Here is a 72,089-nt window from a genome sequence, read left to right on the forward strand (position 1 = left end):
AGCCTGCTACCTTTACATTCTATAGTAAATCATACTAACCTACCCTCTTCCCTGCTTGACATTATTTGAAAATCATACATATCTGAGTGTAGGTGCCTAGCACCCAGGAAGTCAGAAACAGGCGAGTCCCACATCAGACACTACCCTGCATATGTTGACCTCCTCTCACAGTCTAATCCATCAATAAGCAACATCACTAGAGAATGAGAGATTGGACAGTAGACTGTGTGTTTTGTTTTGTTTTACTCATAGGGGTAAAAAGTGAAATAAATCTTGTTCAACTGCCAGTGGTAGTTGTTGAAGACATCAGTGCCATGACTTAGGGACCTTTCTCTCCAAGGAGGCTAAAGAAAGTGCAGAGATGACATCTACCCTAAGGGGAAAGGGCGTGGTGGGTAGGAGAAGGATCAGTATTTTAAAGACATTAGTCACACAGGTCTGTTGAAGAGCCCTCACCTCCTGACTGGCAACTACTCCACTGAGAGGAAATCAGCTCTCACATTTAAAGTGGGAAATGACTATAGAGAGGGAGAAAATGGTTATTTATTTCCAGACCCTGCCAACTTCCATATTGTGCTCTTGCTGTATCATGGTCACAGACCTATACAATGACAGGAAAAATAATTTCTAATCTTCCTGTTCAAGGAATGATGTTATTGATCTGCACTTTATCTTTTGTTTTTCCTGTGACTCAGCAGGTCAGAACAGCCTCAGTTCCAAGATGTCCACGGGATTAAAATGTGTTACAAGTTAATAGGAGGTGAAGAACTTTATTTCAGCACCAAGGAGAGTGCCCTGCTGTTTTCAAATGGTTTTAGGCATTCAAACTGCATATTATTCATGAGGCTAGAAAGAAATTTTGAAATGGGGTTTGATAGACTGTGGCTACGAACTCGTTTCACTCATGAGAAAAAATTCTAATAATTTCTGTAAAATAAAAACTTGCCAGGGTTTTGTGCATGTTCATGATTTCTATGCTTCCAGTGCAATGGAATTAGTGAATCTTTGCCTATTGTCAGGTGTCAAAATCACTGTTTCTGAATGGATCTAGACTAGAGGAGGCTCAGTAAAGTCACGGAAGTGTTACTAACAGATTCAAAGCTCCATGACAACAAGTCTTACTGTCGTTCTCACAGCTGTTTCCTTCCTTAGGGCTTGGTAAGTGCTCAGTGAATATTTATGTGAGTCCAGTGGGAATAAATGAATTAATGAGTGATATTAGGTAAGTGACTGGGGGTGAATGGATAAATGCCCATTTGTAATGAAAACTCATTTTTTTCTGAGTGGTCTCAGAGATCCCTGCATACATGCTGCTCAACAAGAAACTCAAACACATCTGTCCTTGGCCCATAGCGATGGAGTCTGGGTCTCAGACCCTGCCCTTTCTGTGTCCTCGGCCTTCAGTGGGGAAGGTTCTCCTTAGAGACCTGGACATGCTGCTCAGGTGTCAACCCGTGCAATCGTCCTCTCCAGGCCAGCACGGCAGCCGCCCACCTCTGGCTCCTCCAATGCTCAGGGCGCCCCGTCAACCTGGCTCTGCCCTGACACCAGATGGACAGGACACAGGCCCAGGAGGCGAGCCCTCCTCCCCTTCCACAAGGCCGCCATGGCTACTTGTCCCTATTTCCACACAGCCCCTTCCTCCGTGCCAAGAGCAGAAAACATCAGGCCTTGCTTTGCTGAGGGACCCTCAAGAGGCCAGAGGGTCTGAGCCCAGCTGTGCCAGAGACAAATGGCAAGACTGCAGTTCTGCTCTGAGTGGCCACCAGAGAGGACATGGGGTCACCCTGGGAGACTAGAATCTACCAAAGACAAGGCCGAAGGCCAAGAGAAGAGACGAACAGTGAAAGCAGCGTTTAGACAGGTGTTTGCAGCGGCAGAATGTTGGGAAGACTTCTCCGCCTCGGAGTCCCTTTCCCTGGTTTAGGACTAATTTGTGCAAAGAAACATGTGTGAATGGGGTCACGCGTCCTGGTTCCCAGGTGGGCACAGCCCAGTTCTCAGCTCCAAGGAGCCCTCTGGGCTCAGGCGCCACTCTCCTTGGACTGTACTACCAGGGCCCCGGAATGGGGGGAGCCGCCGGGGAAGGACTGATTTCCATTTCAAACTGCATTCTGCTACTTTGTACTCCAGCACCGCTGGCCAATCAATATTTAATGCTCGGAGGTTCTGACTCTGCGCGAGTCATGTCAGGGGACCTGGGGAGCCAATCTGCGCGAGCTTCGGGGTGATAATTATTCATGGGCTCCTGCCTCTTGCTCTTTCTCTCGCTCGGTCCCACGCTGCAGACTCAGTGCCTTATCCAGTCTTCTCTCGCGCTCGCTGCTGCTGTCGCGGACCCCTCGCCTCCGCCGCCGCTCCGCGTCTGCACCTCCCGGCAATGGCTAAGACAGCGATGGGTAAGGCAGCGCGCCGCCTCCCCGAGCCCGACCTGCAGCCCACCCTCGCCGTCTGCCTTGGAGCTTGGCAGGCATTCGGAGATGTTTTCTAGACAAAAAGGCACGAAGGGTAGCACGGAACCGGGGAGGGCTGCGCACGCTGGGGGTTTGGGGAGAGCCGAGAGGAAGGGAGGGTCCTTGGAGACCTAAAGCTAAGAATTTCTTTTTAAAAGTAGACGCAGGTAAGCTGCCTTCCCCTGGGGAGGGAATCATTATGTTGCTGTGGTTAAAAAATTAAGGCTCAGCGGGGGGCGGGCGGGGGGGGCTACCTTTAACATTTGCCTTAAATGAGGTTAAGGGGAATTTTGGAAAGTGCTTTGTAACGTCCTTGTCTCCCATCTAGTAAGAAAGAAAGAGGAAGGAAGGAAGGAAGGAAGGAAGGAAGGAAGGAAGGAAGGAAGGAAGGAAGGAAGGGAGAGAAAGGGAGAAATTGAGGGAGAGAAAGGGGTGGGAGAAAGAAAAATGCAAAGTCAAAGCGGTCCGTCTCGGCTGCCTGAAAGATGGGTGGGGACGAGGGGTGTGGGGGAGAGCAAATGGGCAGATTTTATTGTCTCAGGGGCTGGAGAAACCGCTAGTCCTGGGGTGCGGTGCCGGGGGGGGGGGGGGGGCGGCGGGGGGGCAGCTCCTTTGTTTTGGGGAAGGGAGGGGAAGGAGGAGGTCGGGTGGGCAGCTGCAGGGGGGCGGGGGGAGGGACAGCGGCTCCCGGGCCTGGGGTGGGGTTTCTTTGTGTGAGGAGACAGGGTCCCCGGGGGAGGCACCTGCGGGCTGGGCGCACAATGCGGAGGCCCCACCCAGTGCGGAGCCAGCCCCACCCCCACCCCACCCCCGCGGGGCGCGGCCTCCACGGCGAGCGGGGCCGGGGCGCAGGCAGCGGGACCCCGGAGCCCGGCTCGCGGGCAGCGCCACGCCCGCCCTGGGCCCCCGACTCCGAGCCGGGGTTTGGGAGGCGCCCTGACCGTCGCCCCCGCCCCGCCCGCACCCTGGTCTCATTGTTCAGTTTTGCAGAGGGAGGAGGAAAGTGGGTGAACATTTTTCTTCTCAAAACCATGTTGCAAAGGGTGGTCAGCATAGACGCAGATGGAGGCTTTTTAAACTCCTTTGCCCGTCTTGAGGAAGAGCTTCTGGACCCTACAGATGTGTGTCTGTAATCACAGATACAAAAGCGGCCAGCGGCTTCGACTGAGCCACGTGAATATCCGGTTCGTAGGTCCGACGGGGCCAAATACTGGCCATTTTCAGAGGCTCAGCCTAGACCCCAGCTGCGTGGGGACGGAGCCCGAGCGCACCCAGGGCCTCCCTCTCCAGCGGGCCCCGTGCCTGGCGCGCTCTCTGGTTCCCGGGCTGGGTGGCCCAGGTGCACAGCCAGGGAGGGGCCCGGGGTCCGAGGCTGGAAGCTGCCCTCCCTGGGACCCGGTGCGGGGAGGCGCGGAGAGAAGCGGCGGGTGTGCGGGGAAGCTCCGCCCCTGCCCCACCCCGGCCGGGAGCCGGGACGAACTTGGGCTGCGTCTTGGCAGGAGCGGGAGGCGGATGGGGAAGGGGGCGGCGGTCGGGGCTCTGCAGTCCTAGGGCCCCCTCTCCCCTCCCCACCGCCTGGAGCTCCCGGGGCCCCTCCCTGCGCTCCGCCACCCGCCGGCTGGGCCGGGAGCCGCAGGGCCACACAAAGGCGGGGCCCCACCCGCTGGTGGGAGACCACAGAGGTGACCCCGGCGCGGGTTCGAGGAGGGCTTCTCGCCTCGGCTCGCACCGCCACGGAGCTGGGGACTCTCCACAGCCCAAGCCCACGGCCACGCTCTGCTCTCCCGGGTTTCCCGGGGTGGGGACCTGGGAGGGACCCCGCTGCGGGCGCGGCTCGGCCCCACCCCTCCCGGCTGGGGCTGCACCGCACGGCCGCCGGGAGGGGGCGCGCGCGGCGAGCAGGCGCCGGGAGCAGAGCCGCCCGCAGAGCCCCCGGCGCCCCGCCCCGCCCCGCCCCGCCCGGAGCTGGGCGCTCGCCCCCGCGGTGCCGCCCGGAGACCGGTGCCTGCGCAGTGTCCTGAGCTACCCCCTCCGCCCTAACCCCGGCTCCCCTGCCGGTCCCGGAGGGTCTGAGACTGGGGGCGGGGACGCCGGCCCTGCCTCGCTCCCGCGCCCAGCGCTTTTGCTGCAGGGGATGCGGCTAACACCCCTGCTCGTCCGTGTTCGTGTTATTTCAAACCATCGTCATTACTATTTCATGATTCCTGGCCTTTCTTGTTCAGAAGGCTTGAATGACTGCGTTGGGTTAAGGATGAGCCCTTGTCGCACTCCTTCCGCCTACTCCTCCCTTCCCCACCCCTAACCCCCGCCCCGCCCCAAAAAGGAATTCTGTCTCCAGTTGCTCATTTTACGTTAGAAAAACATGTTTTCGGGTTTTCTCGAGATGATGTGTGTGCCTGTGGGCCGGATATGTGCGCGGGTGCTTGCTCGCGGCAGGCAGGGCTGTGTGCTAGAGGTTGCTGGAACATTCTCCCCAGAGCACTGTGGCTGCGGCTGTGGGAAGACGCACAGATCGCTGAGATAGGATCTCCGGCATGCAGTCCATAAGATGACATCTATACACGCATAAATATAGGTTTTGCACAAAATCCTAACTTTCCCCCCCAAATCTGTTCTTCCCGCTGCTGATTCTTGATACAGTCTCAGTTCTACACAGAAACGTGCTTGGGGAAACGGTAGCCAGCCAGCGTGCCATTAGTAAAAGCCCCACCCAAATAGGGCAGCTCTGGTCCTTCTGCCATCAGCGCGCTGCGTCTGCAAATCGCGAAGAGGCGCAACCTCCGCGATATTAAAGTCGTGGGTTTTGAAATCATTCCAGCTGCAAAGCATAATCGATCGATCGCGGGGCGGGTGCTCTTTCCTGACTCGGGAGCAATTACTGTATTCAGCGTGTTTGCTCCAGTCTAGGCGCACAGAATACTCCCCACGCCTCCTTAATGAGGCGGCACCCTCTACATGGGTAGATAAGTAATGGAAGTGAGAAGACCAGGGTTTGGTCAGGATTTCAGCATGAAATTGAATTGAATAGCACTAGCTTATCAATTAATCATATAGAAATATATACAGGGGGGGGGACAGAAATAGGTTTACAGTTGTGAGTAAGCAAAAACAGTTGTTCTTTTATTATTTATTACTTTTGCCCATGTATGTGTGCATGTATGTATATCAGGTGAGTAAGCTGAGCCTGCAGCAAGCATTGTGTGACCTGCTGGCCCAATGCAGATCACGCGTGTGACGGTATAAATGAATACACTGGTGCTGTTTGCCTATGCATGTATGCGTGTTAACATCCTCTGAAAGAAAGTCCAGTGTATTTTTAAATAGTAAATTAAGATGGGATGATTTGTAATATTGAGATCTAGAATTTTGTGTAGCCAAAACTCACAATGGTTTTGTGATGCGATTTACAGGTTTGTAGTGAATTATTCTAGTCTAAGGGAGAGGGGTGTGTTTTCATTGCTAGAGAAATTGCTTCCACCCTTAGTCACTAACATTTTTAGCAGGGTTTATCTGTTGCATTAAAAACACTTACTTACTGTGGGGTTTTCCCCATTAGTAATGGATAGATTTGGAATAAACATTTTATCATTTGGCCCAATATGCATGCAGCATTTCACTCTGATTCAAGACTTGCTCTCAGCGTGCCAGAAAGCTGAGTCACACAATAAAATACTTTTCCTCCCTATAATTTAGGATCAAATTAGTTTATGAATTCTGTGAATATTCAGTAGTTGCTATCAACAATAATTTTAAGTTAAATCTGTACAATTAAAAAGTAAATGGAAGATGAATCAATTACATATTTAATTGGGGATATTTCTCATTGATAAATCCAGACCATCTTTAGAAAAAAATCCTGATTTATCAATCACCATTGTTTCTCACTCGGAAGGTATGGGGCTGACCATGGACCCCGCCCACCCCTGTAGCTGGTTCCTCACTTAAGGCTGGTGCAGTGGCCTCCTCAAGGTGGCTGCCGGCTCTGGGCGTGGCCACCCCGAGCCCCTGCAAGCTAACTCTAGCTCACACCAGTTTCCTCTTTGGTTTTGGAAAAACACACATTCTGTGGTCACAGGATGTGTGACCTTATATGAATAATGCAAGAAATCTGTCAGACAAGGGGAACAATACCAAGCTAGCCACTGACCCAGATGTTTCCAGTACCAAGGCCAGTTCCCTTTCCTGGTTCTCTCAAATGGAAACTTTGGAGTCTGCATTAACTTTTCCTTCCACTAGAGGGCAATCGAATTCTCTAAAGCAGCGGTTCTCAACCTTCCTCATGCCGCGACCCTTTAATATAGTACCTCACGTTGTGGTGACCCCCAACCATAAAATTATTCTCGTTGCTACTTCATAACTGTAATTTTGCTACTGTTATGAATCGTAATGTAAATATCTGATATGCAGGATGTATTTTCATTGTTACAAATTGAACATAATTAAAGCATAGTGATTAATCACAAAAACAATATATAATTATACATGTGTTTTCCGATGGTCTTAGGCGACCCCTGTGAAAGGGTCGTTCGACCCCCAAAGGGGTCTCGACCCACAGGTTGAGAACTGCTGCTCTAAAGAAGTAGATTAACCCACCTTCAAATACTTTTTTTAATGGAATATTTTTAATTGGCTTATTCGGTTGCTTATTTGCTACTTTAGTGCTATGCTTTACCCCAGTGGAATAAAAAGGGTTGTGAGCCTGGTCAATTACAATGTATTCTCTTACAATTTTACTTTCTAGTTTCACTACATTGTTACTATAATATCATTTTATGTTAATTTGGGGGGAGGTGGATAAATAGTGGAAAATGGTCCATAGTAATAGAAAAATTACTAGGAAAACACACATTAATGCTTAAACAAAGGAATAAATTAAACAAAAACATTGTTTACTGACTCATTTATTTACAATGTGCTTGATGTTTGGGACACACCTGAATTTCAGTGGCCAACATCCGTGGCCACCTTTGCATTGGTAGGGAATTTCTTTCTCTTATATTTCATGTAATTATAATCCATCTGTAAAGTATTTGATAGTTTCATGTGACTGTGTTCCTCAAGCTTTAATGTGCACATGAATCACCCGTGATTTTCATTAAAATGTGAATTCTGTTAGGATATCTGGTTGAGACCAGACATTCTACATTCCTAACAAGCTCCCCTGGATGCTAATTCTAACCACCAAACGGGTCAGTTTTAGAAACAAAATGTGTGCTATACACGTCCCTTTCATAATCAGCTCTGGTATGATGCCTTCCCATTTTCAAATCCATGGCCAACTTCACAAAATATTTCACTTCCAAACTCACATGCTTAGGAAGTTCATTCTTCTGGAGTTACATATTTTGTGCCACCAATCTCTCTTCGTGGGGTTTTTAATATATATTCCTGTTGCAGGATGTAGGACTCAGCAAAAGACCTTCAGGAGAAATGCCCAAAGGAGTATGTGTGCATGTGTGTGTGCAGGCATGTGTGCGTGTGTGTGTGTGCACGCGCACACACGTGTGTCCAAGAAAAAATGAATGTGTCTTGTGGTACAGTTGAGAAGAACTGATAAATCAATATTCAGCATCGCTAGCTTACCGTTATTTACAAAACAATGAGTTCAATTTGGAAGTTTTTAGTTGTGGGTTAATATACAAAAGTCTGAAACTCCATTTGCCATACAACTTCTACTGAAGCAATTAAAACAGAGGGTGTGTCCTAGCTGGTTTGGCTTAGTGGACAGAATGTCGGCCTGCGGAGCAAAGGGTCCTGGGTTCAATTCCAGTCAAGGGTATCAAGGTCCCCTTTGGCCCAGGCCGGGGCTCACGCAGGAGGCAACCAATCAATGTGTTTCTCTCACATCAATGTTTCTCTCTGTCTTTCTCTCTCTCTTTCATTCTCCCTAAAAATCAATGGAAAAGTATCCTTGGGTGAGGATTAACCACAATTAAAAAAAAAGGAGAGTGTGAACTGGGCTAACGCTGCCTCTCACTGCCCCATACTCACTGCTGACGCACGCTCTGCCAGCATGTCTTCCTGGACCCGCATGCGGACGCCAAGAGCCGAGTGTGGCCGCAGATCAGAACACAGATTACCTGTGGGCTTCCTACTTCCTTAAGCCAGGAAAGGACCCCCCCTTTTTTCTCTTAATACTTTCTAAGGAAGTCAAGCCAGAGGGGAAATGGGTCTGCGAGGACCATCAGCAAAGACATCACATGGCAGTCCTCGCCTGCAGTGGGTGGCTGCCCGCAAACATGACCACATTCCTGGAAATGTTATCCTGCAAAACAACACTACACACGAAGAAAATCAAATGAGAAATGCAGTGCTTCCCAAATAGGGTACTGAAGCACCCCGGCTAAAACTGGCCACGGAGTGGGGAGGATACGCCGTAGACGGCTGGACTGGCCCTTTAAATCAGCAGTTTTACTGTGACAGCGCTTTTTCCAAGAATCACTTTTCTGGCACAAAGATTTCTATAACAAGCGGCTTTTATTGATGGATTCACCCCTTACATAACTTGCTAGGCACTAAGCACTTTACACATATGACCTATGTTAACCATCCAATAATCCTTGAAAGTAGGTCATATTACAGGTGGGGAAGCTGAGGCACAGAGCGGTGAGGTGATTTAGCCAAGGTACCATAGTCTGTCAGATCCGGAACCTGGGCCCAGACCATCGGCTCCAGAATCCGCGCCTTTAGCCAACACCAGATGCTCCTGGGCCTGCTTCCTGGCGGGGTGACCCCACGCGAGGGCAAACCTGTGAGGCCACCGTTGAGTTTCACAGGCCTGGGGCTGTCCCCCCTCTCTGAGCCGACTCGCCTTGAAGAGGAAACGCCTTCAAATCGATGACGAGTTTTAGTAGCTCACCTGGGACTTATTAAAAAATTGCCATGATTTGGGCTTTTGGGGAAAGAGAGTTAAGAGATCTCGGGGGGTTGCAATGTAGGGAGCACATGGCTCTCTGAACGGTGCCCTGAGAGGCAGCAGGGATTTCTGATGTGGACACGCTATGATGACCAGCTTCTGGGGAGGAATAAACCCTGGACTTAATCTAATCAGTGTCATCTTGGATAACGCATTTCATAATGGATCCTTCCATTGACCGTAGATATCCAGTTCTAATATTTTGTCTTATGAAATAAATCTAAGACTAAAGGAAATATGCATCCCAGGCACCCACATTTAACACGGTCGTTGGAATCGCTCCAAGCCCCGCCTGATACTACTGCCTCTGAAGCCGGCAGGCGGCAGAGTTCGCGGGAAGGCTGTGACACCCGTGCAGCATTGTTTAATTACCTTTTAGTGAAGGCAGCACTCCTGTCGTTTGTCAAGGAGACACTGGCAGCCGTGGAACCTGTGTTTGTATAACCCACTTTACTAGCCGTGATTAAAGATAACATTAGCTGTACACACGTTCTTACAAAACACTTTTATGTGGCTGTAAAGGTTAATGAATGCATCCCCGCAATCCCTGTGCTCATCGTGGAAACAGCTTCGCCGGGAATTGTACTTCACAGAAGAGGCCACATGTTATACTATCCAACCACAGCAAAAAAAATTAACATTTTTCTTATTAGTGATTTTGCTGACCTCTAGGTTACAATATTTACTGCTTGGAAAAAGTACAAGATTCCAAAAATTTGCTTTCTAATCAGAGTAGATCGTTACCGTTCTTCCATGGCACAGGAAGGTACATTAAGAAAATGTGATTTTTTTTTTTTAAGCAAAATCATTGCAAAAGCACCACCGGTAGGAGGGCTTATATGGCAGGTATTCTTCCGGAGCAGCTAGCTGTGCTCTTGATGTCAGAGTTTGTAGTCATCATTGCAACAAGGACTTCCTGTAACAACAACCATCAGTAATAAGAATCTGTCAGTCTTCTAGCTGTTTGTCTTTATGGCAGGGTTAAAAGAAATGGATGCCATGTCTCGAAACCTAGTCCCACAAACACTTGTACAGGAGAGCATTAAAGTTTCAATTTTAGCCTCCTGTTTTTTTTCCCCCTACAAACTGCAGCCAGACAGTTTACTTTCACTCAACAAATCTACTCATTGTAAATAGTAATCTCCCCGTTTGGCCTTCCTAGTGGACAGAAACCAAACTCCCGAGGCAGAGCTCCCCTTAGAACGTATCGGCTGCTGCAAAGCTGAGACCAGAGAATCTCGGGAAGATGTCACTGTTCTCACCCCCAGACGAATGGAGGGGCGCCAGTCATCTCGGGCTGGGGACCAGGCTGGGGAGACTGGCGCCTCCCTGGGGACCCGGCTTCAGAACATAATTGTCTTTATTGCTGCCTAGAGCTTCTTACTCCCAACACTGGCGTCCACTGCTGTTATTTAAGTCCTAGCTTTATCTGAGAAGTGCCAGTTAGCATCCTTTGCACTATCATTGTTCAAGAACACAAATTACCAGAGTCAATGCTAGTCTTTTGATGGACATTATACATGATCCAAGACTCCTGTCACTTTAAAAATCATCTTTTCACTGGACTTGAGGGCTACATTTTCCTTTTATAGTTTTTTTTTTTTTAAGAACAGACACAGAAGATTGAAAAATGTTCAAAAGGAAAAATTAGGATCGGCCTATATTAGACCTTGTAGTTCTTAAAAAAATCTTTTTAATCTTCATATAACGCCTAGAAGATGGGCATAGCACACAGGTTGCTCTGTCTTAAAATGAAACATGTGAAAGTGATTCGGATCTGCCAGGCACCACATAAATTCAAGGGGTGCGTTTTTCATGATCAGTTAGGTGGAATGACTGGACATTTTATTCATGAAAACCTCAATGCACATGCATTCAGGATGAGTAATGGGGAGCAAGGAGCGCAGTCAGAAACTGAGTCGTTTGCTTTTTGAAAAATACTTCCCAAATAACAAAAATTGAGCCCTGGCCTGTGTGCTCAGTGGTCAGGGCTTTGGCCTGCGGACCAAAGGGTCTTGGGTTCAATTCCCAGTCAAGGGCATGTACCTGGGTTGCAGGCTCCATCCTCAGCCCCAGTTGGGGTGTGTGCAGGAGGCAACCAATCACTGTGTCTGTCATTGATGTTTTTCTTTCCCCTTCCCTTCCACTCTCTCTTAAAATCAATGGAAAAAATATCCTCCGGTGAGGATTAACAAAAAATGATAAATAACAATTGAAATAAAAGTTGAGTGGCTTGTTCAGACAAGAGTGTCTGATATTTTCAAGGGCTTGAGCTTAGGTTCAACTTAAAATTCTTCTTTAAAAAAAAAAAAAAGAACATTGGCTGAGAAGAAGCAATAACTCATCCAAAGTTCTATTACAGCCCTAGCCAATATGGCTCAGTGGATAGAGCGTCAGCCTGTGGACCAAAGGGTCCCGGGTTCTATTCCAGTCAGGGGCACATATCTCAGTTGCAGGCTCCTCCCAGGCCCAGGCCCTGGTCAGGGCTTGTGCAGGAGGCAACCAATCGATGTGCTTCTCTCACATCGATGTTTCTCTCTGCCTTTCCCTCTCTCTTCCACTCTCCCTAAAAAATCAATGGAAAAAATGTCCTCAGGTGAGAAGTTCTATTACAGTCAGTCCCCACTGACTTTCCCCAAACCAGCCTTCTTTAAGGGAAGGTGGCCCGCGGTGGCAGCAGCCAAGTGGAAAGAATTGCTGGGAAAGGCCTCAGCAAGCAGACACCGAAAATGGAAGAAGGCAGACAAGCCAGAGGCAAAACTCAGTAGAGTTTTCTCCTGGCTCCACACTTGCCTTTTGCCCACATCACCTTGACATTCTCTGCTCCGAGTCACCCCCGAGCAACTGCACAAGCAAAGCAACCAGGACCAGACAGACGGTCAAGTGCACGGGAGGCTTGGTCTAAAGCTCACCTAGAAGTTACAAACAAGGAAAAGCTCTCTGATAAGGAGATACTTTCAACAATAAAGATTGTGTGTGGGTTTAAAAAAAAAATCAGTACTAATAAATTCCACCAAAAAAATGGTCAGGTCAGGGAATGTTACTATTCCATGTAAGAGAGAGATACCCTGCCTCCCTATTCACTACCTGGTCATCCTTGAGCAAATTATCATTTCTGGACCACAAGTGTCTCAGTTATGAAAGGGGAAAATAATAGCACCTAAATCACTCAGTTGTTAAGAGGATTAAGTAACAGCTAAAGGATAAGCACTTTGTAATAAAAATATTAATCCCCTTTCTAGACCCCTTATATGAATGATGGAAACACTAAATAAGAATATTAATTTAAAGTAAAAATCTAGCCTGGCCAGTGAGGCTCTGTTGGTTTGGCATCATCCTGTGCACTGAAATGTTGGGGGTTCAGTTCCCAGTCAGGGCCCATGCCTGGGCTGTGGGTTCGATCCCCACTTGGGATGTGTACTGGCGGCAACTAGTAGATGTTTTGTTCTCACATTCATGTTTCTCTCTCTCCCTCCCTCTCCATTCTTCTCTCTCTAAAATCAAGAAAACCATCTTTTCAAAATGTTTTCATAAATAAATAAAGTAAAATTTTAAATTATTTGAAATATCTTGGACATATAACATTATATCAGTTTCATGCATATAACATGATTGATATTTGTATATGTTTTAATAAATTCCAATACTTTGTAATTTCCACATGTAATAACAAATCTACTAGAAATTACTTAGAATTTAGGAACTGATCACTACTCAATAATTCCTTGTGATAGAGGGAGAACTGATATTATATTTATTCTTTAATATATTTTTTATTGATTTCAGAGAGGAAGGGAAAGGGAGAGAGAGATAGAAGCATCAATGATGAAAGAGAATCGTTGATTGGCTGTGTCCTGCACGCCCCACACTGGGGATTGAACCTGGAACTTGGGCAAGTGTCCTGACCGGGAATCGAAACATGACCTCCTGGTTCATAGGTTGATGCTCAACCACTAAGCCATGCTGGCCAGGCTAATATTATATTTATGATGCAGCTGCCAATATAGTGTATCTCCAAGACAAATCCACTCTGGGTAATGGCAAAATTAAAAGCACATTTCTCCTGCATTTATTTCTCATCTTATGTTTTTCTGTCATATTTTGTATATCATCCCACTTTAAGTGTGTGTGTGTGTGTGTGTGTGTGTGTGTGTATATACATATATATATACTTAATGTGTATATATGTATATGTATATACATCTATAATAATAAAAGTATAATATGCTAATTAGACTGGACAGCCAGACGACCTTCTGGACGAAGCCAGGGCTGCAAGGTTCAAGCCCCTTGCACAAACTTTGTGCATCAGACCTCTATTGACAGTTTCAATGAAAACAGTTTCAATAAAACTGACCCTTCTCACCTACCCAGTAAGGCTCATCAACATAAAATGTCACATTTAGTAGAAATAAAAACTAATTCCAGAATTATTAAAATGTAGACATCTCCTGAAGAGCAATAGCAGGAAAGGGAGAATTATAGCGCACACACACACACAGTCTCTGATTCTTAAAATATTATTAAACCATCCATTTCATTCAAATCCCACACCCCTTGGCTGTTATCATCTCTTCTTCCTGCCTCTCCAGTGTCCTCCCGGCCTGGCCCTTTCCTGCCTCCTACTTCCCTTTCCAACACCCTTCCTTCAGCTACATCATTTCTTTCACAGGCATTTTCTTATCTAGATCTGTTTAGCCTTCCTCCCCTCAACCCATTAGTAGAGACCCATAAGGAAGATCCTAGAACCAAACTTCAAATAGAATGTTCCTTAGATGCCTATAGTGGGGGCAAGGATATGGATTCTCAGAGTTTAGTATTATTTCTGAGTCTTTCACGAGAGTAACACCTTTTCAACTAACAGTGTTTCTGGTACCAATCAAAAAAATCTAAGATGTTAGCAGAATCTAATTGTTAGAATAAGAAAGATGTCCTGAGAAATCAAATTAGTGTTCACACATCTGGCACCTGACTTACCAAAGGCTTAAGGGAGGACAGTTGACTAAGGAAATAAAAGAGCATTTTAACTTTGGTTTTGCCTCCAAAATATCAATTCACATACATGTATGGTACACAAACTAGGAATTACCTTTATGACAAATGCAGATAAGTGATAGAAATATATGCTTACATTTACAAATACAGTAGAGTCCTTGTTCCAAGTTGATATTGTGATGATAACAATCTAGATATAAAAAATACTCTGTTGTTTCACATTTTACGCCATCAAATACAGATAAGGTAGACACCCACTTTCTCAGAAATATGAGATGATGACAACGGAGGAGCTTCGTCTTAAGGCATCGATACAGCTTAAATCCTCCCAAGGTCATAATATATTGGCCTCAGGAGGGAAGCTCGGCCTTAAAGAAAATTCAGACATATCTTCACAAAAAAAAAAAAAAATCTAACAAGGTTTTGAAATGCCTCGCCAACACTCAAAGGAAGAGAGAAAAGAATGGCATCGCTTCTATCAACCAAAAACTTTGTTAAAAATCTTTTTAGTAGTAGAGCAAATAAAAGAAATGAAATTCAGACTTCAGGATGAACACTTCTTTCTTAGTTTAGGACTAACATTGAAGAAATATTGAGTTAAGCAGCTTCGAAAGAATTGGATTTCTTTTATCGAAATTTTTCTTTAAATGAAATTAAAAAACGCAGTTGCTCTGTATTGGTGATGCATTGCGGCAAGCTATATAACAACCTACTAAGAGAGGAGATGCAGGCAGATGGAAGTTGGGAGAGACGCTGGGCTTTCGGTCCTGCTGGCGTGGCTGAACAGAATAAACTAATTACCTAAACCAACTGAGAAGGAAGATGTCCTTCTTGACAAATAACAAATAGCCAAAACTTATTAATAATTTAAACATATAAATTGATGGGCTTAAAGTAACTTAATAGTCCTTACCAATCCAAGTCGATCAGGTTTCACAAAAGTAGAAAAAAAATGCAATAACCAAATCAAACTAAAAATCCTTTATAATATACAGGGTTTGGCAAAAGTAGAGTTACAGTTGTTCGTATGGAGAATAATTAATAAATAATAACACAGGAATAAACTGTGTTTTCTGTACTCACAACTGTAAACCTACCTTTGCCCCATCCTGTATTTCCTCAAAGTCTGAGCAAACTCTACTGGTCTCAGGGATTCTTCTTTTATTTTATGGCTTCCGTATATTGAGAAATCTACCTGCACGAGAACACACAGTTACTTTTTAAATCTGAGTTTCTTTGTGCCATGTAATTATTTATTTCCGGTAAATCAAAACTCAATTTTCAATTTCTTCTCTGGAGGCGTTTGTTTCATTACAAAAATAAGCAAAGTGATATTTTGGCATGGGAAAAATAGCAACTCAACAAAACTACATCTATCGTCGCGTGAGCGTGAAGAACTCCGTTTACCATTTCCTGGAAGACCTCTGATTCCCGCGTGTCCAGAAGGAGCAGGAAGTGAAAGAAGGCCGGCGTGGGAAGCATCCCCCGCAGTTGCTTGTCTTGTACATTTGAATCCTGCTGTGACGTGAGGACAGGAAACTCACAGTGGGACTCGCAGGCAAAGACGTGACTTGCTTTGCGTGTTGCTTTTCGTGCCTTGCAGAAAATTATGCTCATTAAAAGATGCTGGTATGTGCTCGGATGAATCCTATTTCAGAAAATGAGTCTTTACCTACCAAAGCCTGAGGAAGTCCCATTTGATTTCCAAACAAAAAAAAAAAAAGCCGTTTTCATGGCACGTCTAGGTTATCCTGAAGGATCACTTTCACGCTATTAACCGCCTCAAAAGTGGTCGCTGACAGTAATGGCTCGTGGGAGCTGTGACGTTAGGATGCTGGGCACTCGTTGCCAAGTCTCCGTCACTCTCCCCTCCTCCCAGAGGTACTCAAATTAAGATCCCTGCAATCATTTTTAAACTCTGAGTAGTTCTAAGCCTTGACAATATTTATGTTTTGTTTTTTAATGTATATTTTTTCATTCTATTCTCCTTGAGACAAAGCAACTATAAGACAGGTCGCTTAAGTAGGGCTCACAAAGTCCGGAGACTTGTTTTCATTCAGCAGAATACTATTCCCTGACTTTCCGCTTTTGCCCACTACACCAGTTACGTAAGCATCACTGCACAGTTTGTTTAGTTTTTTTAAAAATATATTTTTATTGGTTTCAGAGAGGAAGGGAGAGGAAGAGAGAGATGGAAACATCAGTGATGAGAGAGAATCACTGATCGGCTGCCCCCTGCACGCCCCCCACTGGGGATTGAGCCCACAACCTGGGCATGTGCCCTGACCAGGAATTGAACTGTGACCTGGTTCAAAGGTTGACACTCAACCACTGAGCCATGCCGGCCGGGCACTGCACAGTTTTTGAATGGATGACTGAAATGGACCTTCAATGAATGTGATTTGAAAATCTGATTTTTAGGACACTATGGAGTAAATGTTCCATAATCTGCATCTTGCAAAGTTTTATTGAATGAGGCGAGAATCTTCCCTAGGGTTTTGGACGCACGCGAATCCTACCTGAGGCTTTCGTGGCCTTTGTCTGAAATAGTTGCTGTCTATGCATTACTACATATCCTTTACTTCCTAAGGAAGCATGTGGGGAGAATGCAGTAAGCCTTGGACGACAGACTTACCCAGACAAGGATTCTGTCCTATGGCCTGGAACCGTATGAGTACTATTTGGCACAAACACCAAATTAAAATACTTCTCTCAGTCACAATTGGTGCTACTAAGTATTTGTAAGTTGTACAATTTTGAAAGACACACACAGAATTACAGCAACAATACAGACCTCTTGGAATGCATAGAAACTTCCCACCATCAAGGAAATAGACATTTATGCAGATTATTCAAGAAATGTGCTCTGAATTTTTAGCAGCACCAGGAAGGTGAGGTCCCAGGTCTTTCCTTAGCACAATTTTGATCACAAGGACTGATTCATGTCATCCAGTTTCTTTTCCTCTTCATGATGCTTTGCCAAGAATCAATCTAATTGAAATGTAAGAGCCTCATATACACTGAGTGGCCAGATTATTATGAACACCTGACATTTGTAGGCAAATTAGCTATAATTTCATGCTGAAGTTGCTAGAGGGCCAGATCATTATAAACGTCTGAAGAGCACAACATACCTAAGTATCATTACCTGATCAAGTTCATCCTATCATGTTGATGGCGTATCCCAATGGAGATGGCTTCTTCCAACAAGACAATGTGCCATGCCACGGTGCTCGTATTGTGCAGGAGTGGTTTCAAGAACATGAGGGAGACTTTACCTTGCTTAGGTGGCCCCCACAATCACCAGATCTCAATCCAATTGAGCATTTCTGGGACGAAGTTAAAAGAGCCATCAGGCAGCTGGTTCCACAACCATCAAACTCACAGAACTGGACAGTGCTATTCATCAGGCATGGTGTCAGATTCCTCACATCACCTTTCAAAATCTTGTGGAGTCAATGCCAAGAAGAATCGCCGCAGTATTGAAGGCAAAAGGTGGCCCAATGAAGTACTGATGGGGTGGTCGTAATCATCTGGCCAGTTATAATAACCTGGCCACTCAGTGTATTTCTGTAAAACCCAATAATGGGTTGTCCATCTTTGACCTTCTTAAAGGCCGCTTTATTTGACTCGATATATATTCTACGGAAACAGGATGCTGCTTCAGCCTATCAAATATTAATCTTCCAAAACCTTCCTGGTCATTACAGCTTAGGAGACTGTAATTCTTGTGGGAAAGGTGTGTAGGATGAATGCAAACTGGATCCTCATTTATACTAAACCCAATAGCATGACATCATTGTAGCAGAAATATCTATGACATTACCTCATATCAGAGATCTGCTGGGATTTTTTAAAATCTGAGATTTATTTTTCATTTAAATGAGTTGAATCCTCAATTACATATTCATCAACCAAAGTTGTTGTTTTTTTAAGGCCCACATTCAAGCCAATCTAGTATGTGTTTTAAATGAAATCATTTTAGTCTATTGCATCTTTCAAGAAGAAAATCAGTGAAGAAGGTCCCAAAAATATAACTAAACGAGTTGACCGATTTGACTTTTAGGAAATAAACTGCCTCAGACTATTGGACCACAGAGCAATCAAACTACCAAACACATCACACACACACACACACACACACATACACACACTCACACCCACACATGCATGCACATGTGTGCACACGCACACATACTATAGATCAAAATCAAGTTAAAATGAGCATCAGGAGCTTAATTTGTAGCATGAAAACAAGGCAGCACAAAAGAGCTGAGAGCCACTGGTTCCATCTATGTTAAGACTCGACAATGGGAGGCAAAGAGGGTACAGTGCGGAGAGCAGTGAGAAAGTGGGTTCAAGGTCTAGTAATCATGGGTGGAAGGTCCAGGTCTTCAGCACCAATTAGCGGAGAGCCTGGCTCTGCCACTGCCTGCGGTTCACTGGGGGAGAGAGCCAGCCAGGCCCACAGCTACCTCCCCAGTGTGCCAGGGGCTAAAGTTACCTCCACCGGGAATGACAGCTTTTTTTCCCTGAAAAAAAACATGGTGCCTTTAGTCCATGTTTATAAAAATGGGTAAGTTTCAAATAAGGAAATTTTTCAATGAAATCCCTCAGACGCCAGTGCGATCTGAGTGCTGTGAGACCAAGCGCAGGCGCCGTCTCCTGCGTTCACCCTTTTCTCTGACTGTGCCCTGCACTCTGCCCAGAGGCTTTCGGAAGAAGGCATTCAGGTTGAATCAAACTAGGTATTGAAGCCAAGAACCTCCGGCCCTCGCTAGTCTCACAGGAAACATGAGAAAAGAAGGGAGAGAGAAGGTGCTAACAGACCTGGGCGCTCGCTCTGCGGGAGCCATCCAGGGCACACGCCCTCAGTCACGTCCAGGCCTCTGGGGACTGTCCTTATGGTCACGCACTTGCGTGTCCACTCAGACAGTATGAGATATTTCCTCCCTATGGTCACGCACGCGAGTGTCCACTCAGACAGTATGAGATATTTCCTCCCAACGTAGCACCTTACGAAAAGTCCCAGAGCATTTCCTATTAGCTCTCCCCTGGTAACAGGAAATCTAACACAGATAGCCACACCCTACTCCGCAGTAGCCAAAACTGAGGAGACAAATAAAATTTTGCCCAGAATGAATACACGGAAAGTATTTTATGACACTACTGATTCCAAATCAAGTAACAACTAGATGGTAGGGATGAGAGCTCATGTTGGTGCAGGCGTTCTCACACGAGCCAAGTGAAGTAGAAAGTTTACAATGTTTACTTATTTGGCCTTTCAAAATAATGGGGCAGGGCATATTGTCATGAGTAATATATTTGTTGAAACACAACATCTATAAAATTAAGAGGTAGTTGAAAGTTGGAGCAAAGGGCTCAGAGCTTATGATGTAGGCTTAGAAGACTGGGGGAAAATAACTATAAATGTGTGTGTCTATTTCATATTTTGCCAAGTAAGCAACACATCTCATTTTAATCTCTCCCACGATCTAATCTGATGATTAAGTCTCAAGAACAATTACATTGTTCTCCTCCACTACTCTGTTCCTCAAAGAAAAAAACACCACTCTCCACATTTATATACACACAGGGAAAAGAAACGGAAAAATTTCAGGTAACTGCCTGCCAACATATATCACTCTTCAAACACCTGAATAACTGGTGCAGAAGTGTTTTCCTAAAATACCTGGATAACACCACTTTCTCTATCTCCTTGACTGTGACATGAGCATGTAAGGATATACTTACCCATATAATAAGAATATACACTCAGGACTCTCGCTGGTTTTTCTCAGTGGTTAGACCATCGGCCTGTGAACTGAAGGGTTCAGGGTTCACTTCTGGTCGTGGGCATGTACCTTGGTGCAGACTCAATCCCTGGCCCTGGTCAGGATGCGTGCGCGAGGCAACCAGTCAATGTGTCTTTCTCACATCGATGTTTCTCTATCTCTGCCTCTACCTCTCCCTTCCACTCTCTCTGGAAATCACTGGAAAAATATCCTCTGGGTGAGGATTAACCAATATATATATTACATATTATATATATGCATCATGTGGCTGAATTTTAAATGTGTGTGTATATATATGTGTGTGTATATATATATTATATACATAAAGTATATAATATATATACTACATATATATGTAATATATAATATTTTTTTCAGAGTCCCTGCTCAGCAACTCTTCCTGAGTTTTCTCACCATCTGCACCAAGTAAAATTCACAAGTTCAAAAAAAGGTTTCTTTCTTTCTATAAATCTCTGTACTTACTTGTGCCAATTACACAACAGACGCCCAAGGAAAATGGGAAGATAAAAAGTCTTCGATTCTTTATTGTAAACATCAGTAATCCTAAGACACCAACAAATAAAAAGTAATCCTTTCTGGTTAGAAGCCACATGCAGACGGTGAAGGTGCGTGTTACAAATCTGAGCAGATTGTTGGAGGAAGTGAATAGTTACGTTCAAACTGAACTCCACTCTGATCTGTCGCACGCTGCGTAAGTTCCTCCACTTCTCTGCGTGTTCGCTTCATCTGTGAGTCTAGACCAGGATAGTCCCTCTCCCCTGGCTGTGTTGAGATGACTAAATGAGAAAATGCATGCAAACGGCTTAGCCTGCTACGCTGTTTGACCTCAGCGAATGGCAGCCGTTACCAGTATCCGCAGTTCATGTAGCCTTTCGGAAGAGTGGCAAAGCCGCCACTGTCCGCACCTCACTAGGCTGCGTGGATATTGCTGTAGAGCCATTAGGCATCACGTGGGCTGAATTGTAAATGAAGTCACTGGAGAAATACACCTACTTGCAAACAGTAGTTAATCGCAAGTGCAACCAACTCTGAAGAAGATTACATGGAGTTGCCGGTCACCTCCCACATCCCGGCAAATGCGCATCCAGCTCTGCTCGCATGCGTTGGGGTGCTGTGAACAGAGTGATACAGGCTGATTTTCAAAAACCGATAACAACAGTTGTCAATTCGAAGTATGAAATATCAATAGTGAGATACTATTAGCGTGTTTCTAATAGCTTTCGCAATTGCTTGGGATTTTTCTTATTCTGCATACAAAAGTTTATCCAACTTATGTGCATTTCAGCCCCTCAACAAATGCCCTACTCTCTGCAAGAACAACTCGCTCATGGGACTTCGTTTTCAGGACACTTTCTCTGGCAAGCTTCCCTTGACCACCACCCGCGAGGGCCCCCTCCTCTCTGCCCTGGGCCCTCACTCAGGTGTTATTTCCTATCAAGGTGCTTCTTTCACACAGACTCTTGCATTTCCCGTCGTTCGCCCCTAGCACTACCATTTCCTACGCCAACCACGGTGCCCTCAAACTTCATCCAGCCGTTTCTTAAGCGTGTCTCCCCGCGGCAGGTCTTTCCGGCATAAAGTGGCCAAATAAATGTAAGGAGGGGCTTTTGTCAGGTACCTGCCCTCCTTTGGAAAGGTTTAGTGGCTCCCTGTTACTGGGAGGAATGTCACGGCCAGGCTTTGACAGTGAGAGGGGATGTTACTGATGGGCTTAAACCAGCCCACTGCCGCCTCTGCTTCTCAAAGTTTCTCACAAAAATATTCCTAAGGGTTGATGCAAAACCAAACTCCTAAGCTTATGTTTCTTTTAAGATTACATTTAAAATTCATGATAGTCTAACATTCTTGTTTCCAGGCAAATATGATGTCGTAAGTCACAATCCGTTTCCATGAGCAAAATTTCCGAATATCTTACCGGAAACCTTGGTGCAGAACTGGCTCCCAAGAAGACTTCCTACCATGGTAGCACAGCCTGTGGCCACGCTGTCTCCTGGGCACAGAGGTCCCCAATCACAGATACCAGGAAGTGGGTGATACTTCCTGGAGTTTTCAACCTCCTGAGAACCCAGAGTCCATGAAAGTCTCCCATGGACTCTTTAGAGCCCAACTCAATGTCCTTCCCTCCATTTTCTCTGGCTGCCGTATGAAATACAAGACACCCAGTTCCATTTGAATTTCAGAAAAGCTAAGGAAGATTGTTCGTAGGTCTCATGCAATATTTGGATTAAACTTGACTCGGTGTCCTATATGTGTAGTTGCTAACTCTAGCAACCTGACTGTGAACCATTCCTGCCCCCTGCCCCGCCCTCCTCTGACCAGGCAGGCCCGGCTCTCTGGGCACAGTGATCCTCATCCTGAAAACTGAGCTGGAATAGGCCTGCTGGCGACCTTGACGTAGCGTTACTGCATTTCGTCCAGAGCCCCAGCTTTGTCGTTGGCCTCAGATGACTGCCCTCTGAGGGCCAGTTGACTAAATATTCCCTTGGGGCCTTCCCAATCTAGCATTCGTAGCTCTAAAACGCCCGGTGCTGCATCTGTTTCTCGCTGGCCAACAAAGGCACACCTGCCGCTAGAGCGCAACGGTATCTTCTGCGGGTTTGCGTTTCCCAAACCTGCTCGCTCTCCCTTGGGCCACAGTGGTGATCAGAAGACCCTGCCAAGAGGCATGTGCTACCCGGGAAGTTCAACACATTATTCCATGTTGTATTCCAAGTTAGGGCACCATATGCCTATCATTTTTCTCCCATTTTTCTTAATGTATTCATCTCATTAATTAAAGAATCAACATCTGGCCGTCACTGTCCTGGTGACCACGAACAGTGGTAAAATGCCTTCGAGGTCGCCTGGGCAGGGCACCCCTTGGAGGAGAAAGTGGGAAAATGAACTGGAAAGGGGAGGTAAGGAGGAAGGAGGTGCCCATCTGAGCTCCTGCAGCCTTGGCGAGGTGGGCACCCACACTGGGTTCCACAGAGAGCAAAGGAGATCCATGCTGGGTCTCAGGCCAGGTTTTCGGTGTGTGTTGAAAGAGGGAGACGTAAGAAAGTGCCCTTGGGGGTGACGAGAAAGCAGCAACCTGGGTCCCTGGAGGATGTATCTGCTCACTAGCTATCCCGGTGCGTTCTCTGCCGTCTCCAATGAAGGCCTTCAGGCTGAGCCAGCTCAGGGCACCTCCTGAGTCTCACGTACACGCCACAGGCCCGCGCGGGTGCTGCACTGCCCCCATCTCTGCTCGTTTCTGCTCCTGCTTCCTCCAGATCTTTCCCGTCGCTCCCTCCTGTCCTGCCAGATCTCACTCCTCCGCCCTCATTCCTGTAATCCCCGTCCTCCACCGTCTTACCTGACCGGCTGGAACACGCCATTTATGTCCTGTGTAAGAACATGCACTTCAGAGTTCGGGCTTAACCTTTCATCCGCTTATGTTTTGTGCAAGAGAGCAGAGCGGGGTCCCGGGCGGTGTATGGAGAAGGCTATTACTACTGAACTTAAATGAAGCATTCAGAGGAAAACGGGGCCCTGGCCAGTGTGGCTCCGTTGGTTGGTCAGCATCCCGAACACCAAAATGTTGCCGGTTCGATTCCCAGCGGTCAGGGCACAGGCCTGGGTTGCGGCTCAATTCCCGGCTGCTCACTGTCCCACTCCCACATCGATGTTTCTCTCTCTCCCGTTCTTTTCCTCTCTCTAAAAACCAATAAAAATGTTTTTTAAAAGAGGAAGCTGAGGGAGGGGAGAGTCTAACCGAGCGCTCTGTTGCAGCCTACAAGGAGAAAATGAAGGAGCTGTCCATGCTCTCGCTCATCTGCTCCTGCTTCTACCCCGAGCCCCGCAACATCAGCATCTACACTTACGACGGTGAGTTCACACCAGAAGGGCTGCCCCTGGGAGGGCGGGGTCCTGCCCTTTCTCCCTCCCAGCTCCCTGTCCGATCAGATCTGTGGCTGGCGGAGCTCGCTCCTCGCGTGCTGGGTCCAGGCCTTACCGCTTGTCTATGGCTCAAAACAGTTCGGACGTGGGGCCGCTAACAGGACCGCATGTGGGAATGGAGGACTTCGTTATTTCTCATCATTTAGCCTGAAAGTGCCTCCGGCCTGCTAATTTCCACACAAAACCATCGAAGTCTGTGCTACTTGTTTTTCATGTGAAGCCCATATTTATGCAAAAAAAAAAAAAATCAAGTTTAGATTAAAAACAATTCAGGCTATTTTCTCCTAAGAATGTCTGCCATTACTCAACGCCCTGTGGGCATTGTTGAGTTCCCCAACAGCGTAAATATTTATTCTCTTAAAATATACCCATAATCGCACGGCAGAAAGAGGTCCTGTATCTTCCACGCAAGGTGGCGCAGAGGGTCCTACGCAGCTCTGTGTCCCTGTCTGACAGCACAGCAGGGCTGCTCTCAATGGCCGGGACTCGGTGATTAATACAAGGCCCAGCTCTGTGCTCACTGTCCGCACACATTCCTTCCTCAGACATGGAAGTGAAGCAGATCAACAAACGTGCCTCCGGCCAGGCTTTCGAGCTGATCTTAAAGCCACCGTCTCCCATCTCAGAAGCCCCGCGAACTTTAGCTTCTCCCAAGAAGAAAGACCTGTCCCTGGAGGAGATCCAGAAGAAACTGGAGGCCGCCGAGGAGAGAAGAAAGGTAACTTTCCTGTACATTTTAAAAAATGTATGCTTACTTATGGTTGACATACATTAGAATAGTTTCTCTCCCTCTCTCTCTCTCTCTACACACACACACACACACACCCCTGGCTGAGGTTCCAGAGGACGGCACCTGGAAACGTGAGGGCCCTCAGTGGGCCTGGAGTCAGCCTACTTCTAGTAAAGTTGCTGCTTGTAGACTAGCTAGAGCCAGAGGTCTCAGACACTACAGAGCTCCACGCCCTGGTGCCCTGCCCCCATCGCGGGCCCCTCGCCCTAAGGGAGAAGGCACAGCCTCAGGTAACTTTACTCCAGGGCTGGTGGTGGGAGGCATGCAGGTCCGTGCTCCTCCCTCAGGTCTGCGTCCCCCCCCCCCCCCCGTGTAGTTTGCGGTTTTCCTTGGAACTAGGAACCACCCCTCCTCCCGCTTAGATTCTTCCTGCCAGATGCTCCCCGGGGATGAGGGCCAGGCGCTGGCCCTGCCCTCCCCGGCTGAGCTGCCTGCCGTGAAGTTGCTCCTCCTACGGGCAGGATCTTCCCTGGGATCTATGAGTGTCTTCCTGTGCTCACTTCTAAGCCTGGATGGCATTCTTTCTCCTTTTCCACTGGTTTGTGTTAGAGACCTTTTCTTTTGCCAAATTTTAATTCTTCACAATCAGATGGCCAAGAAAAGCCAAGGGTATTAGAAATGGAGGGCACTCAGAAACCCCAAGGACTTTGCACACAGCGTCAGTTCTGTCTGCATGTATCTGTACCAACGATGTGAATGTGGGCATCCATCCCATGAAGATACCTTTAATCAACCCAAGTGGAATTACTTTAGCTAATTCATACCTACATTGTATTTTCCACGGACTTTATCATCATATGTTTCTAGGATTATTTAGTCACTAAGAATATGCTCTATGCCCAATCTTGTGATTTAAATAGAAACTCTGCATTTATAATAATTTTCAATTTTATTAAGATATTGTCTATAAAAAGCCAACCCAGTAAACACTTCTATGTGACATGTATAAAGAGGATGAAGACAGTCCTTCTAAAAACTGAAATTTCTAACAGGGAGTGCAGGACAAGCACGTGTCTGTGTGTGTGTGTGCGCGCGTATGTATGTGTGTGCATATACATACAGATATATACATATGTATGTAGTATCAAATAACAAGCCTCAAAGATTAGAAGTCCTCAGGCTAACTTTTCTGAACCAGAAAGTACTGTCTGTTTAGGTGAGAAACAACGCGATCTCCCTGTGGTTGAAAACCGTCTTGCTGTGTCCTGTAACACACTGATCGCGATTTCACTTTCCACTGCAGGGTGATGTTCTCGAATGTCAGAGGAGGACTTCTTTATTTCTTATGTATATATTTATTGAAGTTGCCCACGTACTGTTGCTCTAAGTCAGAATTTTAAAAGGAGGAAACTAGCTACTAACCTGAATATATGTATAGAGCGTTGCTTTAAAAATATTTGTTCTCTTTGGGGGTTGTTAATTATAGCTTTCCTTGCATAGCCGAGCTAAGTTAATTTCATCCGTGACCATCCACCAAGACTTGGCTGCTGACAGATATTAATTATGGCTGTAACAGCAGCGAGCGGGCCGCATGCAGGCAGTTAAGTCCTCCCCATGCACTGGCATCAGAGGACACGGGTGTCGGTCCTGGGCTCACATAAGCAGGTTCTGGACCTGGTTAGAATACAAACTCAGTGACTGGGCTAAAATGGAGACTTAGACATGAAAATTCAGCAGCATGGTTCAGGGTGTTGCTAGTGTTTCTAGATTGGGCACTTAATTGGAAGGAAATCCTTAAAAAAAAAGGAAGAACAACACAAAGATCATCAGTGTTAACTGGGAGTTTTCATAAAACTCCGTGAGTTAACTACTTGCTGGTTCTGGTAAAATTCCTGCCCCATAACAACAGTAACTTATCAGCAATGAGACACTTATACAATTGAATTGAACTGGAAACTGGCCACGTGGCTAACAGACATCGGCACGTATAACCATCTGCATTATGACTCCCAAGAAAAACGCTTTTTGGAACCCTTTAAAATCAGCATTCCTCCGCATTTTTGCTATGACTTCTTGTTACAGTCTTCAAGGCAAAAATCATTATCTAGATTATGTCCTGGCAGTAGGGCTTTAATTAGAAGAAAATACAACTAATTAACAGAAAGTATCAACCGAAAAAATCATTACTTGATTTTATTCTGGTGGGTCGTACTGACTTAATTAGTGTTCATTTGAAGAACTGTTCGTTCTCTTTACAAAGCCTTCAGCAAGTGCATACATCTCAGCGATTATCTAAGCCGGGACATGCATATAACCAAAACCCGGCTCAACTAGCTCACACGAGAGCAGGGTGTGTGACTGGAAAGTCTAGGAGGGTTGCAGCTTCAAACCAGCTGGATTCAGGAGGCCGAGCAACATTATCAGAAAACGTTCTTTCCATCTGCTTCCAACTGGTTTCAGTAGTAAGAGTGTTTAGTTTCAAAGAGTCATCCCAAATTATTGTCCTCAAAAAGAGCTCCTCTTTCCTAAGAGTTCTACCAAAAGCCCTGGAACTAAGTCTTGATGGCCTGTCCTGGATCACATGTCCGACCCAGGGGAGACAGCACTTTGATTGGCTAGCCTGGATCACATGACCGGAAGAGCCCTCGCTAAGATCTCTGAGGTTAGAAGTGAGGAGGAGTGATGAAGACTACTGACATGTTCTTACCTGAAGAAAGGGAAATGGATGTTGACAAGAACAATTACAAGCATCCACAGTTTTAATCTGCAAATGTTAGATGACCATTAGAATAATGATTTTGCTCATGCACTATTCACTTTGTAATTCTCTTCTTTAGCCCTGCTGACATCCTGTGTGGATATTTTCATATAAAAAGAACAAACAAACAAAAACCCAGCTATGCAGCTATTGAAACCAGCACTGTCCAACAGACATATAATGTGAGCCACAGATGTATTTTAAATTCTCCTAGCAGTCGCATTTAAGAAGATAAAAAGGAAACATGGAACTAGCCACGTGTGGCTACAGCTGGAGGGCACAGAGACAGCTGATTAGACCTGGAAACTTATAGTGAACAATGGAGGAACTTTAGGCCTAACTTTTCCAAAGTGGTACCAGATAATATTCAGATTCAACTTTACCTGGTATTCTTCCTTACGTATTCTCTAATAGTTACATTGATATAAAGTCACAAAGAAACTTCCATGCTCTGATTGCAATCTTTGCATTATACAAACCAGCACAGGTGGAGTTTAGGACCAACAGAAAGGGGTGGGCTCTTCTAAATCCCACACTTCCTTCTGAGGTCTCAGTTTATGTGTCAATTCCTCACTATGGGGAGGGGGCTCCTCCAAACCCCTTTTTACTTGTTATTCTCTCTTGTGGTCATAGGTGCTCAGGACTATTTTTCCTTTGCAGTCCTTAGCACAATTGGTGCACACAATTGGTGAGCATATGTTTATCTGCATATTTACTTAGCCCTATATCCCCCATCTATACTAATAAAAGCATAATATGCTAATTAGAACAGACAGCCAAATAACCTTCCAGACGTTATTTCGGACATCCTTCCAGATAAAGCTGCAGTGACGGGGGCCGAGGCAGAGACAGCTAGGGGCAGTCAGGAAGGCAGGGGAGCAGTTAGGGGAAATCAGGCAGGCAGGCAGAGTGGTTAGGGGTGATCAGGCAGGCAAGTGGTTAGGAGCCAGCTATCCCAGATTGCAAGAGGGATGTCAGACTGCCAGTTTAGGCCCGAACCGGCAGTCAGACATCCCCCAAGGGGTCCTGGATTGGAGAAGGTGCAGGCCAGGCTGAGGCAATCCCCCCCCCCCATGTACAAATTTCATGCACTGGGCCTCTAATTAGATTATAAACTCCATGAAAGTATACGTTATATCTTCTATTTAATAGTGCTTGGCCATAGTTAGTACTACAAATATTTTTAAATGATAATTTGCAGAACAAATGCTGAAGTGGCAATATATAGCTTGTTTTTGTTTCATCCTCCCATCATAAAACAAAATAATAGTAAGTAAGTTTCCAAATGACACCTTCTGAGGTTGCATTAAGTAAACTCTACAATCCAAAGAATTCTCAGTCTGGGGAAAATCACTCAATCAACAGATATGTATTAAGCATGCTCTATTTGACAGGCCCTGTTCCATGCATTAGGGAGACCTCACCAACCTTACATGCCAGTGGGGGAGACACGGCAAGTACAAAAATGTACATGTCAGGTGATACTAAATAAAACAGGCTAAAGGGAATTGGTGGTGCTGGAGTGAAAAGCTCTGTTCATGTGGGGTGGTCGGGAAAGGCCTCTTGAATATGAGAACATTGGAAAAGCAGCATGAAGGGTAGAACATTGGAAGCAAAGAGAATGGTGAGTGCAAAGGCCCTGAGGTAGGAGGATGCTAGGATTGTTTGAGAAATAACAAGGAGGACAGTGTGGCTGAAGCAGAAAGAGCAGGGGGGACTGGTAGACATTGAGCATTTTAAGGAATTTGACTTTCAAGTAAATGGAAGGTCACTGAGGAAAATAAAACCATTTCACTGCTTGATATGAATTGCAGCGTCTTTTCACAGAAATATCTGCTTTAAAAAGCTGGGTGACTAGAAAAATAAAGAGTGTTAGATAAATAGAGAAGACATGAATAGTTCCAGAACTACCGATGCCCAGAGAGGATGCAGGAAGTGTTTTCAGGACAGTGGGTAGACCATCAGCTTGAACTAGCGGATCTGGGTGGGGGTGGGCGAGCAGTGAGGTGAGATTGTGGAGGGCCTTGCATGTCAAGCCAGGTGCTCACATTCCGTTATGTGAGAAACAAGGAGTCGCTAAAGGCTTTCTTCACAAGTACAGACGTGCAGCTTCGCCCAGTGGTCAGCTACATTTCCACTGCCCTGGGCCCATTGCCTCTCCCATATATTACACATTTTTAAAGACTCAGCCTGTCAAACATACTACATTTAAATAAGTATTAATAAATTCCTGTGTCATGGTTATAGTCAAAGGAATCTGTAACTGCCAATAATTCTGACCATCATAAAATAATAAACATTTTCTCACTAAATTGATATAATTCTAACTCAAAGTAAATACAGAGATAGCTGTGGACATAGATGTGAAATATGATTTCTGGTAGGACTTTTAAAACATAAAAAACTATGCGTTCCCCTCCATTAGCCCCTGCTCCTGAGAGCTCAGGGACCACATCTGGGCAGCGGTGGCCTGGGCTGTGTTGCGGGGCCTCTGGGTTCACAGCTGGACGGCTGCCCCGAGGCGCCTCCACACACCGGGAATTCACTCCGTGTTAAGTGTCCTGACACTTTCCTGGCTCCTCGCCCCATCTGCTGACCCGACTGCTGCTCTGACCATCTGGTTACTCTGTTGCACCAGCTTCCCTCAGGCTCCTCTGACCCAGAATTAATGCTCCGTTGATTAGCTGGTGGCAGTTTATTATTTAAAAAAATAAGACCTTTCCCACTTTTTCTCCCTTTTTAAATTATCTCTGGGAATCCACGGTCACCTCCATGAGACCATACTCTCTCATGAGGGCAGCTTGAAGCTCATATTCTGAAATCAAAGTTTCCATAGTGCAGCTGACCCACTGGGGCAAAATGGTAGGAACACTTAGTCATCCATCCTTCCGCCCACCCATTCATTCATTCAACAAACGTCACGTAGCAGGAGGCAGAAGAGCCACGCTAGCCGTGCATCCCGTTGGGTCAGGACAACGTCAGCTTTACTCCTGCTGTTCTGATATCATCGGTATTATTTCAATCTCCTACGTGTCCTGGTCTGGACAGTACATGATACGGACATCCTAACCCGGTGATGGTGAACCTTTTGAGCTCGGCGTGTCAGCATTTTGAAAAAACCTAACTTAACTCTGGTGCTGTGTCACATATAGAAATTTTTTGATATTTCCAACCATAGTAAAACAAAGACTTATATTTTTGATATTTATTTTATATATTTAAATGCCATTTAACAAAGAAAAATCAACCAAAAAAATGAGTTTGCGTGTCACCTCTGACACACGTGTCCTAGGTTCGCCATCACTGTCCTAAGCCAAGCACAGTGTTTACGAGTGTTTCTTAAAGCATAGTAGTTAAGAGCATATGGTTAAGAGAATGTCATGATTCAAAGCCTGGTTCCACCACTTAATGGCTGTGTGACTTTGAGCAAGCCACTAAACTCTCTGTCCTGTTCTAGCCATCTGTAAAGTGAGACAAATAATAGGGCCTACGTCACGGAGTCACTGTGAGAATTCGAGGAGTTAATTACTCCACACAAAGACATACAACCAGCACCGGGAAAGCACTGTTAGCTGTTCCTGAGCAAAAACACACCCAGTTCCTGGCTTCACAGATAACATGTTCTAGCAAATTCATAACTTTATAAAGAAAAGAAGTTCCTCAGTAATGTAAATACTGAAATGTTACCATACAATGTATTTCATAAATATTTCTAAATATTAAGAATATTATTTATCCAATTATAAAGAAAAATAGTTTGATAAGTGGCTTGAAAATTTAATGTTATGAGAAAATGATGAAAGCTGACGGATTTAAATGACATTGATAAAATCTCGTGTTAGAATTGATTAAATTATGAAGAATGCCACTCAAACCAGCCCTGTGACATATAATTGGCATCCTGACAATATTGGCACAATGAACTCCCAAGTCACTGAACTGCTGAAAGAAAGATGTGTTGCTTATTTTCATAAAATGGCATAAAAGTAGGTCATTAGTCACCAAACTTGATAAACTTATCTTTTGCATTTGTTGGCAACTCACATTGTAGGTGGCAATTAACGTCAAACCCAGGAAAAGAGGGGGTGGACTGTACAGCAATAGGTCCTGAACTGAAGGGCAGGATTATTCGCAGTTCCCGTGACCATGGCCACAGACCCCTCGCGCGTGTCCAGCTCCCCGGGGGCTGTGTCCCGAGGAGTTGACCCAATAAATGGGTACAGGCTTTAGCAGAAGGACTCGTTCTAAAGACTTTGGATTTTAATTATTTTAAATTTCTTATCCTGCTTCTGGTCCTTCAACACAAAGTGAATATTGCACCCTTTCGTTTCACACACTCCCATTCAGTTGTCATATTTTAACAAGACATTATTTGAAACTTTAATTGGGTTAATGTTTTCTTCATCGTTAACAGTAAATCAATCATTAGATGATCTCATGAGTGTCTGATAAACGGTGCTAGATGGAAAGTAACACACCCAAATGATGAGAAGGGACAAGAAAATGATGGGACAGAAAAATATTTTACTTCAGAAGTGAATGAAAACTAGCCCTTTCTACATGCGGTCTTAAATCTCCTTTGTGTACCTAACATAAAGTGAGCTTTATATACCCCTCAACTCAAATGTATCTTCCATTCGCTTGCACAGTAATTAAGTCTTCTACTCAGTAACATAAGAAATGGTAGTGAGCTCTCTGGGCAATGCTGCAGCGTTCCCACATGAACAATCACTCTTCTCCCAGACGCGTCATTTCTCCCTCCGCGTGCCTCTCGTGTACTTACTCCAATGATACCGAGTCCAGCGTGGCGCCTGGAAAAGGCGTTTGACGATGACATGCCTGTCATCCCCACAGCAGATGGAGGGGGCTCTGCGGGCTCCCAGGATGCCCCACTGGAGGTCTGGGTCTATAAATACATTTGCCTTGATAACAGCTGATCACTCCCATGCCCTAATTTCCTATTTCAGAATTGCAGTGACCTTCTACATGAGGCACATGCCACTCAGAACTGTCCCTCCATGGCCACCTCCTTTTCCCTTGGACAATTTATTTTTAGCAGCTTTCAGCAAATCCCACCTGTGTCAGTCCGTCCCTTGCTCTCTGCTAATCTACAGGAGCAAAGGACAAAGCAAGAGGGCCTATGCGACCATGTCAGGAGCCCGACTTCTGCAAAAATGAAGGCAAATGCTTCCACTCCTGTAGGTCACGCCTTTATTCTGCGCCCCATACTCATTGTGTGTCATGTTTTCATGCACTTTTCTGGATGACATGCCGATTTGCTCATTGATAGAAATATTGGGATCAGAACCAGTGGTGGCGTGGGAGATTCCACAAGAATCAGGAGAGAATCAGGAAGGGAGTTAAAGTTTGGCAGTGGTATCTGGGCGCTAGGCTATGAAAGAGGGAAGGAGAAATGGGATTTTCTGCAGCGAGGGAGTGACAGAGACTTGGGGCCCAAGGAAAGGCCCTCGAGACTCCTTGAAGAAGCTGTTTGAGTTGAGTGCATATGAGGAAGGACCGAAATAGGGAGCCATAACTATTTTCTCAGCGAGGCATTCATTTCATAATCGCTGTCTCAGCCGCAGTTTCTCAGAGACACAGATAAGTGTCAGGTCGTAGCAATGCGTTCGCTGAGACACAGTGGCTGTCACCATCCCCTCCAGTGCCGTCTCTGCCGTGTAGCAGTGGCCGCACGTGAGCGCACCCTGCACTGCTGCCTCGGTTTCTGTCTCACCCCGTGAGCTGCGCTAATGAAACGCGCTTGCACCCAGGCTGGGCCTCTCATTTGGCCTCAGTGGGTGCAGAAATGCTAATGAAATGAACCGGGCATTTCAGCTGAGCCAGTGCCACTTCTGGATGCAGCAGGCCAGGCCTCTCTCCACCACTGACAATGGGGCCCGCAGGCACCTGCTCCCACAGACCCAGGGTGCCCCACCTCGGCAAGAAGTCGACAAAGGTGTGTGTTGCTATTTTAGCCTTTTAATTCCAAGGGCTTCCTTTCCCAGACCTTTTCCCCTGCTGTCTCCTGATGGTCATCAGCTCTTTTGCAGAAGAAAATTAAGAATGCAAGATCCAAAGTTAACTTGAGCACCTGGAAATTAACAGTTACACAGTTACCCCTTAATAACTACCTGTGGTAACTCTCTCTGCAGAAAAATGGCCATAAAAAATCCAGGGGGCTCCCATTTATCCAGGTGGTGCCCATCTAACCAGGTGGCTCCTATGTAGCCAGGTAGTTCCCATCTATCCAGGGGGCTCCCATCTAGGTAGCTCCTATCTAGGCCACCAGGCTGGGTGTACTGAGGAGGAAGAGGGGAGGGCCTGCTAGTACCCTATCCAGAGAAGAACCACCCAGAAGCCCTGTCCACAGAGAGGGCTTGAAGTTACATTTTGTTGGGCTTTATTTTTATCTATTTGGTTTTCTTTCCTGGCGCTGCCTCAGGGTTTTCTGTCCATTACAAGAGAAACCTCAATTCTGATCTTACCTCTAGTTCTCAGACACGTGGCACCCTCATTTGTGATAACCCAGACTTCTCTCCCTCTGGAAGTGCTCCGGTCTGGGGGTTACAGATTGACTGCGTGTCTGAGATGAAGGATCAGTGGTTTCCTCCTGTTTCTTTGAGGTGCTCACTGACTGTGACATTTTCTATCGCTCTAGCCCATTCAGCGGATGAGGGTGGTGCAGAGGAGGGAGGTAGGAAAGGGTTGTATCATCACCATGAGGACCCTGAACCCACTGATGTCAATAACTCAAGATGTTTGCACACAAATATCCTGCACACAGGAGGCAGCCAGAATGTTACACCTGAGTTTAGCTGTACCAGTCGCTTCAATTACCATCATCTCCCAGTCACTGGGGTTTGAGTTTGGGTTTCAATAATGGCTTCCATTTTCCCAGTACTAGCTTACTCTGTACTGGACACTAGCTGAGTGCCTTGCAAACATTTCATTTGATGCTTATAAACAATCCTATGAGATAGGCACTATCTTTATCCAGATGCCAAAAGGTAATAATTGCGTAAAGACTTCCTCAGAGAAAAACTTTAAACACACACACACACACACACACACACACACACACACACACACATACACCTTCAATCAGTCTCTCTTTCTCTCTGAAACAATTCAGTAGCCCTGGTAGCAGAAAAGGAACAAAGTCAACGCAGGAAGCTTCACCAATAGTCCACCTGCAGGCAGGAGGATGAACCAGCTAGAAAATGCTTTTCATGTTTTTCCAGAAAAGCTCCATTTGATTTTGAACTTGTTTCGTGTTAACATTTTCTCCTTGTTTTTCATATCGGTTTTATGGCAAACTATAGTGAAGCAGGAATGTGGCCCACTGAGATGTCAGTGAAACCATTATGGGGTTAAAACTAGAAGTGGGCTCAGCTCCCAGGATTTTCTAATCTCCCAGGAATTAATCTCCCATGTCAACATGTTCCTGATAAAGGTCGGAATAAACACATCCACAGGACTCATTAGGCTTTCTGTAGAATATCACCATTTTTCCACGCCTGTAGAACTTTATCTGAGTTTCTATCCCTGTCAGATCTCATACTGTTTATACATCAAGATTTATTTAGTAAGACCCCATGACCACTACCTTCAACTATTGATGCTTTTAGTGGTATTAATACTTAACAGCCCATGGAATATATTTCTTATCTACCATTGTGTGGACACTCACATTTAATCCATCTCAGAGGACCAGCCAATCCCATGGAATTGCCCAGAAACAATGAGCGTGTAATAATTTAGTCTTACCCCCTGGAAAGTCCAGTATTAAACATCTACGTAGTTGTGGAGGAGCAAATGAATGTGGAAAGAAGTTAACACATCCAGGGTCACCAACACAGCTAAAACGTGAACACAGGCCTGTGCCAGTGTACTTTTCAAACATACACTGAGAACTGCCTGCATTATAGTCACTAGGGATGCTGGTCAAAAATATAGGCTCCTGGGTCTCACCAAACAGCCACAGAATCGAAATCTCTGGCGGTGGACACCAGGCCTCTGCTTGTTTACCAAGCTCCCTGGTGGCTGTTAACATTCATGCGCAGAACTGTGCTGCCCCCTGCTGCTGCAGGTGAATGGCAGTCCAGAAAATGCAGAGCAAAGGCAGGAGTGAGGGGTGTCTGCTCCTGGTGTTTCTGCTCAGATCACTAAGCAACCACAGGGTTTCAAAAATGACCTAGGTGACCTCAGAATGCTACAGAGAGGTCCCAACAAAGACTTCCTGTCGCCTGCGGCCTTAAGTTTGCACTATAGACAAGTCTCCAAGGATAATTTGGCACAAGACAAAAAGGGGGGGTTAGGGAGGGGGAGAGGGGCATGGAATTAAACCGGGAAGTGAGTGTAGTGATTAGATTGGCAAAAGCGGGAAGTTCGTTGCAGCACCCAGCCTACAGCTGATCTAAAATAATGAGGCAGAAAAAAGACCGACCTTGCTCCAGTCCTACCTATTGTCCGCAGGCTTCCGTGGATGTTGCTACCCAGTGATTAACAACAGCATCTCCTGTCACATAAATGCATAGCAGCCACTCATAAAAAACACAGGAACAAAAACTCCTCGGTGAGGGTTAAATGTTTCTTCTAAGACAGCCTGTCCAGAAAGCTCACATCTGAACATCCAGCTCCCGCCTGTAGGAAGCCCTGAGGCATGGTGGTAAGGGCCCAATGGCCAGCGTGCTCCGGCCAGACACGCTGCTTGTTTGCTAAGAGCGCGCTGGGGTCTGGGCCACCCCTCCTCCAGGCTCGCGTTGGGTGCCTAAGAGGACGTGTTTCTCTCGCCCAGTCTCAGGAGGCCCAGGTGCTGAAACAGCTGGCGGAGAAGCGGGAGCATGAGCGGGAAGTCCTGCAGAAGGCGCTGGAGGAAAACAACAACTTCAGCAAAATGGCCGAGGAAAAGCTGATCCTGAAGATGGAACAGATTAAGGAAAACCGTGAGGCTAATCTAGCTGCTATCATTGAACGTCTGCAGGAAAAGGTAATCACCTCGGGGTCCTGAGCAGGTGCATTCCTCAGACACCGCTGGGTGAACTGCAAATCAGGCACCAGAGACTGGGTCAGAGCCTGGGCATGCAGGCACAGCTCGCCCCGTGCTCGGCCCTCAGTGTAGACAGACCTAGTGGGGCTGTAACATGGGCCGGGCTTTGGGCCCCATCGGGAGGCTGGAATTGTGTCAAACTTCCAGGGCGAATGGGTTAAGGGGGGCTAGTTCATGCTTTTCCAACGTAGGAAAGACCACTGCACTAACCTTCAGAGCCAACCTATTGGAAATATTAAATTAGGACCATGCAATGCTTCATACATATATACTATATAATGCTTAATTTTAGTTTAACCACTAATTAATATGTAATGTTAAGTATATCAATATTAAGTTGGAAAAGTATATTTATCAGAAAAGGACAGAGTATTATGAATGGTGGGAACCTGTTGTCTCCACCTAGGAACATCTACGTGGAAAGCTCGGCTGTGATAACACTGCATGGAGCCAAAGTGAAGGGGAGCAGAGGGGAGGTGTTAATTTCCTCACCCCCATACCCTGGTGCCTTTCTCTCCACCGAATGTAAACTCGGTCCCACCAGTCAGGATGAGTGGTGCTGCAGATCCTCCCCAAAATGTTCCTTCTTGCCCTTCTGTGGGCTCTGTGCTATACACAGCCAGGGCCACCACCACCCACCACCTCCACTATTGCCATCATCACCACCACCACATCACCATCACCACCACCACCACCACCATTATCACCATCACAACCACCACCATCACCACCATCACTACCACCACCACCATCACCATCACCACCACCATCACCACCACCATCACTACCACCACCACCACCATCACCATCACCACCATAATCATTACCATCACTACCATCACCATAATCACCACCACCACTATCATCATCACCACCACCATCATCATCACTACCATCACCACCATCACCATCACCATAATCACCACCATCACCACCACCATCCTCACCATCACTACCATCACCACCACCATCATCATAATCACCATCACCACCACCACCATTACCACCCCTCAAAACCTTCCTTTCAAAATGGACAATGTAGCTATGAGTAGTCAACTTCTGTCCATTTTCAAAAATCAGATTAAGCCTTGTGAAAGAGGGTCTTTGAGATAGGCTGCCTCAATCCTTTTCTGAGCAGTCACCCCTGCCTGTCCTGGGTGCGATCGCATGCTAGGCACTGGAGATGCAGGGGGATATGGACTGTCCCTGTCACCAGAACACTCAGTGAGAGTTGAGACACTCCCGGCCCCTGTTTTCTGATTATTTCTTAGGAAGCTTCATGTCGTCTGTTAGAGTTGTCCCATCTCATCTACGAATCCGGCAGCCTCAGCCTGACATTCTAGTGATTCTTTGTTTTTTTTTTCACTCTCATTCTCTGACTGCAAATATCAGGCCAGAACCAAAGGAAATCAGACATAAAACCTAAAAATATATACAATGAATTCCATAGAGATTTTCATGGGCACCTGGACTCAGGAAGGCTCGGAAGCTTTGCTGGGCAGGGCATGTGAGGCTCTGGGGGGGTGTGAGGTTCGGGGTGACCTGGGCAGGAGCCAGAACAGCCACTGGATGCCTCAGTCAAACCCTAAAGTTGTGATTTAACTTCCTTGTGTAAGCCCAGTCCTTTCACACTCTCAGAACTATTCCACCTACAGTACATGGGTCAGGTTAGCATACGGAGGAGGCACCAGACACCAGCTCGCTGCAGGTTACATATGGTGGTACCATAGTGAGCGCTTGACTGAGAGGCAGGAGAGCAAAGCTCCACCGGCTAAAATTTAGACCCATGGCCCTGAACATTCCTCCATGTACCCTCAGTCTCCACTTTCCCACGCAACTGGTGAGATGCCTGCTGACAGGTTCTGGTACCATGGACAGCGGAGAAGCACTGTGTTCCATTCAGGATCATTGTGACTCCACCTTTACCTCACATCCTAGGCCCTAAAAAAACCCACGTGGCATTGCTAGGCATGGGCACACTCATCTCATCACAGCAGGATTCGCATTCGACCTGCAGAAAGTTCCCCACCTGATACATCAGGAACCCTGAGCAGCGGTCACTGTCTGGATTTACACAGTGGCCGTAACAGTGAAAATTCTCTTCTGGTCATAGTTTCGGTTGAATACAATGGTTGTTGTTTTTTTAAGATGTCGTAAGTCTCCTAAGAGCTTCTGCAATGTGACACATATTGGGTCCCATGTGTTCCTTTCTTGGGAAATGAGAACATTTCCTGAAGGTAGATGTCAAACGAGGTTCCTTCCAGTCAAGCACACCGCATGCAAAGGAGCGGGCGGGTCCCCCCGGTTCTGCGTGGAGCAGACAGCGGGCTCCGTGACCCAGCTTGTCCCTTGGTGTCTTGCAGGAGAGGCACGCCGCGGAGGTGCGCAGGAACAAGGAGCTGCAGGTGGAACTGTCCGGCTGAGGCGACGGAGGGTATGGCACGCCCCGCGGCTAGGAAGTCCCCCTGCCTATAGCATAAGGGATCATGCGATATCAGTATGAGAAATGTGTGACATGGTTTAAGAAGAACTCACTATTTAAAAAACACACAAAAACAGAATCAAAAATAAAAGAAATCAATGCGGTCTCTTTGCAGAATGTTTTGCTTGATGTTTAAAAAAAAAATACCTTGGTTCTTATTTTGTAAATATTTACATTTTTGTTAAAAAATACAAGTATTGCATTATGCAAGTTATTTCATAACCTTACATGTCCTGTAACAGGCTTTTGACGTTGTGTCTTTCCACGCAAATGAAATCGCTGGGTCTGTTCCTTCCGAAGCTCCCCCCGTCTGGCTCCCTTCCCTGCCTTTCTCGTTCCAACAGAAAGACGAGGTCAGTAGACAGTCTCTGGTGCTAGAGATCCACCATTGCCTAATGACCTAGACAGCGCTGCCATCCCCGAACCTGACCGAGCCCGTCCCTAGACCACGGGTGTTACGACTCCACACCTACATTTGTTCATTCATCACCTACTTACTGCCTAGAGACGGCAAAACCAGGCTAAGAATACCCACCAAGCGTAGCATTGACATTCGCTTCTGCTGGATCGTGTGCTCCCGATGTGCTTCGGTCTTAGAAAGGGATGGCTGAGAAGACAGGCCTGAGATCAATCTGGGTGGAAGCCAAAACAGGGGCCCTTTACAGTGCTGTTTTGAACGGCTCCAGCGCCGCGAAATCGCTCTTCGTGAAGTGGGCTTGGTTCTCTCCTTTAAGTTCTGTTGACGGAATGAGTTAATTAACGTGTCAGGTGGCTTATTTGTGGGTGCCATGATGGACGATGTTCATTTTCAGCTCTTACCTATAGAACAAGTACATGATGCTACTGAATAGTTTTCACTTGGAAACTGTGAGCTGGTCATTGCGTTGAAATACACACACACACACACACACACACACACACACACACACAGTCAGAAACACTGCGGACTTTCACACAAGCTGGTCTTTCTTCCCCAGTGTGAGGCAATCCTGCCGATTAAAAAAATCTATATCACTCCATCTGCGAGGGCTGACGCAGTGAAGGGGGTAGGCAGGGCACTGTGCCAACTCAGAATCACCAGACAGCCACGTCAGGACCTATCACAGTTTTGAAGTCGTTTCTCCCCACCTCCCAACTCCCCGAGGTTGCTGCCTGCATATTTACTCTTCATTAGTGCTCTTTCCTGTATGTCATTGTGAGCAAGCTGTGATGAATAAAGAATTGGAGTTCTGTGAACTAATCAAGGGTTGGTCTGTTCTCTTGCCCCCTCACGGGTCTGAGCCCAGAGTCCAGATCTGCAAATGGCCAGTGGATTAGACCGTCTCAGCAGCAAAGACCTGGAGCGTTTGAGACCTTGCTTCCCAACATATGTCGTCAGTTTGGCTCAAACTCACAAAAATTATCTAAAATAAACAAACAAATAAATAAGCAAAGAGACAGTAATTAGAGCTTGAGGAAGCCAGTGCGTGCTGGCTCCCTTCCCCTCTGGAGCAGCAGGCGGCCTCTCTTCTCTGCCCCTTTCTCAGGCCTGCACGGCAGGAGGTATCTTTGATCTGGTCCCCTTAACCACCTTCAGGACTGATGGAGGCACCACAGGCTCAGACCGAAACGATCGTTCTGAGGGTGAGAGCCCCTTTCAAAAACCCTGGAAGGTTCCTGGCACCCCCTCAGGCTCCCCAACGATCGTTCTGAGGGTGAGAGCCCCTTTCAAAAACCCTGGAAGGTTCCTGGCACCCCCTCAGGCTCCCCTGGCCCCAGGCCACCTCCCCAGCCTGTGAAAGTGCGGCCTCCCTGCCCTCCTGCTGCATTCGCACTGCCAATCACAAGGTGCACACATGGGTACAGCGGGTCCTGCCCATGGCCCAGATGGTCCTACAGGACCAGTGGAACCACGTCCAGTTTAGCAGGAAATCATAAATAATTGAAACCACACGGATTTATGAAAAAAATAAACTGGGCTGTCATCCATGGCAGTGCTAACAAGCCAAGTTGAAGGTTGAGGCCATCTGGTCTCCACCTTGAGCATCTGTACTTGTGGGGAAAATCTAGCCCTGCAACACTATGCACACAAATGCTTAAAAACAGGAGCTCTGAGATCCCTTTTTTGGAATATCAATCAGCTTCTGATTGGTTTACTTTGGTGGTAACTAGAGTCACAGGCATTATTTTCAAGGGTAAGAGAACAAAAGGGTAAAAAAGAAAACCCTAGCACACAAAAGCTTCCCGTGCATGTTTGTGTCAACCACCTCTGCAGGTTATAATTCCCTAACACACCAGCCCCACGGCTGAGGCTCCCACAGATCCTTCGTGTATTCAAGGTAGGAGCAAGGTTTATGAACACTCATTTAAATCCATTGGTCCCCCAAAGTCTCTTCAGACCTGTTTGTGATGAAGATGGTACCTCACCCCCTAAATACCCATTAAATAAGGTATCGATTCGGTTCTGCGAGCTCTGTGACAGACAGTGAGCCTGGCCACGATGTTCTGCAATGGGACACACTGTCACGGAATTGTCCCCTCTCCCTCTTCTTGGGTCATAATCAACTCTTCTCTCTTCCTTGCCCCCCACAGTCCAGTGGCGTCCATTCCTGTATCAATGGATAAGGATGTGATGGATGTTTTATTTTTTATTTTGAGAGAGAGAGAGAGAGAGAGAGAGAGAGAGAGAGAGAGAGGAAGGGAGAGAGACTCATCAATTTGTTGTCCCACTTATTCATGCATTCATTGGTTGACTCTTGTATGTGCCCTGACCAGGGATCAAACCCATAATCTTGGCATATTGGGACAATACACTAGCCCGCTGAGCAACCCAGCCAGGGTATGATGGATATTTTAGAGGCCATCCATTTCTACATCCAAGAAGCGGGCCTTTCTGCTAACTTTTAGGTTAGCAGCAGCACTCAGGTCTTTGAGGAAAAATAAATGCTATGCTCTCCTATTCAAATCATACTGCCGTATTTTTCCTACCCATATCGACCAAGTTTCTAGAAGTTGTTTCTCTTCCTTCACCTCGTATGTACCCCTTCACCTACCGCCGTCTGCCTTCTGCCCTCAGTCTCCAGTGAAACTAGTCCCACCTGCACCAATGGCCTCTTTGCTGCTAAACCAAATAGAAACTCAGTCTGGCCAAGACGACCAAGGTCAGCCCCAGGTCCTACCTGCCCTAAGAGTCTTCCTGGAACCTCTCCCACCCGCTCAGCTGGTGAGCCACCCACCTCTCCGGTGTGCGCCCAAAGTGCTCTGTGCACAACACTGGAAGCGGCCAAGGACTGCGGCTAAGGTGGGGGTTAAGGTGCCCAGCTTTCGGACCCTGGGCAGGTGCTTGTCTCCTTTAAATTTCCTCACCCGGAAGTTGGGGTGGTTTCCGGACTCATTGTTCTCACCTCCTCACTCTCTCCATGCACCCTGACCCTCTGCCCTGTGACTCAGTGGTACCTCCCCTCAGAGCAGGCCGTGGATGCTGGGTGTGGCCGTGCGTACACTGACCCCTGCAACGACAAGGGACTGGACCGAGTTGAGGCTTGAAATGTGCAGAGGCTTGCCAGCTTTCACTCCCAGCCTGTCGCCAGGACGTGCCACCCAGGGGCTGCTGGGACGGGGGCATGACCCGCACCCACTCAAACACCTGGGCTGTTGCCATGCCCGGCCGGCACCAGCCGGAACCGGAAAGAAAACACGCAGGAAAAGTCAATGCGTCGTCCTGAGCCCCCGAGACTTGATGTGGCGTGTAACACGGCGTTACTCTGAAAGGGCCCATGTGACGTCTGAGAAGATCGCTGAGGTTAAAGGAGCGAATATAAGATGCCTTCACCCGGCACCGGGTGCGCAGTAAATATCCAATCGTTATTCATTATCAACATAGGCCACACTGCGCTTTACTTTCTGTTTGCTTAGCTGTTCCTCTCATTTAACCATTAGTTCCTCTAAGGCAGAATCTCTACATTTATTATTGAATCCCTAGCATTTAGCAAGTGTTACACACACACACACACACACACGCGCGCGCGCGCGCACACACACACGCACACACGCACACACACACACAAATGCAGGAGCAAAATGAATGAATGCATCCAGCGGAGACGAATACGCAGCGCCGAGCTTGGCCTCTGTGGGGCTTCATAAACATTCGCTTCCATCCGGCTCCCTTCCGCTGCAGCCCAGCAGTGTCTGCTTGGTTTTACATTCTTTGAAATTAAGCTTTATGTCCTGCAAAGGACCGTTTTAGATGATCAGAAACTTCTGTGAAAATTGGAAAACTTGCCAACACCTCACCATGAAGGAAAACAGATTTAAGTCACTAGGGTGAACTCGCTGACAGGGATTGAACACCACTGACAGAAACCGCCGTCCTGAACACTGAACGCACATTGTCCCCTTTAAGCCTCCAGTTCCCTCTGTCAACAGCATCATTTCCAATGGCAACCCCGGGACACTGCTGCCCCGGCAGGCGCCCGTCCCACCCAGGTGGCCTGGGGCTCTGCCTGGCTCTTGGTGGCCACTTCCAGGTCATTCTTCCTCCTCCCAACACCCACTCCTGACTCTCATGTCGCCAGACCACTCAGCCTCTTCTCTCCATTGTTGGCGGTCACTGCCAGCCCCAGGCCACGCCCCCCTCGCTCCCTGTGATTTCTAGTTCCCGGTCACTGTTACTCTCTTCAACCCCATTCCTGTCCTGACCACTGGCCATTTTCATACCACGCAGATGACGCTTCCATACTCTGCTCCGAGTCCCATGACATCCCCTCCTCTAGTGAGCCTGACCCTCTGCTTTCTCCACGCCACCCAGCTCCTGGCTCTGCCCTAGACCGCGTCGTTATCAGGACTCACAATCCCTCCACCATCTCCATGCCAGGCACCCCACTCTTTGGCCTTCGCCTCCTGTTTTTCCAGCCGAATCCCTGTCCTTCAAGAACCCAATCCCTGGGTCAGACCTCGTGTGTCCTTCCCCCCACGGTCATCACGTCCCCCCTTACCAGCTTCTTTCCCCTGGGCAATCATCGCAATCTCTCTCTTCTATGTCCAGACAACTGCCTCCCTCAGTGTGCTGTTTCCAGCTGGCCAAACCCATGACCTACTAAACTAACTCTCCACTGAGCCCATGCCTGTTCCCATGCAGATGAAGACAGCTATCCTGACCTTCCTTTAAATTCAAGAACATAAACCTCAAGCAAGCCCTTCACATTTCCCAGCAACCACGCTTTAGTTCTCTTAAACCTCCTCGAACTTCTAACATCTCCTTCTTATCCTCACACCCAGCTGATGACTCACTGAGAAAAGAAGTAATTGGGATATGATATGCATGGACCCCAGCAACACATCCCCCGCCCCTCACACTTCTGCTCCGCCTTTTCTGCTGTGACCAGGGATGAGCCATTTCTACACGAGGCCCAACTTCTCTCACCAGCTCAGATGGATCACTCCAGGAATTCTCCCCCCTCCCTTCTATGTCATGTTTCTTTCTACAGCAGCAGCATTAAACATGCTATCACTTCTTCCATCCTAGAAAAATCCTATTGCATTTTCCAACCAGCCACTGACCATTCCCCAGCTCCCTGTGCAGCACTGTCTCACTCACTGTCCTTTCTCTCCTCCTCATCTCTCTTGAACCCTCTCCATGAGGCCTCAGCCCACACTGCGCTGTCCTTAAGAGGCTTGTCAGGTTCCCCACACAATCTCCATGCTGCTGGGTCGAAGGTGAATTCTCAGCCTCATCTTGTTTGACACTATTTGACATAACTGATGACTGTCTCCTCTATGATATCTTTCTTTTTCTCTTTCTTTCTTTTAAATCCTCACCTAAGGATATGTTTGTATTGATTTTTTTTTTTTTTTGAGCGAGAGACACATGGATCAGCCGCCTCCCATACGCATCTCAACTAGGGATCAAACCCACAACCTAGGTATGTTCCCTGATTGGGAATTGAACCCACAACCTTTTGGTGAATAGGATGATGCTCCAACCAACTGAGCCTCCTGGCCAGGGCTTCTCCGTGATATCTTCCTTCTCAAGGCCGTCACTGCCCCGAACGTAAACATCATCTACATACTGACAGCTCCCAAACCCGTTATCTCTAGACTCGTCGTCTGAACTTCAGTCTCATAGAGCCAGATGAGCACTCAACATCTGCATTTGTATGTTTGTACAATGGGCACCTCATTTTAACATGGCCACTGCAAAGCTCCCCTCATTCCCTCCCATCCTGCTCCCTCCGACTTCGACTTCATTTTCATCCTTCTAATTGCTGTCAAAAACCATGTAGTCATCTTTCATACCACCAGGGGGCAGTGTCTGATCACATGTGCCGACAACTCCTTAACCCTGGCAATTGTTTTACACGGGAAGCACCCCTGTCCACTCATCTAAGAAATAAAAGACTTGGACATAAAATACTACCCATTGCTTTGACATCACTAATTAAATACATGATGACAAATACTGTGGTTGGATTAAAATGTATTAGAATGGAAGAAAAAAAGAAATGTGTTTCATATCCATAATCTATAATTATCCTTATCTAACAGAACACATCTCCACTTCCCAATTGGTCACCACTCTCACCACCCAGCCGCCGGTGCAGCAGGTGCTCACCCCGGTGACAAGCAGTCTTCGGCTTCCGCTCGGCACTGATGCTGTCTGAGCACTTTCAGCCGCTGCAGCCTTCCCAGTGAACGGCCCTGCTTCCCCTCCTCACAACTCATCCAGATAGACAAGAGGCCATTATCACTTCTGGTTGGCAGATAAGGAAACACGGAGGGCGCCCTGCTTTTCGGGGCAGAACTGAAAGCGGCCTCCCAGTGGACAGGCTGCCCAGCACTCACTGGACGCAGCACCAGCCCCACGATCGGGCCCCGAACACTGCCATTGCCTGGTGAACTGGGATGGCCAGCTGCTCTCCAGGTGAGACACCTAGAGATGCTATTCCTGGCAGAGCACCGGGGCTATAAAGAAGGTGGTTCCCAGAGGCCTCGGCAACATCTTCACCAGGAACCATTAATGGGAGATCCCAGAGACTGTTCCAGAAAATAAAAGCCACAAGAGCTGGAAGGTAACAAGCCAGACTTTGCTACCTGGTTATTTGATCAACTGGCATTCATTAAATGGCACTGTGGGAGTCACCGTGGGGCTGGCGATGTATAGAATAGTGTCCTTACTCTAAAGGAACATACATCTAATTATGAGAGCATGGCATCGAGTCCCAAAACATTTGTTCACAAAATATAAAACAGACTCTGCTTCTCTGTGGCTGAGTTCAACAGCGGTAAGGATTTGTTGATTACTTCTTAAGTTCCAACTATGAGGAGGTGTGAGAATGTGTATAAAAGGCCTGTGTTTGTCCTTGCAGACCTTACACTCTCATTGTAAAGAGTATAATTTATTCTGTTTATTAATTTATTCAGTGAAGATTACTGGACCACCTATAACATTGGAGTATCATGAGAAGGAAGAGGGAGATGACTAACCTGCAATCCCACCCAGGAGGAACTCAGCCTGGTAGGGGACACACACCTGTAAACAAATGGTTTACTTTCAATGTAGTGTGTGTGCATGGGAATATATATAGACAGATAAGTATATTATTACTTTGAAGATTGAACTATTTGTAGGTAGATAGTGCTAACATGAGCATGAGAATGAGAAGAAACATCACCAAAAGGTGACATTGGAGGACAGAGGGTGTTTTTCAAGTAGACTCATGAGTGGAGGGTCTTCCAGGTAGAAGGAACTTAGTGTGCAAAGGCACTGGATCAGGAAATGGCATGATGGTTCATTCATGGTGAAGCACAAGGTAGACACTGAGCAATGATGGGAGGTGAGAATAGTAGAGAAGCAGGGACTAGATGGCAAGTGGAAGGGGACTTCAGCTTCACACAATAGAAATCCATCTATATATATAAAAAGCCAGGGGCCATCACAACCGAATGGATGACCGAATGGATGACCAAACAGGCTGAGTGAGGTGACAAGGCCGGCAGGGAGGTTAGTGAGGGATGACCAAACAACTGAGCACGAGGCTATGTGGGGCAACCAGGCCAGCAGGGGGGTTAGTGAGGGACAACCAAACAACTGAACAGCAGGCTGGGTGGGGCAACCAGGCCAGCAGCGGGGTTAGTGAGGGATGACCAAATGACTGAACAGCAGGTTGTGTGGGGTGACCAGGCCGGCAGAGGGGGGCAGTTCGGGGTGACCAGGCCAGTAGGGGGTGCAGTTGGAGGCAACCAGGCTGGTGGGGGGGCAGTTCGGGGCAACCAGGACAGTAGGCAGAGGCAGTTAGGGGTGATCAGGCAGGCAGGGGGCCAGTAGGAGTAATCAGGCAGGCAGGCAGGCAGAAGAGCAGTTAGGAGCTAGCGGTCCCAGATTGTGAGAGGGATGTCCAACTGCTGGTTTAGGCCCGATCCTAAACCAGCAGTCGGACATCCTCCGAGGGGTCCGGGATTGGAAAGGGTGCAGGCTGGGCTGAGGGGGACCCTCCCCCCATGCACGAATTTCATGCACCGGGCCTCTAGTTAAAGTATGACGAGGAGACCAGGGCAATTTCATCTGTGTATTAGTAAGATTATTTTAATTGCTGTGTGGAGGATGGTTTGAAATAGAACAAGATTAGAGGCAAGGATATAGTAGTCTATATCAATAATCAAGACAAAAGCTAATGAGAGAGATGGAATGTGGAATTATTTAGGATGTAGAACCAAAACCACAAGGCAGCCAATTGATACTGGATATAAGGGATGAGAAGTGTCAACAATTATGTATTTCTATTGAGACTTCTTAGTTTCTATTGGGTCATGGCTAGGTGCCCTCAACTCACCCCTGCCCACCAGCAATAGGAGAGGAAATACAAGATAATGAATGAGAGGAGTGCAGGAGAAAGCGCTCAGGTGTAACTATAAGAGTTTAAGAAGCAGGTGAAACACCTAATGGAGGTGGCCCATAAAATGGTTGAAAGCTGAGGTAGGAACAAGGATAGTAGATGAGACCAACCTGAACACAGGAGAGGTAAGGAAAAAGGTGACACTCCACAGACTATACAGCCAAGGTCATGGTGAAAGCGGGCCCTGAGGAAAAGTATTCTGGTGATAAGATGCAATATATGGTTTAGAGACCAGAAAATCTCGATCAGAGAGGTGAATGGAGGTTGGTAAATTTTTCAGGACATGAAGAATATAAGATTATTATTTATGCTCACAAAATAAAAGGCAGGACCTCCCAAATTTAGTACCAAAAGTAGAGTTTCCTGGTGAAGAGGGGAGGGTGGTATAATATTTGTTATATACTTGGCACTGTTTTAAGCACTTGACATATATTAATATACAGGGTGGGGCAAAAGTAGGTTTACAGTTTTGAGTACATGAAACAGTTATTCTTGTTATTATTTATTAATTATGACATTATTTTCCATATGAACAACCTCAAATCTACTTTTTTTTGCCCACCCTGTATTGAATCTTCCCGGTACAGTGAGTGGATATCATCATCATTATTTTGTGAGTGAGGAACCTGAGACTCAGAGGTGTCCAGTAACTGGATGGAGTCACACAGGTAGTAAGTGGAGGCGCAGGTGCTGAGCTGTACAGCCACCCTTCCATCCCTTCATCGCGCTGCCTCCCAAGCTCATGGGCTGCTCTGACTCGGGACCTTCCCTTTGAGCCCGTCCACCGCCACCACCATGTGGATTCCAGGGAGGTCTGCTCTGTCCCCTTGCAGCACGGATACAAGCCAAGACCTGTAAAGTCTTTACTAAGTCATAAAAGAGAATAAAGTGGAAACACAGGAAGAGCACTCGGAAAACTAATCCGACTAATAAAACCCAAGTCTCTGATGCTTTTATAGTTGGGCTGCCCTGTTCTTTATGCTTTCCTCTGAACACAGCACTCCGTCCAGCAGCTGCCATCCTACACGCCTCTAGCCCGACTCCCTTACCTTTACCAGGTGGTAAAACCCATCTTTAAAATGGGTGATATGGACGTCTAACTTGAAGAACATCTTTGTTAGTGAAACTTCTTCCTCATTTCTATGGCTTTACCAGCAGGCCCACCTGTACCCAGGTGACTGACATCACACCTGACATTTTTCTACCAGTGACACTTCCTGCCCAGGACCCCCATGCCCACAACCTTCACCGTGAAGTGTGTCTTCACTCTTCCATGAGTTACCCAATACACCACACCAAATGCTGTGTCCACCTGAATTAGACACCTGTAAAATGGGAGTATTTCCCCATAAAGTTACAAGTGTTGGACCAGGGAGGAAGCTTAGGACATAGAGAGGAAAGGACTGGACTTGACAAAGTCTTGCTAGAAGAGTTGAAGATAAACTTAAACTTTCAAGCCCAGCGAGTACAAGATGGCAGCAGTGTAGGGGGATGCTAAACTCACCCTCCTGTGAACAAAATAAAAAATACACTCATGTAGGTAGCAATTGCTCCTATAAGACAACCTAACACTGAATGGCCAGCTCTGACAACAAACAAGGGAAAAGGCTGGGGAGTGGAGGGAGCCCTTGGGGGCCATGGGAACTCCCTGGGACACTGCTTATGGTTCCCTCCGCCTCCATGGGTCAGTGGGAGCGCTGCTGGGGGCTTTGCCCTTCCTGCAGTATCACCATGCTGCGTTCACAGCATTGTAGCCTGGAGCTTTGGCCTCTGAACAACGGGAGCAGCAGCAACATCAGATGTCAGCACACCCTCCTGGTCTCCCCTCCAACAGCTGTTCCCCAACCCCCCAAAGGCCCTGCCCTGGCCCCTGAACACACGCTCGGCTCAGCACCTACAGCCTCCTGGCACTTACAGCCGGCACAGGGCTCGCTTCCACATGGACCACTGGAGAGAAGGAGGAGGGAGACTGGGGAGAGAAGGCTGGTGACTGTGGGGATCCCCTGTCATGAAGTTAGTGAGCACCATTGCTAGGTCCCCTGCACCTCCATAGGGCGTGTGGGGTTCTGTCCAGCTGCTTGGGCTTGCCTGTAGGGTCACTGAAGTGTGTTCTGGACACATTGCCTGAGCCCATTCCAACCCCAGCAAAGGGAGCAGGCAGGGTCAATAGGACAGTACTACCTGCACCTGGCCTCCCCATCTGAAACTGCCCTGGCTCCACTGGGTGGGCCAGTGCCCCAGGCACCTTATGAACCCACCTGGCTTCTACCAGCCTGCCAAAACCACCCAACACGGTCTACACAGAGCCACTTTTCCAGGACAGGAAGAGACAGCTATTTTGTTTAATTCAAATAAACAAACAAAATGAAAAGACAGAAGAATATCTCTCAAATGAATGAACAAGAATTCCCAGGTGTTGGGGGAAGATTAGGGAAAAGGAAATAGTAACTTGCCTAATAAAAAATTCAAAGAATCAGTCATAAGGTGGCTCACCAAACTTGAGTGGAATAAAAAAACTTAGGGAGAACTTCAACAAAGAGTCAGAAAGTATAGGAAAGAACCAAGCAGGCCTGAAGAATACAATAACTGAAATAAAAAGCACATTATAAGAAACCAACAGTAGATTAGCTAACACAGAATGGACCAGTGACCCGGAGACAGACTAGTGAAATCAACCAATTGGAAAGAAAAAAAAAAGAGTTACAAAAATACAAAGATAGCTTAAGGGACTTCTGAGATAACACCAAGCACTCAAACATTTGCATTATAGGGATCCCAGAAGGAAAAAAATGAAAGAAAAAAAAAAGGAACAAAGATTTTATTTAAAAAAAAATAATGGCTGAAAACTTTCCCAACCTGGGAAAGGAAACAGACATTGACGTCCAAAAAGCATAGCATTCTAAATAAGATGAACTCAAAGATACCCACACCAGGACATATTGTAGTTGAAGTGGCAAAAGTTAAAGAGACAATCTTGAATGAAGCAAGAGAAAAACAAGTTACATTCAAAGGAGATGCTATAGGGCTACCAGCTGATTTCTCAGCAGCAACTTTACAGGCCAGAAGGAGTGGTTAGGACCTCTTTAAAGAGCTGAATACAATATAGAATAATTTACCCAGCAAGGAATTCAAGAAGAGATAAAGAGCTTCCCAGACAAGCAAAAAGTAAAGGACATCATCACCATTAAACCAGTTTTACAAGAGATGGTGAAGGTCTTTCAATAGAAAAGGACAGGCCATAACCAGAAATAAGAAAACAGGAGAAAGAGAAAAGCCTTACAGATAAAGCCAAATAATTGATAAATACAACAAGTCAGATATTCAAAAGCTACTAGGAAGGTTAAAAGAAAAAAGTATCAAACTCAGCTTAAACTATAGTAAGTAGTTAGGAGATAAACAATACAAAAGATCTAAAATCTGACATCAGTAACATAAAGCATGGAGGGGGTAAAATGGAATCCTTATTGAATACATTTGAACTTAAATGCCTAGCAGCTTAAAATCAACTGCTACAGATAAAGAATGGTATATATAAACCTTATGGAAACCACAAGCCACAGACCTACAAAGGATGCACAAAGAACCAAGAGAAAGGAACCAAAACAAGACACTAAACAGCAAACCACACGGAAAGAGATCAAAAGAAGAAAGGAACAGAGGACAACTATAAAAACAACCAAAAAACAATGAACAAACTGGCAATAAGTACATACTTACCAATAATTACATTAAATGTAGGTGGGTTAAATGCTCCAATAAAAAGACATAGATGGATCCTTGGACAGTTTGGGTTAATGGCTAGAGCATCAGCCTGTAGACCCAAGGGCCCCAGGTTCAATTCCAGTCAGGGGCACATACCTTGGTTGCAGGTTTCTCCCCTGCCCAGCCCTAGTTGGGGTGTGTGCAGGAGGCAACCAATTGATGTGTTTCTCTCACGTTGATTTTCTCTCTGTCTTTCCCTCTCTCTTCCACTCTCTCTAATAGATCAATGGAAAAATATCCTCTGGTGAGGATTAACAACAACAAAAAAGATATAGGTAGATGACTGGCTTAAAAAAACATGATCCATCCATATGCTGTTTCCAAGAGACACTTCAAATTGAAACATGCACCCAGACTGAAAGTGCAGAGATTTAAAAAAAAAAAAAGATATTTCATGCAAGTAGAAATGAATGAAAGCTGGAGTAGCAATACTCACATGAGACAAAATGGACTTTAAAACAAATACGTGAAAAAAGACAAAGAAAGACATTGCATAATTACAAAGGGGTCAATCCCAAGAGAGGCTATAACAATCACAAATATCTACTCACCCAACATAGAAAAACCTAAATATATAAAGCAACTATTAATGGACATAAAGGGAGAAATCCACAATAATCTATACTAATAAAGGGGTAATATGCTAATTAGACCAGATATCTTCTGACGTCCTTCCGGACAAAGCCACAGTGGCGGGGACTGAGGCAGAGGCAGTTAGGAGCAATCAGGCTGGGAGGGGAGCAGTTAGGGGCGATCAGGCAGGCAGACAGTTAGGGGCCAGTGGTCCCGGATGGCAAGAGGGATGTCTGACTGCTGGTTTAGCAGGATCGGGCCTAAACTGGCAGTCGGACATCCCCCAAGGGGTCCTGGATTGGAGAGGGTGCAGGCTGGGCTGACGGACTCCCCCCACACACACACACACAAATTTTATGCATCTGGCCTCTAGTACAATAATAATAGGGTATTTTAATACCCCATTCACATCAATGGATAGATCATCCAGACAGAAAATTAATTATGAAACAATGGCCTTAATGTCACAGTAGATGAGATCAACTTAGTAGACATTTGTAGAACTTTTCATCCCAAAACTGCAGAATACACGTTTTCTTCAAGTGCACATGGACTCCTGGAAGGGCCTTACTATGCGCATTGGGGCTTTTGCAGAACCAAATATAGGGGTTTGCATTGCTTCCTGGTTCAGTCTTGCACCCATGTTCCTTCTGTTCCTTCTCCAGGATACACCACACATTAGACCACAAAACAAGCCTCAATAAAGTCAAGAAAACTGAAATCACATCAAGCATCTTTTCAGACCACAATGGCATGAAACTAGGAATCAACTATAGGAAAGTACACAAATGTGTGGAGATGAAACAACATCCTACCAAGCAACCAATGGATCAAAGAGGAAATCAAACAAGAAATCAAAAACTACCTTGAAACAAATGAAAAGGAGAACACAACTTTGTAAAATGTATGCGATGCAACCAAAGCAGTTCTAAGAGGGAAGTTCCTAGCTTACAGGCCTACTTCAGGAAGCAAGGGAAATCCCAAATACGCAATCTAACTACACCAGAAGGAACCGGAAAAAGAAAACAAAAAACCCAAAGTAAGAAGGAAAGAAATAGTTAGAATCAGAGTAGAAATTTTGAAAAGTAGAAAAGATCAATAAAAGTAAGCTGGTTCTGTGCAAAGATAAATAAAATGGACAAACCTGTAGGCAAACTCATCAAGAAAAAGAGAGGAGAGCCCAAATAAATGAAATCATAAATGAAGGAGAAGTTACCACAGAAATACAAAGACTCACTGAAGCGTGCTGTGAACAATTACACGCCAACGAAGTCGACAATCCAACAGCAATGAATGCATTTCCGGAAGCACATCACCTTCCAAGACCAAACCAGGAGGCAATAAAAACCCCTATATTTGGTTCTGCAAAAGCCCCAATGCCGTAAGGGAAGCAGGCCGCCCAGGAGAGCACACTCTCCTTGTTGGATAACCTTCCATCAGGAAACCGCTCTGAGGCAAAGTCAGCCCTGCTGTCCCCAAGCGGAGGGCGGGGGCGGGAAAGGGGGGGAGAGCCTGCTGGAGGCTTCTGTCCCGCCTGCAGGAGCGCCAGGACTTCCATCGAGTCACTTCACCTGTGCCTGGCTTCCCTCCCTTTAAACAGGATACCCCACCTTTCTCCCTGGAAAACCTGTGCTGAGGTCCAGGGGCCTTTGTCTACAGCGGCTTTGAACTTGTTGGAAGGACGTCCTGCACAGGCTGGCGTGATCCCGCTCCCATGGAGGTAGGTCCATGACAACACGTGCAGGAAGGTGACCCACCTCGTGGTGAAGCCCACCAGTGTCCCCGGGGTCAGCAGACACGGAAAGCACCCCTGCCGGAAGCTGCTGGCCGGGAGCGGGGAGGAAACCCGGGTCTAGTCGTCACCATTTGTGTGAGAGAAGGTGACAGAGCTCAGGCAAGGCCAAAAGAACGCACCCAACCAGGAAATCCTGAGGGGTGTGTGTGTGTCTCTGTGTGTGTGTCTACATGTGTCTTTGTGCATGTATCTCTCTGTGTATCTCTGTGTGTCTGTGCATGTGTCTGTGTGTGTTTCTGTGTGTCTCTGTGTGTGTCTGTGCGTGTGTCTGTGTGTGTCTCTGTGTGTCTGTGTGTATCTCTGTGTGTGTCTGTGTGTCTGTGCGTGTGTCTGTGTGTGTCTCTGTATGCATGTGTCTGTGTGTTTTGTGTGTCTGTCTGCATGTGTCTCTGTGCATGTATCTCTGTGTGTCTATGTGTGTCTGTGTGTGTCTCTGTGTGTCTGTGTGTGTGTCTATTTGTGGTCTGTCTATGTGTGTGTCTGTATGTGTGTCTATGTGTGGTCTGTCTGTGTCTGTCTGTGTGTGTGTCTGTGTGTGGTCTGTGTCTGTCTGTGTGTGTGTCTATGTGTGGTCTGTCTATGTGTGTGTCTGTGTGTGTCTGTGTGTGTGTGTCTGTGTATGGTCTATGTGTGTGTCTGTGTGTGTCTATGTTTTTGTCTATGTGTGGTCTGTCTATGTGTGTATCTCTGTGTGTGTCTATGTGTGTGTCTATGTGTGGCCTGTCTGTGTCAGTGTGTGTCTATGTGTGGCCTGTCTGTGTGTGTATCTGTGTGTCTGAGTGGGTGTCTGTGTGTGTGTCTGTGTGTGGTCTGTCTATGTGCGTGTCTGTGTGTGTCTATGTGTGTATCTCTGTGTGGTCTGTCTATGTGTGTGTGTGTGTGTGTGTGTCTCTGTGTGTGTCTGTGTGTGGTCTGTCTATGTGTGTGTGTGTCTGTGTGTGTCTATGTGTGTGTCTATGTGTGGTCTGTCTGTGTCAGTGTGTGTCTATGTGTGGCCTGTCTGTGTGTGTATCTGTGTGTCTGAGTGTGTGTCTGTGTGTGTGTCTGTGTGTGGTCTGTCTATGTGCGTGTCTGTGTGTGTCTATGTGTGTGTCTATGTGTGGTCTGTCTGTGTCTGTGTGTGTATGTGTGGTCTGTCTATGTGTGTATCTGTGTGTCTGTGTGTGTGTGTGTCTGTGTGTCTGTGTGTGTGTCTATGTGTGGTCTGTCTGTGTGTGTGTGTGTCTGTCTGTATGTATGTGTGTCTATGTGTGGTCTGTCTGTGTGTGTGTGTTTCTGCTTGTGTATAAAATACAGTTGTGCAGACAGGAGCTTGGAGATGCCAGTTCCATTAGAAAGACTTAGTTATCTATCATTGCTTCCAGAAAGCAGATTCTAACAGCCTCACAACAGCTTCTCTGAGTTACCGAGGAGCCTGCAGAACACCCATATATGCGTGGCCAGGAGGTGAGAGATGAGGGGTTGCCAGCACTGTCTATCCACCCAGAAGTCTGTGGGTTCCTGCAGCCAAAAGCCAGCTTGTGATTGTCCAAGTGGCGTCAGCTCTCCCTGCCCTGCTCGCCTCCGCACTGGCTTCCGGGCGCTGATATCCACATGCCAGGTGTTCTCAGCTAAAAGGTTTCTGGAGCATTCTACAGAGAAACGTGAATAAGCCACAGCCACTGATCTCTAAAACACAATCACCCTAACAGCCAACACTTAGACACACAGTCCAAGCTCATAACCAGCCTGGCGGCCTTTCATCCCCTTTTAGAATAGCAGAATAAGAGACTAAGCAAAACCAAACTCCTGCACGCAGACAACAGTATGGAGATAACCAGAGGGAAGGGGGTGGAGGAAGGGAGAAGAAGGCAAAGGAGAGATAAATGGTGACAGAGGAGACTTGACTTTGAGTGTGAATACACAATACAATTTATAGATGATATCATAGAATTCTATACCTGAAACCTATGTAATTTTGTTTAATAACTAGAGGTCTGATGCATGAAATTCATGCAAGAGTAGGCCTTCCTTCCCCTGGCTGTCGGCACTGGCTTCACTCTGACACCTGGGACCCAGGCTTCCCTCACAGCCCCGGCTTCCTCCGGAAGGTCATCCAGAAGGATATATGGTCTAATTAGCATATTACACTTTTATTATTATAGATGTCAGCCCAACAAATTCAAGACAAATTTAAAAATAAGTAAGTAAATAAATAGCAGAATAAACAGATCACCTAACACTCTATGCCCCTCCATGTGCATATATTCCCCTCCGTGTATATATGTGTCCCTCTGTATGTATATATATATGTCCCTCCATCTATATATATTTATTCTCAAATGCAGCCCAGGAGCTGCTTACACACCTAAAAGTCAACTCTGTCATCACTCACTGAGCACAGCCCATGCACTACAGTTCAAATTACTGTGCCATGTGACATCTAGTGCGGGGACCTAAGCTCAGTTGGTTTTTTTAAACATGGTTCCTTCCTTCTAGAAAGTCACAGCAGCATGAGGGAGACAACTGAAAATGGGACCAGGAGCCAGGCGCAGTGGTTCTCAACCTTCCCAATGCAGCGACCCTTTAATACAGTTCCTCATGTTGTGGTGACCCCCAACCATAAAATTATTTTAGTTGCTACTTCATAACTGTAATTTTGCTACTGTTATGAATCGTAATGTAAATATCTGATATGCTATATGTGTTTTCCGATGGTCGCGACCCACAGGTTGAGAACCGCTGCTTTAGAGGGAATTGGGAGAGGTTAGTGAAAGGATCAGACTCGGAGCTGTAAGATGGGTAAAGTGTGGGGCTCTAATATATAACAGGCTATAGAAGAGGGGAGAGAGAGAGAGAGAGAGAGAGAGAGAGAGAGAGAGAGAGAGAGAGAGAAGAACCCTGATCCTGGCTAAATGGGGAGCCACAGGGTTTCACCCACAGACAAAGCAGGACTGGAACTTCCCCGCACGTCGCTGTGGGCTTGGAGACGCGGAACATGTCCTGGTGCTCAGACATTGAAGAGCCAAAGCTGGACCTAAAGAACAATCTGGATGTGAGCACAGGAGGCTCTTCCCACACGCACGGCCGCTGCGAGCCGGTGGCCCCGGCTGAGGCAGCAGGCAGGCCCCCCTCGGCTGAGCTCTGCCCGGGAGCCCACACCTTGCATCCCAGGACCCTCCCGTTTAGACGGGCTCCGTAGTCCTGAGCTTAAAATGCCGTGTCCTTTGCGCCTGCAGAGAGAGGAGGCAGAAGAAAGAGCGAGCGAGCAGGACTCAGCAGGATTGCTGGGGCGTAGGTAGGAATATGCGTGAGGACAGGCCGGCCACGGACGTTGGTTGAGTGCGCACTGTTGGGAAAGCGAGACTGATACTTAACAAGTGGGGTCCATGCCTGTCACCATGGCAGGTTCCATATGTGGGAAATGTCATTTTATGGGAAAAGGTGGTTTTTAATTGAAATGTAAATGTGCATGGAATGGGTAAGAACCGGACAGATCCTTGCTACAGAATCACCGGAGCTATTTCTCCGTGATCAACAGCAACGCAGGCAGCCTGCGTCCCCGTCCTGAGCTCCCAGCACAGATGCGTCACTGACTGATGGTGGCTCAGCCAAGAGGAAGCCCTGGAGCCCTCCTCAACACAGCTCCCCGGGCGGTCTCTGTCCATCTAGAATCATCCAGTCATTTGTTTATTCAACAAATGTTCGCCGAGCACCCACTATGTGCCAGGCATCGTGGCCGGTGCTGCACGATAACCGCACACAATACGGTCCCTGCTCCCCGAAGGGTTAGTGTGATGAGAGGTTGGCATTTAGTGCAAAAGATATTTCCACCCTGACTTAGACTAGCCACTCATCTCACAAGAGAGGGAAACAGACTCTTACTTCTGTTAACTCAAGGTCTCCGGGACTTGAACTTGTGGGTAGACTGGGGAAGAAGAGTATTACTTATTAAACACTAGGAAGGGCGTCCATTAGTCACCCTCTCTTGGGCTACGTTAACAGATAATCCAATAAAAATGCATGTTAAATGGTAAAGAAGGTTACTGCCTTACTGTCTCAGAGACTGAACTGCCCCTCAATATCCGATAGTAATACAACCCTCATTATGACCTGGTGGCATTTGGTTACCCAGAATAACAGCTATGGCCCAGGGTCCCTCACACTGAGTTTTAGCCAAGGAGACACAAGCCAACATGTATTTGGCAGCTTCTAGACTCTTCCCAGGAGACAGATGATACATACACTTTGCCTTCTCCCTCCTCACGCCTTCCTCCTCCGGCCACCTTGAACACAGATGCCATAATATGAACCGTAAGGATGAGGGCCACATCCTAGACCAGCCGTGGGCAAACTACAGCCCGCAGGCCAGATCCAGCCCATTTGAAATGAATAAAACAAACAAAAAAAAAAGACCGTACCCTTTTATGTAATGATGTTTACTTTAAATTTATATTAGTTCACACAAACACTCCATCCATGCTTTTGTTCCGGCCCTCCGGTCCAGTTTAAGAACCCATTGTGGCCCTCGAGTCAAAAAGTTTGCCCACCCCTGTCCTAGACACAGTGGAGTGATGTTCTGGGAGAATCCTAGGCCCCTGAGGACTTCATGGAATCTGCTCAGCACACCAGCCCTGGCCTGTTTTCTTACAGACTTTTACATGAAAAAGAATTAAACCCTTTTAATTTTATTTAAGTCATTGTTACTTTAGGTCTGCATGACTCGCAGCAAAAGCTGACCCTAACGGTGCATCCTTATGCTGCCTGTGCTGTGGGTGGGCGTCAGCAATGGTGCGATCCAGTGGCTCCGGCTCCATTCCTCTGCCACCCCCTGGGCCTCTCTGCTCCAGGAGGGGACCCGCCTCAGGCTGGTAATGATGGAGGCGCAGTGGTTCTGGGACTCATGTCTGCACATGACAAAACTCTACAAAGAGGCGGGCAAGTGGCCTCCAGTTTTCCCAGAAGCGAGAAGAACGTACAAAGGCGTCCCCAGCAAACCTTTCCCCTTGTATTGGGCCTGAATTGAATCCTGAAACAATCACTGGCAAGTGGACAGGAATACCCTGAGACCAAATAGAGCCACCCTGGAGCCAGGGCGGGGCAGCTTCCTCCAGGCAGGCACTCCAGCAAGGGAAAGGCTGGAGAGCCAACAGAAGTGAAGTTGTGTTAGAAGGAGGAAAAGCGACGTTCTGGGCACTTAGGAGCACAGCACGCCTCCCAGATCTCGTGGCCTGAAACGACTCCCCCGCAATCTCACTTCACTGACGTGCCTGCCACCTGGGCAGGACTCGGCGTGGCACCGTGCCTCTGCTCCACGCGCCATCCCAGATCGGCGGGGGCGGGAGGTAGGGGGTGAGGCCCAGCTCCGTGCCTCTGTGCCTGGTCTCCGCCGGCTTCCAGCACGGAAGGCGGCTTCCTACTCCCGACGGCTCGGGGCTCTGCAGGCACCCCCCCAAGATAGAAGAGAAGGAGGGGTGCTGCGTAGCCTGTTGTCACTCGGCCTCCCTCTGTGTCCTTCTCTTTGTACAGCAAGTCACACCGGCCCAGGTCAAGAGCGGGAACAGAAATCCCACATCTTGATGGTTCCGTGGCAAGGCTCTGGGAGGAGATATGAGAGTGGAAGTGTCGCTGCGACTTGTTTGGGAAATGCAGTCTGCCCGGGGTGAATGGAGGTTGAGAAGCCAGCAGCAGTGTCTGCCACCAGAGATAAGACATATCTACAGACATCCACATGCAAGGTGACAGCTGCCGTGAGACGTAGGGACACGTGCTGCAGCAGTATCTGTGCTGTATTCTCATACTGTCACCGGCTCTCCTCTGCTCAAATATGTCACGCCTGGGTCACATGAGCTCCACACCCTGGGCAGAAACTGCCCCCAAACCCACTTGTCCCAGGGAGGCGGCCATGAGCCCTGCGGGGCAGCCAGCCACTCTGTCTCTGGGTTACGGATGCACTCACTGCCGCACAGCGGACACACGATGAACAGAGGGACTTGGGGCCATGACAGTGAGTAGGTTTAAATCGAAAAGCTCCCTCAGTGGGAAAAGCGAACTAACCTCTGAATCATGCTCCCTCCTGACCACACACCCAGATTTGCAAAGCCCCTTTCATTACTCAAACCCACCGTGAACACTCCACTATAGTCACACCTGCCTCCTGTCACACCTGCCTCCTGTCACACCTGCCTCCTATCACACCTGCCTTCTGTCACACCTTCCTCCTGTCACACCTGCCTCCTGTCACACCTGCCTTCTGTCACACCTGCCTTCTGTCACACCTTCCTCCTGTCACACCTGCCTCCCGTCACACCTGCCTCCATCACACCTGCCTCCCGTCACACCTGTCTCCCACCTTCCACTTTGCTGCAGAACATTAACTCAACCTCACTCAATGGTCGGAGCACAGGTGAGGGCTACCAAGTGGTGTCTACTCACTAGTTAGTCAGGCCATGATCACTTGTTTGAAATACAGTGAAACTTACAAAACAACAAATTTAAAAAGTGACCCATTTTGGCTGAGCAGCCTGCCATGGGCAAAGAGTAGGGCCTGGCAGGCCTGAGACCAGGAACTGAAGTCCGGCCTCAGTGAGCTCCTCGCTGACCCCTGAGCCCTGTCCCCGCTCCCTAACGTGAAGGGCTCAGAACTGCCTTGTTTGGGAATTCACGGTGACTTGGGTGTTGGGATACAAACACCACGATCTGGGCTCTGGGGTCAGCCTTGCCTTCAAAAGCGGGAGCTCCCACCAGCGCCAGCCTGGGAGCCTTCCTCTAACGGATACAGCCTCCCGCAGACCAGCCTCAGCCGCCTCCAAGGCGTCACACGCGCCTCCCTGAAAACAGTCCCAAAGCCCTGGCCGGGCTGCCCACCACCGGCCGTCGGAGGAACAGCGGTGAGCGGAGGCGCCCACGGGGACGCAGCCTGGCTGGCCACGCAGCTCGGGGAGCTGCACCCATCACAGCAGCACAGACAGGGCGTGGCTCCCCCATGGGCTCCAGGAGCTCGGCCACAGGAGGCGCAGACCCCTGCACCCCCCTGAAGGTTCCAGTTGCTGCCTCAGCCAGCCGGGCGCTGTGGGCCTCTGGTCGGGTGAGCACAGGGTCTCTGCACGGCACCTGCAGTGACGAGTGAGGCCAGGGGGCCTCTGCCGTCCGTGCGCAGGTCGTAGGTTGGTGCATCTGAAGCCAGAGGCCCTGGGTCCGGGTCCCAGGACAGCCGTTGTCCAGGTATATGTTGGGCAAGTTGCTGTAACTCTCCGCATCAGTCTCCTCACTTGCAAGATGCGGTTTTATCATTAAGTTTTCCCAGGAACTCACAGTTTAAAACAAACTAACATCAACTACAGCATTTTGGTTCCAATATTGAGCTAATCTAAGGGCCACAAGACAAGGCTTCAGCTCTTCTCCACTCTGACCTTCTGTGTCCTCCTCTAGAAAAGGCTCTGGTGACCGGAGTGGTGCTGAGTTGGGCCCCCTGGAGCCCTGAGCGGTGTGGCCTGAGCAGTCCCTCAGCCCACGGAGCCTGCTCCCCTCACTGCTCAGTGGAACGAATGTTATCTATTTCTGCATGTAATTGTGATTTGTAAGTGGAATAATCAATGCATGTAAAAAATCCGTGAAAGGAGGCTAACTTAATAAAAAGAATAAAATGGAAACTAAATTTTTATCATAAAATTAATAAATTCATACAAATAAAAGTAAAATGGAAACTGAACTTATAGTATAAAATAGAAACTAATTTTTTAAATGGAAACTATTATAATCAATATATGCAAATATGCCTTGTAACTGTGTGAAAGGTTACACACATATCCATTATTATCCTTTTTCCCCACAATGCCTAAGGATACAAATACAGTTTAGTGCCTAAAATTTTACCTGAGAAAAGCAAATAAATTAAGCTGTGATCAGCACACAGTAATTCAAATAAGTATTTGGAGAGTCAAGAGCTTCGGCGCGGAGTCAGACTGCTTGGGCTCAATCCCAGCTGTGTGGCCTCAGACAAGTTGCCTAACCTCTCTGCGCCTCAGTTTTGTTCTCTCTGAGTGGAGTGACAGCTGTCACTATCTCATCTGGCCATTGTGAGAATTAAATACCCTCAACCAGTTGACACAGAGGAGTCCTAGAAAGTGTCTGACTCATGGCGAGTGTGCAGCAGATGCTGGCTGTGTGCCAATGGCCATGCTACTGGTTTGGTGAATCACACATCCCATGTCAGCCTACTGCTTCCCCTAAATGGCTCAGAATCTAAGAAGAAAATAGATCCCATGGAACCCAATGGTGCATTGTGCCATTTTGACAGAGCTACCCCTTTCTCAAGACACTTGACTGTTACCTGCCAGCAATCTTTCAGCACACGCACGCAATCGTCATTTATGTCAATGCTGCCCCTGGATTGTGCAGAGCAGAGACTTAAAAGCCAGATACGGGACCCTGATAACTGGACATAAGAATGTGAGTGTGCGCACCCACGAGGACGGCACACATTTTGTCAGCAATAGAATAAAGGGCCATGCGAAGGGGATGGCTGGGAGAGAGCAGAGGAAGGCTGTAGAGAAGGGGCATTTCCAGTGGGCCTTGAGCAATGCGTAGAAACTTGCCAGGTGGCGTTGGGGGCTAGAGAGGAGACGAAAGGGAGCCCAACCGAGGCAAACAAAATAAGTAAAGTTCAGAAGCATACGTGTGGGGCCAGAGAGAGGAGTCTGATTGTGAACAGAGGGCATGACAGGTTGGACCTGGCGGGGAGTCGGGGGAGGTGAGGGGTCCTGAGGAATGTGTAATCAGATCATCATCTCTCAAGACGGGGGTGCCTCTCACAACTGCATCACCGGATGTGTGTGTTGAAATGCAGGCTCCTGGGCCTCACCCAGAGCTCCTGAAGCAAGCTGTTTGGAGAGAGACCCTGGGGACCCGCATTGTTAATAAGCACCTTGGTCCCAGGTGCTGAGGTGGAGGAAGACCCTGGAACAAGTGGGTTTAACCCCGTGAGCGGCGAGGAAGTTCCACACGACAGCAGGTGACGCAGCAAGCTCAGCGAGTCCTCCTGGGCATCATGAGCACAGTGCATGGGCCTCGGGAGCCTGAGGGTTGAAGGAATTGGCCTGCTCTGGAGGCAGGACAGTGCAAGGAACAGCACCTGCTCACCACAGGCAGAAGGGCCCCGGCAACGCCTGTGTGCTCACCGCACCACGGCATGGCCACAGCAGCTAAAAAGAACGGTGTACAGGAAAGATCTCCAAGAAATAATGTTGATTGAAAAAAGCAAATGACCAAGCTAAGCAGAATATGAGCTTCCTTTTTATAAAGCAAACTCACATGTCCCATAACCCCACATGTGCATATACATATATGTCAATGCTCAAAAATGTTCTAGAAGGACCTTCAGTGCACTGATAATAACAGTGACTTCTGGGAACTGGTTTTGCTTGGGAAGAGTGTCAAGGGAAACGCAGACTCATCATATCATCCCATTTCTATAAAGAGAAGGTATTACTGTATCACCGTGTGATTAAAATTTACTTTGAGAAGAGATCAGATTAAAACGGATTCTCTCTCATTATTGATGTTTCTATCGCTCTCTTCCTCTCTGAAATGAATAAAAACATATAAAAATAAAAATAAATAAATGAAACCGAGCTGGCTCTGAAGACAACTTTGTCCCTCTCCCCAGTTTTGCTTCCAAGGCGACCTTGGCTGAGCACCGCCCCCATGCGTCTCCACTCAACCAAATGAGAGCTGGAGACCAGGCAGGACAAAGCCAAGGTCTTCTTCCAAACAAACCAGGGCAGCTGAGCTTCTCACCTGAATGAACACATGACACAGAGGACCCTGAGGCTCCCTCTCCTTCCAGCGGGGCTCACTGTGTAAGTGCTAGGGTTCAGCTGTCTCCAGGCAACCTGGAGGGAGGCTTTCACTGCAGCCAAAGCTTTATGGCTCTGAGGAAAGGAGTGCGTGACCACTCCACCGAGGTAATAAAGAACAGAAAACCTGGTGTGCTTTCTTCCCTCGTATGTTTTAAGTTCTAGCTCCGGCGTCATGGAATGGGAGGGTATTCTGCTAGGAATTGCTCATGGAGAAGGAGGTTTTCCATTGGGATTTGCACCAAGGGATATAGCAGCAAAAATAGCGAGATAACACCTAATTTTCTGTGCACAACCATCATTAACTCATGCAAGGCCTTTTACAAATGCCGGAGTCGACCCAAGAAAACCTGTTGAAGTCACACACGAGAAACTGCCTAGCAGCCAAACCTTGTTGTTAAATTGAATTAAGTGTTTTATGTGTCACTTTTTGAAAAATAAACTGCACAACACGTTTACCAGACCAGGAACTGCAGAAATACTTAAGGTTTTGCCCTTCCGCAATTGAGACTAGTATATGTCTTGATTCCCTAGAGGCAGGCTTTCCGTTGCGGGACTGTAGACGGCATGTTTAGGGGAGCTGTGGGTTGATATAAAGTGGGTCAGCGAATGCTGTCTGGCCTGTCTTGCTGTGGACACCCAGAGCAGAATGTCCGAAAAGCTCCAAGAGGTGACTCCGTGCTTTGCAAATTCTCTCCTCTGTGCTGACTCAGCATGTCGCTCATTGATCTCAGCATTGCCAGCAATAATGTTTCTTTTTCTTTTTCTGTACATCACTTACAACAGAATGAAATAAACCTTTAAACAAGAAGGCATTCTGTGTTTTCTACTTTAAGTGCTCTTAGGCCACAACTATTCAAAATTATGATGAAAAAATTAAACTTCTATTTTTAAGTGCTCAAAACTCAGCAAGGAGATATGCAAGCAAAGTCTTGAAGACGGGCGCTCCGATGGAACAACTACAACTGCGAGGCAGAAAGGGCTTTGCTGCGCTGTGAGAAGCAGACCGTGAGAGCATCCATCGACGTCACTAACAGCAAAAATAAAGTGACCTTTATTCTGGGCAAGAAGGTCGCACTTGGCAAAGGACCTTACAATACGTGACAGGTTCCGTCACGGAGGGACTCCAGGTGTCCATCGGTGGCACCGGAATGACTGTCCCCACACATGCCTACCCTCGCCACGGTCCCCAGACTTCGTGATCAGCCCATCACCTCAGGTTTAGCCCATGTGCGGCCACCAGGGTAATTATTTCTTTATCGTCACCTCAAAAATCAACTCATATTTAATTCTCCCCGGTACATAATAAAATAACACAACTTTAAAAAGTCCCCGTTTGGGCCAATCACAGGCATTCTGCGCACCCACTGGGGAGAGCCCAGGAGGCACCATCTGAGAGAAGCTGCCAGAGGGCTGAGCCTCTGGCCTTCCAAACACAGGCGCACACCACCACCTGGAAGGATTCAGATCCGCCTCCAGCTCAGGGAATGTGTTTGGTTAAAGCCGTGGTCGGCAAACTGTGGCTCGCGAGCCACATGCGGCTTTTTGGCCCCTTGAGTGTGGCTCTTCCACACAATACCACGTGTGGGCGCACGTACAGTGCGGTTGAAACTTCGTGGCCCATGCGCAGAAGTCAGTTTTCGGCCTGGGGGAGTCTACTTTGAAGAAGTGCTGTTGATATTTGGCTCTGTTGACTAATGAGTTTGCCGACCACTTTAACCGTTAAAGGAAGGCCCAACAGTGATCCAAGATGGTCACTTTGTTCTCGCTCAACAGAGAGAAACCGATCTTGTTCGCCAGCTTCCCCTGTGCCAGCGCTCTGTTAGAAAACAGCCAGACGCTGTAACCAAAGTCAGTCAATGACACCAGAATAAAGAGCGGAAAAAGCTCCCAAACGTTCCTCTAGCAACGTTTGAGTTTCGGTCACCCCTGCATCTGAATGCCAGCTCTCCCGGCTCTGTGGCCTCGCAGCAGGTCACTTAACCTTCCAAGCCTCGGTTTCCTCCTCTGTGAAATGGGAATGATGAGACCGGACTTTCAGAGGCATAACCGACGCAAGCCCGGTACCTAGTAAAACACCTGGCATTCAGCGAATGTTGAATTTAAACAGCTCCTTTGCTCCATAGAATAAAACAGAAAACCGGTTGCTCAGGACTAGCCAGGGAGGAACTAGCCCTCTAATGCCAGCAGATCGCCAATGACCCGCAAAGAGGACAAAGATCCTACCCACCTTCTTCAGCAGCATCGGAGCTCTCCCTCAACCGCTGGAAAAAGTAAAATAATTTACTCGCGGCCAGAAGTGCGGCACTGGCTTCAGGGTGCAGCACGCGGCGTTTGGATTTCGCTGTGGGTGTGCGCACACACACGCGCGCCCGTGTGTGTTCGGCTGGTGTGGGAAGGTAGGAGTTCCGTGACTGCGAGTGATCCGTCCCTTCTCAGATTTGCACAGGTGGCTGCGACACGACCTTCCTCTTCCCATTTGCCTCGAGAATGACCTGGACCTCCTGGCTCTGCTTTGCTGTCCCCGAGTTGCCATGAGTGCTGGCTGAGATGGCCGTGAGGCCCGTGGACCAAATTAGCATCATTGTCATGCATCAGCCAGGGACATGCGCTAGGCTCCCTGACTAGGCGGCAGCCTTCCCTGCCCAGCGTCCCGCGAGGACCCAGATTTCACGCACACCAGCCCCCTTTGGCTCAATACCTCTGTCAGCTCCTGACCTCTGGGATCCCAGTCAGCAGCCCCTGTGTCTCACCCTACCTCCGAGCCTCCCGCTCAGCTGTGATGACTTCCCCACACCTCCCCCCGTGTGTCAGCACATGAGACAGAGTGTCGGTGGAAATATTTGCATCATTAAAGTAGCTGTGCCTGGGAGGGTCTGCTAACGGCTCCCCAGTACCCACTCTTCCGGCCCCACACCCCGCTACCCCCAAACCTCACTCCCCCGGAGACTGTTCATGACACGCCCCGCTGTCCCTGGTGTTCTGGAAACAATCAGGCCCCGCTGGGTCCCACGTGCGCCTGCCTTTATCTCCTGCCGCGCCATGGCCCACGCGCCTCCCGCGTTAGTGACCCTCTGAGGCCAGAAGAGACGTGACTACAGGCCAAAGTCACACTTTCCCACAGCGGCCAAAGCTGCCTTATTGCTCAGGAGGCTTTGTATCTTTATCCAGAACTGATTTGAAATGCCCCAAAAAAGAAATTTTTAGAAGTGTGATCAGAAAAGGAGAGGTAAGAAGGCAGCAATGTCCTGTGCTTGGCACTTAGTGCTTCTCGGGAAAGAGACACATTCGGTGGGAAATCATCTCTGGCCTCCGCGGACTGCGCGCTAATGGATTCGTTTTTGTTATCAGCAACGTTGGAAACGTGGCACGTCCGTCAACCGCAAGATGGGCACGTCCGCAAGGCTGCGGGGCTTGAGTTTGGGAAGCAAGCAGGTTTGGGGGTCATTTTCTGGGTCCTGATTGTGGGTTGGCAATCTGGCCACAGAACTGCATCGCGTGGGGCGAATAACTTAAAAACTCAAACCTCAGTTTCTCCCTCCGCTCATGGGGCTGAGTGTATGTCTTGCAGAGGCTGCAGTGAGTTTAAATGACAACTTAGTATTGCGAGCAGAGCAGGCTGGGGCCGCGCAGAGCAGGCTGGGGCCGCGCAGAGCCTATGGTGGGTGGATGGTTGTCTAGAAACCGTCCCCCCTCTGTGAGTGCGCCCCCTACTGAGGAGAAAAGTGCAAACGTCCAATTATAATAGAACAGAGCTGGGGTTGGACAGACGGCCCAGCAGCACAGAGCAAGGGCCATTAGGGAGGAGACAGGACACAGATGCTGGCATCATCCTGTGTCCTTTGGGGGAGGCCCTTGAGCAAGGACATAGCCTCACCATCCGTGTGGCCCTGACCCTGCATTTCATGTGCGAATATTCCAAGTGCAGCTGGCCGTTCTCTGTGACTGTGGGGCCCATGGAAACCATCATATGTGTCCTTTTCAAAGCTGGAAGGCGTCCTGAACTAGATCCGCCTCGAAGACCTGGCCACTCCCTTCATCTTCTCGAGGCCTTTAGGGTCCATCCCGCATCACACTGTCACTCAGCTGGACAGAATCTTCCATCAGCATCTTCCCCTGAGGAGGGAAATGTCAGAATCAATTTCCTGGAGAAGAAACAAAAATGGCCTTTTCTCCCTAAAATGGTCTCGGTAGCTGGAAGGCTGGTCTGAGGGTCGTTTTTGTCTGGACCACAGAGAGCCCGCGGAGGAGGCGCCACTGGGCCCGGAGGACGGGCTGGCTCTAGGTCGAGGTTTTTCCTCATTTCTAACAGCTGCGATTCTTTGGCAACGTGCTAGTTGTATCTCACAGTAAAGGCTTGGCGAGGAGGTTTCCGCGGGAAACTGAGCAAGCTGGACGCCCCTGCAACAGCCCGGCGATGGACGTCCCGGGGCCAACGCGCCTCGCAGAGGCCGGCCCTCCTGAGCTGCCTGGGACATTGGCCTGCGAGGCCTGGGGGACATTGCAAAGGTGGCGTGCAGCCACTCAGGTCACCACCGGCCCCCAGGAGGTCAACTGGTTCTTTTGCCACAAAAGGAGGCAGGGTTCCGAAGGGAATTAGGAACAGCCCGCCAGGCTGTCCCTGGCCCCCACTGAGTCCTGCTGAGCAGAAGTCACAGGCTGCCAGCCTGACGGGACCCCCCCGCACCCCAGCCAGTGGGTCCAGAAGGACAGACAGGGCAGCTCAGAACCCAGGCCCAGCGCAGCCCCAGCCTGGCAGTGGCGGTCACATGGGGCAGGGCGGGCAGGGCTAGGCTCTAGGGGACCTGGAAGGCGGGTCTCGGTCGGAGGGTGATAGCAGTGGCGGCTCCGGAATGTACATTATGAAGGACACTGAGGCAGCAGTGTGGATGGAAGGGGCCAGAAAAGTTGAGTGTTGATGCGCTTTACATGGGGCTGAGCAGGGGCCCGTTATCCTCACCAAAGTGTAGGTGCTGTGGAGACTCGGGAGCATAACTACAGCCTCCCCCACACATGTGAGCCCCCCACACACATGCGAGCCCCCCACACACATGCGAGCCCCCCCCCCACACACACCACACAGACACGTGCACACACGTGCAGCACACTGCACAATAGGGAGGCTTCTGGAACTCGGAATCCTCTGAAGTCACTGCTCTAGCATCCCAAGCAGAAACCAGGCCGCCCCGAGGGGACAGGCTCCAGCTGCCAGTCAGCCAAGCTGTCCTTGTCCTGTCCGTGCAGCAGGAGGAGGCAGGGGACCGGGACCCCGTGCCAGGCCGCTGCCTGCAGCCCCCAGAGGACAGTTTCCTTGGTTCGCAGACGGAGGGAGACGCCTGGAGGCCGAGGCCGGACACAGGCAGAGCCCGGGGTCGGCTGCGTTTCCTGTCTCAGCGCAGACTGTCTGGAGGGGAGGCCAGCTGCCCCGGAGGTCTGTGTGGCCAGCGGTGGCCCCGGGAGGCTGAGTCAGGGGCCGGGCCGTGATGGCAGGTGGGGGAGGGGAAGTCTTGCCCAGATGAATCCCTGAATGTTCTGGGGAAGGAGACAGGTCCCCGACCTGGGAAGGAAGTCCTCCCCTCTTGCTTCCTTGTCCTTCCTCTCTCTTCCCGCAAGCTAGAGGCAGGATGAGCTGTCCGGAGAAGAAAAAAGGAAAGCAGCATTTAAATTACTGGAGGTCACGTCCTGCTGGACAAATCAACAAGGCGGAGCCCACTCCCACAGAGACCTCGGGCCGTGCTCTCTGCCAAAGGCACCTCAGTCAGTGCTGTCTTCATGGCCTGGGGGGCAGCGGGAGCCCACAGATCCCCCGGGCTCTCTCCTTGAAACGAACCACTCACGTCCCTCCTACTGCAGACGCTTCGGGCTCCCCGAGAGCCGAGGGGTGCAGTGACCCAGGAGGCGGTGTCTGGGGATTTTTACCTCCACCCACGCCCTGCACGTGTGGCCCGGAGCATAGAGAAGGGCCCTGGTGACAATGGGACAGCCAGGGAGAGAGCAGTGGAACCACAGTCCTCCTTTCCGGTAATTTAGGGCTGACGGACGAGTAGCCTAAGAAATAGTCGCACCTGTTAATTTTCGGATGAGACGTAACTGTTTTCAGAGTGTAAACCTGAAGCCGGTGCTCCTGCGGTCCAGTCTGCACCCAGTGGCCACCACCGGCTCCCCCCTGGTCCCCGCAGGACCGCAGACAGCAGCCTGCCAGCCCCGGACGCCTGCGCTCCAGGAGGTGAGCGACCTCGAGAGATAAACTGTCCAGTCGGTCCCCGGGAGCTAGGCCGAGCCATCCTAGGGAGTCAGACGCTCTCTGACCGGGCCGGCCATGGGCGGTGCTGGGCAGGGAGGCAGCGCCTGGTCAGCCAGCCCAGGAGCGTGGCCATGTCCGACGGGCATGTCCAGGGACAGGGTGGCCGTACTGAGCAGGGCTCCTGTGCCCGTGGCTGCGCAGCCCCGTGGAGACAGGTGCAGCAGCAGACGGCAGCCGAGGCAGTGCCTTTAGCTCACCGGCCCCTCTGAAGAGGGGGACCCCCAGGGGCCCGCAGAGGGACCGTGCGCCGGCCGGGAGCGCCCCTCGTCCCCTCAGCAGCTGGGTCTTGTGAACCGACCCGGTTAATTCATCTGCAGTCTCAGTTCCTGCGAGCCTCCTGGAGAGGCGGGCCCTGTGCGACGCCAGTGCCTGCGGGAGTCAGTCCCCATTTACTACGGGAGCAAGTCAATAAGTGCAGGGCGGGCTCTGCACCTCAGGCCTGGAGGTCAGACGTGGAGCCTGGGAACACCTCTGCTCAAACACGCAACTAACATGCTTCTAACACAGACAGCACATAGAACCAGCTCTGTGACGGGGGACACGTCCCGGCCTCAGAGAATGATATGAAGCCACAAATGCCTGCTCCATTGCGGGCTGATGCTGGGACAGGAGGGGGGTGAGGAGGGCTGGTGGGAGACGTGGGCTGGAGGTGGCTTTGTGACTGACACGGGTGGAGCCTTGGTCCCTGGCCCCCCAGAGAGGGAGGGGAGTGTGTGGGACCTCGAAGGAAGTGGGGGCTCTGAGAGCAGCGGCTCGGGTGTCGTAGCCCAGGTGTGACTTGGGAGGCTCAGGGCTGGCAGTATCTTCAGTGTCTTGAAGGCCGGCTCCTGCAGGGTCGCGAGGCCTGAGGAGCCGGCCGTGGTGACAGCGCGGAGGCTGGGTCACAGGAGAGGCACTAGAAGCGAGAGAACAACTAAGATGGCAGCACAGGAGCCTGGTCAGAAGGGCTGCCGCGTCTCATTTTAGTGCTTGGTCCCTCCCTTCAATTCTCGATTTTTCTCCCACGTCCTACGATGTCAACTGAGCTCACTGCATGTTACTGGCTTCTGCTGTGCACACGTGACCTCATTTAACTCCCCCAGCAAGTGGGACGTGCATACTCCTGTCCCCAAACTTTTAGGGGAAGAACAGAGAGCTGCTTGCAAGTTAAGTAACTCACCAAGGTCAAGCAGCTGACCAGCCGATGGTGGACCAGAGGCCTGGCTCTGCATTCCAGCAGGTCTGCCCGGGCGGAAGGCCAGCAAGCCCGTGTGTGTGTGTGTGCCTGTGTGTGTGTGTCTGTGTGTGTGTCTGTGTGTGTGTGTGGTTTCCCTGCTATCTAGGGAAATTAGAAAATATGATTTCTTAGCAGAAAACCTCATGCTCTATATTTGGCACCTATGTTAGGTTTTATTATGCTTTTACGTCAGCATCACATTTAGTCCAGGAAGAGTTTGCTCTCTGCCCTGGCAGCGTGGCTCAGTTGGTTGGAGCGTTGCCCTGTACACCAAAAAGGGTTCAGGTTCCACTCCCGGTGAGGGAGTGTTCGGGAGGCAACCCATCGATGTTTCTCTCTCTCTCTCCCTCAAATCAATAAACAGGCCCTAGCCAGTTTGGCTCTGTGGCTGAAGCATCAGGCCGCAGACTGAGGGGTATCAGGTTTGAATCCAGTCAAAGGCATGTACCTCGGTTGCAGGCTTGGACCCTGTCAGGGAGCATGTGGGAGGCAACCAATCGCTGTGTCGATATGTCTCTCTCACATCAATGTTTTTCTCTCTCTGTCTCACACTCCCTTCCACTCTCTCTAAAAATCAATAGAAAAAAGAAATCCTCAGGTGAGGATTAAC

At 48.1% G+C, this 72,089-nt stretch overlaps 1 protein-coding gene across 1 annotated transcript; it reads left to right on the top strand.

The window, feature by feature from the left end:
• Positions 1-2,140: 2,140 nt before the first annotated feature.
• STMN2 (stathmin 2) lies at positions 2,141-40,360 on the top strand. The gene is made up of 5 exons (XM_081111243.1): positions 2,141-2,399; positions 23,934-24,029; positions 24,647-24,819; positions 36,387-36,578; positions 39,002-40,360. Exons 1-5 carry the CDS (start codon positions 2,381-2,383, stop codon positions 39,059-39,061), a joined length of 540 nt encoding a protein of 179 aa, XP_080967369.1. The 5' UTR covers positions 2,141-2,380; the 3' UTR covers positions 39,062-40,360.
• Positions 40,361-72,089: the final 31,729 nt, after the last annotated feature.

The sequence above is a fragment of the Myotis nattereri genome (assembly GCF_964212035.1).
Source record: "Myotis nattereri genome assembly, chromosome: 17".
Taxonomy (NCBI): Eukaryota; Metazoa; Chordata; class Mammalia; order Chiroptera; family Vespertilionidae; genus Myotis; species Myotis nattereri.

Coding starts and splice junctions, on each gene's coding strand:
- STMN2 (XM_081111243.1), top strand. Junction 24,820..36,386: donor CCGCCGAGGAGAGAAGAAAG/GTAACTTTCCTG, acceptor TCTCTCGCCCAG/TCTCAGGAGGCCCAGGTGCT. Junction 36,579..39,001: donor TTGAACGTCTGCAGGAAAAG/GTAATCACCTCG, acceptor GGTGTCTTGCAG/GAGAGGCACGCCGCGGAGGT.